This window comes from Amblyomma americanum, chromosome 1, assembly GCF_052857255.1.
Source record: "Amblyomma americanum isolate KBUSLIRL-KWMA chromosome 1, ASM5285725v1, whole genome shotgun sequence".
NCBI lineage: Eukaryota > Metazoa > Arthropoda > Arachnida > Ixodida > Ixodidae > Amblyomma > Amblyomma americanum.
Window position 1 is genome coordinate 97,557,681 of NC_135497.1, and position 70,609 is coordinate 97,628,289.

The window sequence follows — 70,609 nt, forward strand, 5'->3', positions numbered from 1 at the left end:
AGGTGGTCGAAATTATTCCGGATACCTCCACTACGGCACCGCTCTCTTCTTTCACTCCCAACTTTCTCCACCGGGAAGCGAGACAGTTACTTCGCCTTTCATTTCCTCTAAACCAATTTGTTTCCACCCGAGAGCGGCACCCGCGCAGGGTGTGACGCGCGCTCGTACAGGTCGCAAGTTTTGTGGAAACCAACATATACTATATGTCACACCATGTCGTTTGCGATGTTGCTTAGACTAAGCTGCACTGCGTAACAACCTGATGACGATGGTGCAAATTAAGTTTCAGGCCTCTTCTGACAGCAAAAAGAGATTTAAATAAAGGCATGTGCCAAGACTACGCACGCACATTTTAGGATTCTGACTGCGCGATCGAATTTATGTCTGCAGTTTCTCATCCAACAAGTTCGCCAAGCGGCCAAGGCCAGTCGAATCCTGAAATGAGCAAACTACCCACCGAGCTTAAGGGAAGTCCCGCCATACGATCCTAATAAAGTTTCTTCTCTCCCTTGTATTTTTCCATCTGCCTCCTCCCATCATCATCATGTCCCGTCATGACCCTCTTTTTTCTCCTCTTCCCGTTCCCCAGTGCAGAGTAGCAGGCCAGATATTTATTTTTCAGGCCAGCCTCTTTCTCTTCTTTTCTACCTCTCGAGCACTGAGAAAAGAAAGTAAAAGCTGGACATGACGCGTGCCAGCGCGTTCGCCCCTGCAGCCAGGTGTGAGCACCCCGTCTGATATCCGCAACGAGAAAAAGTTCGTATTGTACTGCGCATATGCTCTACACGGCATCTATTACGTGAACTGAAAGTCTTACATACGGGCTCAAATGCACATTTACCTTGGGAGAAACAGCCTGTAGCGCTTTCTTAGGTGCTATCAAGTTGCCACGTGTAAACATAGGAAAACAGTTGAAGAAGAAGTTAGCGACGTTGCGGCGCAAGGCTACAGATACGTGGACCCCTGACCCAGGCTGGCAGTCGGCACCTTGGCAACTGAGTCGCGGAGTGGCATCCATCATGCGCGAGATTGTCCACATCCAGACAGGCCAATGCGGAAACCAGATTGGAGCGAAGGTAAGCCGCCTCTTTCGCCTCGGGATATTTCGTGGCCGGAGCTGTCGCGACTTTCTTACGACCTCAGTGCCTGTTCCGAAGCGTTTTACGCTAGCGATTGCGTTGCGGCCTTAACACCGTGCTCTAGGATGTAGTTTCAGGCTACGGGTTTAAGTACTTAACTTGTAAAAAAGTCATGGCTGGTAGTAGCCGCACTGCTTTTGTACTTAGTCGTGCCTTCTGTGCGTAGCACTTTGCGCCCCGGCGCAAGTGTAATCTCTGGATCTTGACCTTTGTTTTCGAGTTGACATTTTACTTGCCGCTCGCTATTTGAGTGTCTTGTTGGTTTATGTCACCTACCTGAGCCTTTACCGTCGTTCTTGGCGGAGAGGAGACATGTAGCAGTCTTAGGCCCACTGACTGCCTCAAAAGGGACCACGCGGAGGCCGGGGATACTTTAATGGGATTTTTTCCCGTATCGTCTAGGTTTTGCGCCTGACGCTATTCAATGGACTGAAGTGCTTTAGGCTCTGCCAGTTTTTCGTCATCAGGAACGCTGATGATTATGAGCCCCAGAATGCCACCTGAACCGGTTTCAGCTATGATGTTTAAGGTCTTTGGAGTTATTTCGTGTTAGAAGCGAATTCATGTCTCTAAATGTGCTTTGATAGTGGTCGCTGCTCACTGTGACACCATGATGAGTACCGATGTCTTTACACGTTTGCAGTTTTGGGAGGTCATTTCCGATGAGCACGGCATCGATCCAAGCGGAGCCTACTATGGTGATTCCGACCTCCAGTTGGAGCGCATCAATGTCTACTACAACGAGGCCCCCGGTACACGCCTTCCTGTATTTCGGTTGATAATTTCACTTTGGAACTTTCTCGTACCGTAGAGCGCGCTTTGCTCTTTAACGCTGTTAAACTGACCCCTGGCCTCTCAGCGGAGCATCTTGAGCGGCACGCCCTGGCGAGTTTTACACCGTAAAACCGATCGCGGATGATTTTGATTAGTCGCACTGAACGCGTCATGGCCTCTTCTGCTTGCGGCATGTTATGCCAGTGCAGTTGTTCAGGCCACATTGTTTTCAGCACACCTAGGTTCACTTCGAACGTTCTTCATCAAAAACGATTTTTTTTTCTCACAAATCAGGATTGTTCACAATTCCGCTTACGGAGTCATGAATCATAACCTGGTCAGGTTTGACGATGACATACCGTTAGTCTCACCTCGACAAAGTTTCCCCGTGTTGTCGTGGGTGGGATAAAAGTTTTTATGCCATGTTTGCCAACAGTAACGTTGTTGTGCTTCAGTGGCTATGGCGTTCGGCTTTAGCGTCATCGTGGGATCGGATCTTGAGGCAGCGGCCGCATTTCGATGTAGGCTAAATGTTAAGACATGTGCTCGGTGATGTTATTGCACGTGAAACAGCCCCAAGTGGACCAAAGTAGTCCGTACGCCTGCATTACTGCCCCTCTGATAACCCAGTAGCGCCTTACCAATTATAATACTATGTACCGCATTAAACGTTTAGTAATAGAGAACAGAATGGCTTAAAACAACGTTAATTGCAGTAACTATATTTTAATGCATTTAAATTATCCTAATCACATTGTAAGTGGTTTTGCTACTCCAACCAAATTTAATAAATATTGTTGAAGCTGCTGTTTAAGGATTGGACGACGGGGGGGGGGGGAGGGGGTCTAGGGCTATTATTGTGCTGCTTTTATCAGCTGTCACATCTTTATTGTTAGCAGGATCTCTTTTCTTTGCTTCTTTTGCTTATTTCTTTGTGATGCACGCATGGCTTGTAACCACACAAACGTACTTTTGTTGCACCTAAGTGACATTTATTTTTTGTTTGAGGAGATAAATACGTGCCTCGGGCCATCCTGGTTGACCTGGAGCCGGGAACCATGGAGGCCGTCCGCTCGGGACGCTTCGGACAACTATTCCGGCCGGACAACTTCGTGTTCGGTAAGAAGTTGCTCGTCATTTCCTGAGCAACATATTTAATTTTGCACCATTCCATCTTAAAGCACACTAAATCAGCACACTCACAAGAGCGCACGATATAGACTAAACTTTAATGCGCAGAACTGGCTAAAATTTGTGCCCATATCTCTGTACGCACTGCGTACCCTTGTTGAGTTCAATCCAGTCCACGTGCCAGTCAGTTTCATGCAGCCACGAAATCAAGTGCCTTTGAGTTGAATATGAAGTCATTTTTATAAGTTCCGTTAGAAGGGTCCCCAAGACTCACGCGTAAGCTTGAAGGTTCAACACGACTTTAATGTGCAGCGAAACGGGCGTAAGTACGAGAGTGGCAATATATGTGCTATTTCCAAATTAAGATTCTATCCGCAGTTGGTACACCGCAGAACACAACGCCCCACATCACTCCAGCAAAACGGGTATGTGACATATTAATTAATGACTGGATGTAGTCCTCAGCGGGAGAAATCTGGCAGAGTGCAAAAAAAATTAGGACAGCGATAAAAGATGGGTCCTGCAGAGAGCCTCCTTCTGTCCTCGTCTTGTCTGCCACATAGCTCTTTAACCAGAGTGACTTAGTGCCGAGATTGAGTTCTGAAGGCCGAGTAAAACATAGCCATCACTTGTTATAGTCTTTACATGCCTGAAAACTAATTAAATTATTTCACACGTAACAGCATCCTAATATTATCCAAACTTAACTTTACCTATGAAATGCGGTGTTAATCCCCCTATTGGCTACGGCCATCAGGCCACTTAAGTCAATTTTTGTTGCCTTTCTGGCTGCTGTGTGAAGTGTGTTTGGATAGTGGCTTTCCTTTATTGCATATTCCAGTACTGATTTTCTTCAGGATACAGTTTGTGCAAGTATACGCCTTTCACAACCTGCCCCTTCAGGTCAGGGTGGTGCTGGCAACAACTGGGCCAAGGGCCACTACACCGAGGGTGCTGAACTGGTGGACTCTGTGCTCGACGTTGTGCGCAAGGAGGCGGAATCCTGCGACTGCATGCAGGGATTCCAGCTGACCCACTCCCTGGGCGGTGGTACTGGATCTGGCATGGGCACACTGCTCATCTCGAAGATCCGTGAAGAGTACCCCGATCGCATCATGAACACCTACAGTGTAGTGCCCTCTCCAAAGGTGTGTGACATTATCTGCAGGACCCAATTTCAGCATCTTTGAAACAAATCAAACATGACATTTCGGCCTTGCTTTATAAGGCGTCTTCCTTGAATTTTGATTAGTCGTTAAGCACAAAGTTCTCATTCTCTTCCTACGGCTACCTCTAGGTTTCGGACACTGTCGTCGAGCCCTACAATGCTACTTTGTCAGTGCATCAGCTTGTGGAGAACACCGACGAGACCTTTTGCATCGACAACGAAGCACTCTACGACATCTGCTTCCGGACGCTGAAGCTCACGACTCCCACCTACGGAGACCTTAACCACTTGGTTTCTGCAACGATGTCGGGTGTGACCACATGCCTGAGGTAAGTATTTCGCAGCTTCGTTCAAGGGGCCACTTAAGCGCCTCATGCATGATCATAAAGAGCCCAAAGAGGTCGACACCATCCGCCGAATTGCTAGTTCCGACGGCAGTGATCGGTTCATTATGGAACAAGCACTGCAAAGACTTTGGTCGCCAAGGTCTTTTACAAAATATTTAGAGTAATACACTACAGCTAATCTCCATGTATAAAGTGCATGTGGTGGCAATATTCTCAGAAAATACAATGACGAGCAAGAAAGCAAATAAAAGCACCCTCACCGTCCGCAAAAAACCTAACAAACACCGCACCTGCTATAGCCAGCAAAGCAGCTGCTCAAGGAAGCTTTGAAAATCACTTCAAGGAAAGTGAATTCGGCAGCGGCAGCAATAACGAGAAGGCGGCTGTCGTCGGGAATAATGGAGCGGCGCCTAATCTACGGCATGCGATTGCACACATTGGGAATAAAATGGCCGTGTTTAACCACTGTACCTCAGAAAACTCATGAGGCGAAAAGGTAAATTAAGGCCTCGCGCTGTAAATGATGAAAAACTACTCTGTTCAAAAAGCAAACATCTCAAATCTCTTCAAAATAATTTAGCTGTGTGTCACTGGAGAATGCTTTTTGAACTGTTTCTCCTTTACAAAGTGCACATTTATCTCGTTCAGCTCCTTAATCCTAGCGTACAGGACCTCCATATAAAGCCCCACGTACAGTGAAATCAGTTATCCCCGTTTTCTCTTCGGGAAAAGGGAATACAAATTCCCACGTTTTGGTATGAAAGTTTTTCTTCGATAAATAGTGGCACTTCCTGAGGAAGTTGGGAGCAGAGTACCACATTAGCCTGCTGAGCAGTCAGTATGGAATGAATACTGGTTGCCATTGTTGGGGGATGGTGTTTTAGGGCCTGGAGAACGATCACAATTTTAAAGTGCCACGACAACCGGCAGACCGGTGAAGTTAATACCCATCGATGTTCTCCTAATGTAGTAATTTGTATAACCTTTGAAGCTGGATACGAAGCAGTGACCACGTGAAGAATCCATTTTTATTTTTTGTGATTTTGCCAATGAATCGAAACCAGCAACAGAAGAAATCATGTTATCTTACTGGAGCTGCTTTGTTTCTCCGCAGTTGTTATTTGAGGCAAATAACAGGCATGCAGTTTTAATGTTCTCTAGAACAGACTGGCAAAGTGTAAACTATGTAACGTCTGAAATTTCCATGAGTTCGTTCTTTCATTGGGCTTCGTTGTCTGCACTGGCGTGAAGAGAACTGAATTTCAAATTTGATGACCCGATATTCAAAAGCTTTGAATGAACAGCGGCAACAATCGCGACATTCTACAAGATGCCTCCACTTACCGTTGTAGCTGCTCCATAATCTTACCACAATATTGTTCTGACTGCTCCCAAACAAGAGCGCCCAACATACCTCTGTAAATTCTCTCTCCCCTTGTGAATTAAGCGGGCTTCTAATCAAGCACCGTCCCATTCCTCACAGATTTCCTGGGCAGCTGAATGCTGATCTTCGCAAGCTGGCCGTTAACATGGTGCCCTTCCCTCGCCTCCACTTCTTCTTGACTGGCTTTGCTCCACTCACGTCCCGCGGCTGCCAGGAGTACCGGGCTCTGACTGTGCCGGAGCTGACGCAACAGATGTTCGATGCCAAAAACATGATGGCTGCTTGCGACCCCCGCCACGGTCGTTACCTGACAGTTGCTGCAGTCTTCAGAGGCCGAATGAGCATGCGGGAAGTTGATGACCAGATGCTCAACATCCAGAACAAGGAATCGAGTTACTTCGTTGAATGGATCCCGAACAATGTAAAGACAGCTGTCTGTGACATACCGCCTCGAGGTCTGAAGATGTCTGCTACTTTCATTGCGAACAGCACAGCCATTCAAGAGCTTTTCAAGCGGATCTCCGAGCAGTTTACAGGTGACCATCGTGTTGAAAGTGCTTCTTAAAAGCACATGCTTTCATTGTAGCTACCCATTGCTGTCGATTTTCTGGAACAGCGCATTTTCGGGGACAGTTCTAGGAGTGTGACCCCGCCTGCTTGATATATTATTTTTTTTTTGCAGCTATGTTCCGCCGCAAGGCGTTTCTGCACTGGTACACCGGAGAGGGCATGGACGAGTTGGAGTTCACCGAGGCAGAGTCCAACTTGAACGAACTGGTGTCAGAATACCAACAGTACCAGGAGGCGACTGCTGAGGACGAGGGGGAATTCGAGTAGACCCAGGCAGAGGCCTAGTTTTTGTGTGCAGTGCTTTTTTTCTTTCGCTTTACAATAAAGTGTTTGTTTGTCATGGATCCTTCTTTTTGAGCCAGGTGCTTGCGCACTTCAGTATGTCTTAGGCCCGGACTGCGTCACAAGGATGGTCACGCAAAGCAGCTAAACCTTACTGTATTGCAATGTGCGCACATCTGTAAATACCCGTGGGACCGGCGTTTTCGGCATTTTGACGAAACTCTAAAATCTGTTAAAATCTTCTCATCGAACCACTTTTAGAGAGAACGCAAGGTGATCTTAAGGAAAACAAGTTTTGATGAGCTATTATTGGTCTCGGATACTTCCTGTCTGATGATGTGGAAAATTCTCTGTGCTGTCGAAACTGATATGAGACGAGCCGCTTTTTAGAACATCGCTACAGAGAATACATTTTGCTTATTATTCTCAGTGTTATTTGAGTTTTTTTGGCTTATTATCTAGCCATCATCTTTTGTCTCATATTTTTACGATTTTTAACAAAAATTTCAGTGACGGGATCTTGGTCAATACTAGGACGATCGAATCACTTTCATTGAGAGGCTCTTCTACTTGAGGGAAGGAAAACACGTTGAGAAGACGTCGACAGGACATCAAGTAGCATTTGAGGCGGCTGCTTCACCAATTCATTGTTCAGCGATAGTCGAGCTCCTCGGGGCTGCTTAACCTGTAGTGATCGAACTACCTCGTCCTGTGAGCGGCATAGCCCTAACCCGGGACGCAGCGCAGAAAGGTTCGTCGCCAAAGGCTTTGGCGATTCGCCACTGTGAGGAGCCCTCAACCCTTAATACTCAACGAACATTGCCCGTGTTGAATTCTGCGCTATTGATTCAGAATCCCTTAGCGTGGTGTCCACGGAAACGGAGGGTAGGTGCTTTGGAAGCCACGCGAGCTTTCGTGATCTGAAAGCCCTATGGTTGGAGGCGGGAGCGATATTTCCGGCGAGGGCCTGGGGTAAACAGCTCTTTGTCTCTATAGCAGTTTAGCGTCAGCATCACCAGCTCTTAACGCGATAGCGGTAAAGGCCCCGTTCACCCGAAAATCCAGTGCCGATGTTCGTGTTTTCGGTGTTGTGAGTGAAAAATCGCAAGCTCTTGATTGCCCAGGTATTGAATGCCCAGGTATTTTTGGATGCAAAGTAGAGAACGACCGTTTGCATATATGGTAACCGATTACGCTACCGCGTTATACCCTTAGGGCGGAGCTTAAGTGATCCTTCTAAGTTTTGCATGGCAGGTAGGAAAGCGCTTCCTGATGTCCCTGAGGGGCTCAAGTATGTCTCCGTAGTACGTTTGCATTAGAGGATAGGTTCCCACTTCGTCGACTACCGCTTGATTTTATGACCGCGAGCTGTGGCGTTCGTGAATTGATTCCCGGTGTGTAGAGCCCATGTCATGGTAAGTGGTTCTCAGCTGGTACCCCCATGGCGGAATATTTGGGAAGCCTTCTCGATGGGGCTTCCGCTGGTGTAGTTACGACTGATTGTCTGCGAGTCGAGGTTACTGTCAAGGATCTGTGCCATTTGTTGCCGTCGGCGACTGCGAGGATTTTCGTGCTCAAATAGCATCCAGGTCGCGGCAGTGTAACGCGAATTTCGACGTCAACTCGTGCACTACTGGATTGAAACTCGTTGCATTTTTATCGCCTTACCGTAATATCCGGTATACAGTCCGCACGCAGTGTATAGTCCGCAACGCACAATTTTGGCTGCATATGGATTGTAAAACTTTTATTTCCAACAGTTTGAGAGGCTTTAGGCCCCTCGCCTAAACGACAGTCAGAATGTCCTGGCTTGTGGGGGCGTCTTCGGCCAGTTGTACGACCTTTGTCTGAATCATCAGATCGGTGCTGAATAGGAGAGCCTCCCATTGGTCAAGCGACAGAATTTTTTTCCCTCCAGGGGGGCAAAAGGGCATTTCCAATATATATGGTTGAGATCCGCGTTGTGGTGACATAGCTTGCACACATTTGAATATTGTGACGGATAATCAAGACTACACATAACTGGGTTCTGGAATGTATGAGTCTGGAGACGGCTGCCAAGAAAAAAAAATTCTAGACTTTTTGCACTCGTTACATACACTATCAGCATCACGCGTGCGAACAGCACATAAAATTATATTTGGCGCAGTTCAAGTATCACAAAACGTGGCGATAGAGTAAGCTTTGCGAACTTTGTGCCACATTCAGCGATGCTGAAAAAGAAAAAATGCTGTGCAGTGCATATATACAGATGGACCGCAAAGCGCAAAATATAAATTTTTTAGCATGTATAACTCGCAGACTGTATACCAGAAACAATAGTATATGTTACAGAATTTCTGCCCTCCCCTAAAAGAGCCGCTTGATATATATATATATATATATATATATATATATATATATATATATATATATAAATCAAATTCTTTCTCAGTATACAGGAAATGCTAGGCATCTCATGGCAAGGAAATATGCTTCAGGTTAGAAATTACGACCTACACTGCGCTCATCATCCTCGTCCGTAGCGTTTTCCTCGTTCCATTCACTGACAAGCACCAGGCACTCCGAGCGTATGCAAATTCTAAAGCTTCATTTGGGTAAGCACAACGAATGAATGAGTCAAATAACATTTATTTACTTACATTCAACCGCATAAACGAACAGTTCGATCAGTGTTTATATTTTTTAACGGCAAGCTCATGATTCACCCAAAGATGAGGAAGACGAGGTTTGCGACGTTCCGCGATGTGTTCATCTCTAAAAACTCAAATTTCCTTTAAATAATATAAGGTACACTTTTTACACACTTCTTGACCTTCGCCGGATTCTGAGCTGATCCCTCTTTATGGGAGTGAGTCATTAACCTTGCGAGACCAACGACAACCAAAGACGGTTGACCACAAATCACCTACTCCTCCAGTGCAGATGCCCGCCGCGGTGGCTCAGTGGTTAGGGCGCTCGACTACTGATCCGGAGTTCCCGGGTTCGAACCCGACCGCGGCGGCTGTGTTTTTATGGAGGAAAAACGCTAAGGCGCCGTGTGCTGTGCGATGTCAGTGCACGTTAAAGATCCCCAGGTGGTCGAAATTATTCCGCAGCCCTCCACTGCGGCACCTATTCATTTCTTCTTTCACACCCTCCTTTATTCCTTCCCTTACGGCGCAGTTCAGGTGTCCAACGATATATGAGACAGATACTGCGCCATTTCCTTTCCCCCAAAAAACCAATTATTATTATTATTCAGCGCAGATCGGGTTTGGGGTAGGTGTCGCATTTGTATATATACCAGCGCAAAACGTAAGCCCATGTTACGGCAGAAGGGAAGACATTACGACAAATCCGTTGCTCTCCTCACTGTAGTCGCGTCTCTTTTTGTGTACTCACTTCGTTTTTACAATGCGTGAGTATCGTTACAACTGATCCTGGTTGGACGAGCGTAATGGAAACGCCTGCTCGATGCTGCGGGCATCTTGGAAGCCTTAACGCGGGATGCAATGCGCAAGCTGTGCAACATACTCTGAACGAACAGCTGTTAAAATTGTATGTACTGAATTTCGCGAGATAGGGGTCAGAGTCATGTTCTCACAAAAAAAACATCCTCAGCATATTTAATCCAGATAATGAACAATTACGAGCGTAAGGAGGCGCGTACCAAATCGCACTCAGCTTGCCACCGTTACAAATGCTGGTAAGGAATTGTCTGTTTTGCTGCTGGGGCCTGATGTTTAATTCACAGGAAGGTATTTTAAACACCTGTTTTGATGCACAGCACGGAGAAGGCGCAAATGCAACCATTTTTCTCTTAATTTTGTACACTAGGTATGCGGATATCCATGGCTATTGAGGAAGGCTCCAATTTTGTTCCTCTTACGTTATGTTAAGGTCTGTTTACACGATGAACCCCATATCGGAGACGCCGCAGTGCCTTTGGCGGTCGTCTGCTGATACCAAGGTCGCCAGTTCGATTCCTGCCGCGGCGGCCATATTTCGATGGAGGCGTAATACAAAAATACCCGTGTGCTGCAGCGACAAGTGGCGCATGTTAAAGATCCCCATTTGGGCTAAATTATTCTGCAGCCCTCCACTACGGTGTTCCTCATACCCCATGTGTCGGTTCGAGACGTTAAACTCGACAATTACAAAAAGAAAACCTGGCGGTTCCCAGTGTTAGTGCAATTATCGATTTCACCCGGGCCGCCACCACCGCGGGTAACAAACTACTCGTCTTCGCGACGACTGGTAACAGACGTCCCCCAAAATCTGGAAAGTCGCGCCAAAATGTCGTTGCTGCCATTCAACGTGCTGCAGCACCCCTTTTGTTCGGCTACGTTTCGTTAAGCCGGACCGTTCCCCCAAAGCTGTTGGTATACAGCGTCCTTGCGCGTCGGAGTCACCGCGGGTCCTGCTAGCCGCACCCGCACCTGACCGTACGCCACGCTTACTTGCTCGCGGTCAAGCGCGAGCGTCCGGACCCGTCTCGCAAGGCGGTTTTAGCCCTTCAAAAAAAAAATGCCTCTGCCGACCTTCCAATCTGGGCGGTTTGCCCGCTTCTTGCCGACGCACCGAAGGGGATTAGCGAGGAGAAACCGCGGCTTCGCGGCGCCGAGCTATTAGCGAAAGGACGAATGGTTCCCACAAAGCCGCGGGCATCCACAGATCCCTTACACGAACTAACTCGCCCAACTCTTTGTCGTTCAGGCATCACCTTCATTGGAATGCGGCTGCCGCGATCGGAAGCCGAACGCGCGACCTCGGCTGCTGGACATCTTGATGCCATAACCACCAATTAAGCCTCCGGGACGGTGAAGACTCTCTACTTGTGAACGCTCGCCGATCATGGACCCGAAGACGTTCAAAAGAAACTAACGGCGCAGTATGTAGGCGCGTCTTCTTCGTTGCATTTAAATAACAGTGACATGTCTTCCACACTGTTCTTTCAGCTGGAATTTCTGACTGCGTAGGAGAATGGCAATAAGGAATACGACTTGCAAATGAGGTGTAGGAGGCCCACTTGCTACAGATATCTACACTGGCAAAGAATGCGCAGATGATTGAAGGGAAGCAGAAACGGAGATAGATTGGATAAAGAAGGAACAGAAGGTCAGCGCGTGAGAGATGAACTCAATTAAAATTCTTGACATTGCTGTTGCCGTGGGAAAACAATTCCGTTGCGGCTTTAGGCTGGCGTGCAGCGAATGCCTAAAAAGTCCTGGATTTCTGGCTTACGTGCGGTGCTGCTTTATGTTCTCGACCCTTGCTTCGTCCAATTCCCTTCACGCCGCCCCCCCCCCCCCGACTTGTTACAATAAAATTCTTTAAACTGAGAGAACTTAGACCACTGTTTATTTGCAACGCCTGGAAAGCTCTCGTTGGTTCTATCCAGGGGAGTCGAAAGACGGCACGTTAATGCAGGTTGGCTTGCGGTGAAGCACGCTGCAGTTTTCTTTCAGTTGCAGTGTCAATTTGTCGCTGAACCGTAAGACTCGCTTAGTATGAAACAATGCAGATGCCTTAACGGCCCAAGTTTTGCGAGAAGTAACTATCGTATATACATTGCGCATGGATAAAGAAGCATGTGCTGATGTATTGTCCACACCTGTTGCACATATGCGAGGACGAAACACCGTTAGGGACGGGTATAGTGGCGTCCAGAACGGGGGAAGCCACGATAATGACGAGGGAGTAAAAACGCGAGGGCGTAGCTATATGTGCTAACACAACAAATGAAAGAAACGAAGTAGCAAAAAAAAGGCAAGGCTCATAATTCTGAAAACCTGGGGGTAGCGGGTAGAGGAAAAATTAACAAGCTTCAAGGAATTTTCAAAGGTAAGCAGAACGCATGAAACAAACTGGGGAAACGTTCAAGAAACTGATAGAAACTTTTCTATCCGGTGTCACTCTACCCTTCATCCCGTTTTTACAGTGTTTTTCTTTACAATTATTATTCACGCTTCACCAGTGTCACAGCATTAAAACAACGTGCCGATTTGGAACCAGTATCATGTCGACGCCATTCCGCTCGTCTAACCTTACTTCACAAATTGTGCCACCATCCCACCCTCCACGATGAGTTTTTTTTTGCCACCCTCTACAGTCCTTCCTCGCCGTGACCACGATAACAAAATAAAACGCATAACGTCCCGTTCATCGCTCTACGCGAAATCATTCATTCCTCGCACCATAATAGACTGGAACAAACTGCCATCACACATAGCTACTGATGTTAACTTTCAATCCTTTCAGCATTCGTTAAAGCAAACCATGGGCTAACAGATTTTGTATTTTTGTTGGATTATGTGCATTGTAGTATTACTGAGTGTTTTATTTTGCGTTGCTTGTTGTTTTATTTGTGTACTTTACTAGCTTTATTTCATACTTTGTTATTACATGCATTATTTGTTTATTTCAAGTGCCTGTGCCGAACTTTTATGCTTGTATGCCCCCCCCCCCTATGTAATACCACCGCACGAGGGCCCTTAGGGGTATTGTAAATAAATAAATAAATTGGTGGCACATCCGGAGTAGGCGTCGTCATCGGTATTGTTGAGGCCTATCATGAAGCCTATCAAGTTACCAGCGCATTTGTCATCATTCGCCACAAGATATGCCTTTTCTATGCTGACAGAGCTCAGATCCAGGCCCTGACCCTTGAACTGGGCCAACCTGGGCTTCACAGCCTCCCCGATACCACGGAGTCTCAGCGTCGTCTCCGTTTTATCTCCCATCACATCGCGACCCACGTGACCAGCCCTAGTCACGTGACCCTGCGCCGTGACGCACCGTCCCTCACTACTCGCTCACAGGTCATGTGACTACTCGACGCTTCTGACTGGTTGGAAGATAGAATGTTGACCAGAGGAATGCAGACGCCCTTATACACCAATACCCAATTACGAAAGCCTCCCCCACTAGCCTCCTTTTGTAGCGATAGCTACATTACGGTAGCATTTCGAGCCTTCAGCGTGGCGGCGCCCGCCACCCTGTGGCTGCGCCGCCACGCTGTCATGTGGTTGGTCACGTGGTGCGGAGCAGCTGCCGCCGGCGCGGCGCCGTGGCTGATCACGTGGTTGGTCGCGTGACAAAGTTCCACTCAACCAGCCGTAGCTATCGCGTCACTCCAGGTTTAACCAGAGCTAAACCACCGCCAATTTTTTTTATCTCCGTTCCACTCTGCCCATCTTGTCCTGTATAAAGAGAAGTGCACGTGCCCTGATTCCACCGTGCGCTTACCCCCTCCCTCATAACTTAATGAGATTGGAGGAGCTATCCCATAGAAGGATAAGGGCTGGGGCGGCCCTTACTCCGTTGGTGACGTCATCGATGGGCCTCTCAGGAAGATACAGTGCCCAGCACATGTCCCAATTGTTCCACGCCGGCCACTGAGGTGTACCTTCGTCACTTTTTGTGGGCGTGCCCAGGAACGCAGGACTCAAGAAGAAGACTATCACTTAAAGTTAGACTTATGGCTACAAGCGAGGAACACCTTTCTTTGTGGCTAACGGACAACGCTAAGAGCAGGAACCTGTTCAGGTTTCTGGAAGAGAACAGCTTCCACGACCTAATTTAGCTTATCGACAGCCACTTTTTTTATGCCACAAGTCTTCGATTAATAAAAAAAAATACTACTCCATCCCTTTTTTCAGTGTGCTACCGCCTGAGCGTTCACCGCCGTATCACTCACAGCAGACTCAAAATCTGCTGCAGATTTTTTTTAATACGCGATACACTAAAAACGCATTTTTGATACCGATCCTTTCCATTTTGGCAAGCGGTACCTAATACTGATTCTCGAAATGTATCGAAAAAATGCCTCCACCGTCTGGAGGACGTTGAAGTAACGAGCGTTAGCTGTTTGGCAGCGCAATTTGTCGTCCATGCGATTTATTACCACCTTTCACCAATTTGAAAATGAAAATTGGTTTTGGGGGAAATGATATGGCGCAGTATCTGTCTCACATATCGGCGGGCACCTGAACCGGGCTGTAAGGGAAGGGATAAAGGAGGGAGTGAAAGAAAGAAGAAGGAGATGCCGTAGTGGAGGGCTCCGGAATAATTTCGATCACTTGGGGATCTTTAACCCGCCGCGGTGGCTCATTGGTTAGGCGCTCGGCTACTGATCCGGAGTTCCCGGGTTCGAACCCGACCGCGGCGGCCGCGTTTCGATGGAGGCAAAACGCTAAGGCGCCCGTGTGCTGTGCGATGTCAGTGCACGTTAAAGATCCCCAGGTGGTCGAAATTATTCCGGAGCCCTCCACTACGCACCTCTTTCTTCCTTTCTTTTTTCACTCCCTCCTTGATCCCTTGCGGCGCGGTTCAGGTGTCCAACGATATATGAGACAGATACTGCGTCATTTCCTTTTCCCCCCAACCAATTATTATTATTAATATTATTATGATTATTATTATTTTTGGGGACCTTTAACGTGCACTGACATGCACCGTGCACCCGGGAACTCTGGATCAGTAGCCGAGCACCATAACCACTGAGCCACCGCGGCGGGTGATCAATTTGGGCCGAAAAAGTTTTTCGACTCTTTGGAGTGCCATTTTTCCTTACCTCAAGGCGGTAGGTGCCCGGTCGCCATGGTATGAAATTGTCAGCTGCCGAGTGCTGACGTCGCGGCCGCCATGTTAAGCCTAACTATAACTAAATATTAACCTAATTAGGCGATATTGGTGTCTAACATAGAAGGGTCAGGGTTCGGGCTAGTGGGTAGTCAACATGAGGATCCACACCAGGATGGGAAGGCCTGCTCTGTACGGCATCAGAACCCCTTTGTAACTTGCACCAATAACGTTATATACAGGTTGCCGCTTTCACGTGGCAAGTTGTAAATCCGGCAGACAGGCCGGTGCCTGAATAAGCGACTCATCGAGCACCACAAAAATGTTAGAGACGAGGGGCCAGGTAATTTGGCTCGTCACTGCCGTGGGCACAAGTGCACGCCTAAGTTCGATGAGTGTTCAGTGTTAGGAAAAAATAGCGATAAAAAGGGAAATAATTGAAGCTGCGGCAATCGAAAAAGAGGGATTGGTTAATTGTGTCAGTGATCCTTCGGTGTCATTATGAAGAATATACTTAGCTTTCTTAGATTCAATTAAGGCAGCGGGCGATAGTGTGAACCTTGGTCACTGATTGGTGATTTTTATTGTGCTTTTTGATCTCATTCCTTGAAACATCATGACCTTGACAAGATAATCGTTGTTAGTAGTCTATACCTACACCATATGTGAACTTTAAAAGGCTGTCAGCGCCAAATAAAGATAGTTTAGTCGAAGTTTAGCGCTCGTGTTGTGTCCTTTGATTTTTGTGCGCTATGGATCCTCGTGTCTAACATGTTCTACCCATCGAGCCTGTTACGAATATGCCATTAGTTAGATCATGACTTCATCGGTAATTAATTATAAGCAATTAAATTAAAGCTTAACCATAACTAAATATTAACTTCGTTAGCTAATGTTGAAGTCTAACATGTTCCACTCATCTAGAGGATTCCAAATATCTAATTCGTTTTATGATGATCTCCTTAATTACTGAGTTATAAGCGATAAAACATAATCACGTGACTGGTTAATTACGACGTCACAAAATCAGTGACCTCACTAGTCAATCACAAATCGGGTTGCTATATCGATTTACTATGAGGACCACCATCTTGAATTATTCGGACTTAGAAAATTTCACGCCGAAGGGAGGTGGTAGCAGACCCCAATAAATCGAGAAACGTGATGAATAAGAGCTCACGCTCTTAAAATAGTATCGAAGATACAAGCATCTTCGATACTGACTATTCCTGCACCATGCCCATTAGGGTGTGTCGGGCCCACTACAGGCGCGTATCCAAGGGGGGGGGGGGCAGTTCTTTTGTAGCGAGAGCTACACTACGCTACCCAGTCGAGCATTTCGCCGTGAGCCTGGGAGGCCGATAGTGCGCGTGCGCGAAACCAGAGAGGAGCAGCGGGTGCGCGGCGCATGACGTCAGAGTTTGCCGGCGCCGTCGCGCCGGCCCGACTACGCCCGCCGGCGCCACGCGTGAATGCGCATGCGCGGCAACCGGAGAAGGGCAGCAGGTGCGCGGCCCATGACGTCAGAGCTCGGCCTCCGCCACCGCGGCCGCGTGTGGGGTCGTGTGGATAAACTGCGTACGTGCGGCTGTGTGTATAAAAGCTGAGGCGATACGACTCGGTGTAACACAATCGCTTCGTATGGGTGACGAAAAGCAGACTCCAGCCGCTTCGTCAGGAGAAGATCAATTCTTCGGACCCAGAAGTCGTCGCCTGGCACTCGGCTGCTCTGCAGAGAAAGAATGAACATCAGAAGGCTAAAAGAGCGGAGGAGACGCCTGAGCAAAGAGAAGAACGTCTTGCCAAGCGGAGACGCCAAGAGGCGGAGTGTAACAAGCGGCGCATAGCAGCTCGCATGGCTCCTTCGCAAGAAAATCAAGATGAAGCGATGGCAACAACATCATCATCAGCAATAACTGAAGAGGAGGGTGCAAAGGCTCGTCGTATAACTGACCGCGCGATTAGACCAGGGGGAACTGCAGATCTCGCTACGTATATCCTAGCATAGCTGAGCCAAGCCACTGCCATTTTCTTTAAGTCTCTCTTTAAGCATGCCCCCCCCCCCTCCCCCCGCTTTTTGGGCGAGTTGGTTACCTACATTCATTATTACAGCGCAAAGACGGCACAGAACAAGAAGGGGACAGAACAGCGCTGTCCCCTTCTTGTTCTGTGCCGTCTTTGCGCTGTAATAATGAAAGTCGTCTTAAGCCCCTCCCGAAAAAAATTTCTGGCTACGTGCCTGGTCCACTACAAGAGACACCGAGGCATCTCAGCACTGCGCAAGGGCACAGGAAACAAGCGATCTATTTTAGTGAACTTCCACTCCAACCTGACCCCGTTGGAACAAAAAGTATCTACTATTCACAGTTGCTTGCCATATCAGCATTCTGACAATAGCTATGATTCTGCTACGAATTGATCTTCAGTCACTACCTAGGTGGGTTGTGAAGGAGCCCAACGTTGATGGTCGACCCTAGAAAATTAGCTGCCTCAGTCTACCCTTAAAGAATTTCGAAAATAAAGGGCTATACGCTTATCCTGTTCTGTTCTTACTGGCCAATTCTGCGTTAATCTTAACTGGGCTGAAAGCAATACCGGCAGTACAGAAATGCATAGAATAAATATTTTCTCGACACTACGAGTACAGCTGTCACGAGCTGCGACATACACAGGGTGAGCGTGATTCACGAAAAACCTTACAGCGGACTACAAAAAAATGGCGGTGGTTTAGCTCTGGTTAAACGTGGAGTGACGCGATAGCTACAGCTGGCTGAGTGGAACTTGGTCACGTGACCAACCACGTGATCAGCCACGGCGCCACGCCGCCGGCAGCTGCTCCGCACCACGTGACCAACCGCGTGACAGCGTGGCGGCGCCGCCACGCTGAAGGGTCGAAATGCTATCGTAATGTAGCTATCGCTACAAAAAAAAACGCAGTGCTGGGAGAATCAAATGGTACAGTTGGGAGTAAAAGAAGGTAAGGTAAATGACGTCACCGGAGCGGCGAAAATCGCACTGCGCGGCTGGCGCGGCCCTGTCCTTTGCGAACACTCCTGGCACATTTCTTACCGGCGTGTTCGTAACCGCAGCGCCGAGCGTTGCTATCTGCCGCTCCGGTGGCACGTCACTGGTGCTAATCTTTTTTGCTCGCGTCTATACAATGTCCTTGAAGGTTTTCCTCCGAAGCCTTCTAGAACACGGTAACAGGGGTGAAATTATCCCGAAAATCACCTCGGAATGGCTTAATTTGCCATTTTCTTTCTTCCATGGTTCTTGATTTCCCCGACACTGTTTAGTAGCAATAACAATCTGTCATATTAAAGTGATGAGTAGCTCAGCCCGCCCACTGAGCCCCTAGTTTTTGCCACGCTGACTCGTCACATGCAAATAATGAGCTGCAGATGAGAATAACTCCTCTGCCATTTTCGTCACTTTTCTCTGCTACGAAGAACCTCGGAATTCACTCAATACGCGCAGCTCGAGGCTCGGCACAGGCGAAAGCGGAACGACAGTTCAGTTCAGAAGCTGCGAAATCGTCCGCAAAACTAGAGACTCCAACCGGGAGGCCCAGCTTCTGATCACTTTCACATGTCCGAAGCTCCGAAGTGGTTCCCAGCCCAGGCGTGGGTCGAGGGCTGTGACCGGGAAGACTAACTACATGACACTCTAAAATAAAGTTAATTACTACTAGTGAACAGTGCCCGGAGAAGCAGGACCATGACAAAAAACTACTCTCACGTAGCCCGAAGCAGCCAATCGGAGGCGACTCAGGCGAGTTCCGAGAGAATTTCAGCCGGACGTTCTCACGGCTGCCGGCAAAATAGAAATCAAAGGCCCCGCGCCGGCTGTCATGTGCGTTCAGGTGGTGTTGGTAACAATTTTATTTTGAAGCAAAAAAAAAGAAGGACCTCAGGGGAGGGCTCCCTACTTGTCCAAGAATTCACGGACGTGTGCTTCACGGAGAGCTCTGTCTACCAGGTTTGGCCAGCTGGCTGAGCGAGTCGCAGAGCGGCCTCCCATGAGGAGGGGATGAGTTTGGGCATGGGGGTACTACCATGGGTTGGGGCATTCCCACAGGTAGTGCATAAGAGTGGCCTTGGCCGCCCCACATGTTGAGCTGAGTGGGAGAGTCCAGGTAGGGTAATAGCGATAAAGGATGTAGGGTCAGATGCAGCAATTTGTCTGCAGTTGCCGCCAGACCATACTCTATTTTGAATCTAGTGCACAGTAAGGTAATGGGAGGGTGAAGCGGGTGCTTTTGTAATGAGTGGTGATTTGGTGGTACGTGATTAGCGCGCGCGTGGTTTCCTGCGTGGGTTTGGGTGGCTGATCTTCCGGAGCACGGAGAGATATAGTTCTCGGGCCAGCGCACGAATGCGCCGATTACCGGGGATCGAGGTATACCCAGAAACCCAAGTGAGGGTTATCTCTTCGGTAAGCGCATCTCCTAATGAGAGAATGCGTCCGGCGGTGGTGTGATAATGCTTTGCTGATAGTGACGGTACGCAGCTTGGGAGTCGGTGCAGATTTCCGTGATGTTGGATCTTGTGTAGCGTGTATGAGCGCCAAGGCGATGGCCGCGCACTAAGCCTCCGTAGGGTTGCTGGCGTGGAGGGTGGCTGCTGTCCCGATGGTGCCATCCTCGTAGGCGGCGACATCGGTGCGACTGGTAGCCAGGTTGTGTTAAGCCGCGTCCACGTAGAGGATATGTCGGATCTGCCTCTGTTTTGTTTGATGCAATATTCAGCCCGGGACTGCGCGTCTGCCCTGTGCAGCTCGAGGTTCATGTTTCTGGGTAGAGGTCTGATGCGCAGTTGGCCCTGGATGTCAGGTGCATAGGAGAATTTGGTAGTTGGTGGCAGGTGAGCAGATGGTGGGAGGGCAGATGGAGATGCTGCAGAAGGTGTGGCCGGTTTCTGTGCGGGTTAGTCGACGTATATGGTCGCTTCGTTGGACTTCGAGTACCGAGATAGCATTGCAGGTACCTGTGGCGAGTAAGCGATTTGTACAACCCGATTGTGGTTAGCGGAGTGCTGAGGTGGTCGCCTTTCAAATAAAAACATCAGCTTTGTCTTGTTGCATTTTGGTGAGCAAGTGATAGGGAAGGTGATAAGTCAAGCCGCTGGTGATGAGGGCGTCTGTCGTCTTAACGGTTTTCCTCTTCGACAGGCTGTATTTGCGGGTGGCCACTCTGCGGATAAAGTCCGCGATTTGTTTGGGTTGCTTGTCTAGTCGTGTAGAGTGAAGCTTGCGTCCAAAATGTCATGTGTATAGAGACCAAGGGCCCAGGGACCCCGGAACAGGGGGGCAAGGAGGGCGGTCGCCCCCCCCCCCCAACATTTTTCCAGAGGTAGCAGCGCTCCCCCCCCCCCCCAGTCTCCAATTGCCTGCACTTGGGTCAGATTTCTGACAATCGAAACACTTCAGTTGTAGGACTCTTTTAATGCAAACCACAGTGAGGCTGAGCTACTTGGCTTTGTAGCCAGTTGTAAAGCATTTCGTATATGAGTAACCTAAACCAGTCATGTCCCAACAGAAGCAGACTGTCTGACCCGTGTACATGATCATGATTACCAGAATTTAAACAAACTATGCACAAACTTTTGAACCAACTGATCACTCCTCGTGCACACATCTATAAAGCTGCCCATTTCAGTTCGTTTTATATTGCCGTGAATCTTTGCGCCGTTTGTTCATTTGCAGTCAAAACCTCCGGCAGGCGAATTTATTATTATTTTTTTTGTAATGCTAGATGCGACCAGACTTATCTCCATCGATCGTGGCCTCGTGTAAATGCTTCCACATTTTTCCAGATTGTTGTATTTGCTTTTGGCTCGTTATCTCGAAGGTTCGTTGCCAGCTTTAAATTGAGCGCGGCCAAGAACTGCAGGCATTCACTTCGATGACTGCTGAACACACTTGTGGCTAACGCCGCCACAGTGCCATTCAGATCTTAGTGGGCGCGAGTCAGCCCCTTAAACAGTTTCTTTTGGAAGCCTTTTCGTTCTCTTCCTGACTCTTAGTGTGTCCCCACCCCAACCTGACAGTTCAGATCAACCTTCGAACATTGAAAAATAAAAAAAGATAATAATAAGTGAAATTTATTATGTAAATTAGCATTAAATAAATAAATAACAAAATAAGCTCGAAATCTTGCCCCCCCCCCCCCCCTTCTTCTCAAAAGAAAGGTCCGGAGTCCCTGCAAGGGCCATGAGTCTATTGACCAAGGGTATGTGGTCGTCGTACATTCGGAGGACATTCGGAGGTGTGTGCATGGGTCCCAAGAAAGTGGTCTGATCATGAGCAGTTCTGATGTGAGTGCGGAGAGGGTTCATGTTGGTCACGTTCGAGGTGATAATATCAATTGCTAACTGAAGTACCTTGCGCCTCGGTCGTCCATAAGGTGATGTCGTCGGCGCGTAGTGCCGCGTGGAGGTCGGGCATGTTGGTGAGGTGTTTGGCCACTGAGGCTATAGGGCTACATAAGGAGGGGGGATAGAATGGCGCCTTGTGGAGTGCCCCAGTTGGCGACGGATAATGGAAACAATGACAGTGCCGAGTTGGATCTGGGCCATTCGTTGTGCGTCCAGGACGCGTATACCTCGAATTCAAAGTGGGACTCTTGCGCCCGCTTTTAACGCGACAGCGCTAAGGGTCCCGTGTCGCAGAAAAGCCGGTGGACTAGGTAAATGCGTTGTTGTCTTTGGCTTAGTGAAGTGTCTTAGAGACATGCACTGATTCGTACATGAGTAGCTATGAGTACGCTAATCAGGAATTAGGTCATTGTGTGAGTGCTGAGTAGGCGATGCAAACGGGACCTGACAACGCTATCGCGCTCTGCTCTTTAAAGCGAATTAAGCCTAAGCGTCCCCCAAATTTTCAAAGTAGTTAGAGGGTCTTGCACCTGATTCCACTTTATTCGACTGGCTTCGCGCTGAAGAGGAAGAACAGCATCTACTGGTCGCCCAAGCGGTCGATAATGCCCGGCCTGTAAATTTTCGCTGAATAAATGTCTTACTACTACCAGAAGGTTGGTTGACTAATATGAAATAGTTATCTTCTAAACTATTGCAGTTAGACTCCTTTTTTATTGACAGCTTTGTAGCCCACCGTAAGCAATGCCCATATCAATTTTTAGGTTTTCGAAAACGACATTCTCGTCGCCGCTGCAGCGCAAGAATTTTAAGGCCACGCAAAGGTGAAACGAAAGAGCGCGGTGCTATGCCCGGCATGCCTTCCAGCCCAAATGTATATGACGCGAACTCTCTCGACCAGAATTTATAGAAAACCAATATGAAGGCGAATGAGTCTTCTGAAGAAACGCTGTTGCCTGGACTGGCGTTCGCGGAAGCAGCGTCGACACTGGCGGCGCCACGTGGCCGAGTATGCCATCGGGTCGCCGGACGGAGCGTTGCTTTCACAGCCACGCTGGGGATGATAATTGACGGACGGCTGCGACTTCTACCTTCGACATGGTTCCCGCGTTTCGGACAACAGGGGAGGGGGGGGGGGGGAGTAGTGCAATGCCATTCATCCCGCTGCCTGAGAACGGCTTGGCGTTCCGACGTGACCGTGTTCGGGGAATGTCTTTTCCCCTTTATTCTTCGACGAACTGCGAGAGCATCAGCAGCGCCCTCTGCCGTGGGCGGTACCACCAGTGTCTACGTCAGCTCGTTTGCTTGGACATCCGTCTCCGAAATGTATTCCCCAGTCAGGGATCTGGGGAATACGGAGGGTACGGCCTACTGGTTTGATACCGAGACTCTCGCTTCCTAGGAGACTCCGGTCTGCTAAGAAGCTCCCTCTAACTGAGAGGCGTTATCAGTTGCTCTTACCTGTACATTATGTGAATAGTCTGTAAAGAGTTTTCCTTGCCTTCCCCTTCTTAACCACGTCTCCGATCTTACTCGTCCCTTCTCCGGCCCGACCACGCTACCTGAGCTCCAGCAGCGGCCAGGGAGAGCGCTAGCCACCTCGGAAAGCGCCCACCAGGTGCTATCTCCCCGATCCCCATGCCGCTCTCACTCGGTACGAACCCGGCCGCGTTTCGATGGAGGCGAAACGCAAAAGGCGCCCGTGGGCTGCGCGATGTTAGTGCACGTTAAATAGAGCCTGAAATGATTTCGATGGCCATATTCAACAAATGTGTACGGGTGGTGTTTGTGAGTATCCGAGCCAAATTTAAAATCTTTGCGTTATAGACCATTTCATGACCTTCGGGAACACCGATTTGAATCCTCAACCCTCCTTTATCTCTTCCCTTACGGCGCGGTTCAGGAGTCCAACGATATATGAGACAGATGCTGCGCCATTTCCTTTCTCCCCAAAATAACAATTATATTATAATCCTCCACCCTTTCCTGTACTACGAGCACAGACCAGTGCCAAGTATGGCGGCGCCCGGCGAGCTCTTCCTGAAAAGGTCTATAACAAATAATTTCTAAAAATCGCTGCTCTCGACCGATTGTGGCGACACTTCACTGCGCGTTCTTAAGGCGCCCCTGCCTCGCTGACGTCAAGTGGGCAATCTTAGCGAGCATTCTCATTGGGCGAGCCGAAGTGACGGGATGGGTGCTGTCCCGATGCCTTTTTTTTTATTTCTGGCACGTCGTCGTGTATGAGTTGGGAAGCAGCATTTTTAATCGTTGATATATATATCCTCGGTGTTTCTTCAGCTATAGCTTAAATTTTTTGCGGTGCGGTGACGAAATACCGATAACTCGTGCGCTTTTCCGAACCTCAGTATATATCACTTTATGGTCCCTTTAAAGATCCCCAGGTGGTCGAAATTATTCCGGATACCTCCACTACGGCACCGCTCTCTTCTTTCACTCCCACTTTTCTCCACCGGGAAGCGAGACAGTTACTTCGCCTTTCATTTCCTCTAAACCAATTTGTTTCCACCCGAGAGCGGCACCCGCGCAGGGTGTGACGCGCGCTCGTACAGGTCGCAAGCTTTGTGGAAACCAACATATACTATATGTCACACCATGTCGTTTGCGATGTTGCTTAGACTAAGCTGCACTGCGTAACAACCTGATGACGATGGGGCAAATTAAGTTTCAGGCCTCTTCTGACAGCAAAAAGAGATTTAAATAAAGGCATGTGCCAAGACTACGCATGCACATTTTAGGATTCTGACTGCGCGATCGAATTTATGTCTGCAGTTTCTCATCCAACAAGTTCGCCAAGCGGCCAAGGCCAGTCGAATCCTGAAATGAGCAAACTACCCACCGAGCTTAAGGGAAGTCCCGCCATACGATCCTAATAAAGTTTCTTCTCTCCCTTGTATTTTTCCATCTGCCTCCTCCCATCATCATCATGTCCCGTCGTGACCCTCTTTTTTCTCCTCTTCCCGTTCCCCAGTGCAGAGTAGCAGGCCAGATATTTATTTTTCAGGCCAGCCTCTTTCTCTTCTTTTCTACCTCTCGAGCACTGAGAAAAGAAAGTAAAAGCTGGCCATGACGCGTGCCAGCGCGTTCGCCCCTGCAGCCAGGTGTGAGCACCCCGTCTGGTCGGATGATATCCGCAACGAGAAAAAGTTCGTATTGTACTGCGCATATGCTCTACACGGCATCTATTACGTGAACTGAAAGTCTTACATACGGACTCAAAGGCACATTTACCTTGGGAGAAACAGCCTGTAGCGCTTTCTTAGGTGCTATCAAGTTGCCACGTGTAAACATAGGAAAACAGTTGAAGAAGAAGTTAGCGACGTTGCGGCGCAAGGCTACAGATACGTGGACCCCTGACCCAGGCTGGCAGTCGGCACCTTGGCAACTGAGTCGCGGAGTGGCATCCATCATGCGCGAGATTGTCCACATCCAGACAGGCCAATGCGGAAACCAGATTGGAGCGAAGGTAAGCCGCCTCTTTCGCCTCGGGATATTTCGTGGCCGGAGCTGTCGCGACTTTCTTACGACCTCAGTGCCTGTTCCGAAGCGTTTTACGCTAGCGATTGCGTTGCGGCCTTAACACCGTGCTCTAGGATGTAGTTTCAGGCTACGGGTTTAAGTACTTAACTTGTAAAAAAGTCATGGCTGATAGTAGCCGCACTGCTTTTGTACTTACTCGTGCCTTTTGTGCGTAGCACGTTGCGCCCCGGCGCAAGTGGAATCTCTGGTTCTTGACCTTTGTTTTCGAGTTGACATTTTACTTGCCGCTCGCTATTTGAGTTTCTTGTTGGTTTATGTCACCTACCTGAGCCTTTACCGTCGTTCTTGGCGGAGAGGAGACATGTAGCAGTCTTAGGCCCACTGACTGCCTCAAAAGGGATCACGCGGAGGCCGGGGATACTTTAATGGGATTTTTTCCCGTATCGTCTAGGTTTTGCGCCTGACGCTATTCAATGGACTGAAGTGCTTTAGGCTCTGCCAGTTTTTCGCCATCAGGAACGCTGATGATTATGAGCCCCAGAATGCCACCTGAACCGGTTTCAGCTATGATGTTTAAGGTCTTTGGAGTTATTTCGTGTTAGAAGCGAATTCATGTCTCTAAATGTGCTTTTATAGTGGTCGCTGCTCACTGTGACACCATGATGAGTACCGATGTCTTTACACGTTTGCAGTTTTGGGAGGTCATTTCCGATGAGCACGGCATCGATCCGAGCGGAGCCTACTATGGTGATTCCGACCTCCAGTTGGAGCGCATCAATGTCTACTACAACGAGGCCCCCGGTACACGCCTTCCTGTATTTCGGTTGATAATTTCACTTTGGAACTTTCTCGTACCGTAGAGCGCGCTTTGCTCTTTAACGCTGTTAAACTGACCCCTGGCCTCTCAGCGGAGCATCTTGAGCGGCACGCCCTGGCGAGTTTTACACCGTAAAACCGGTCGCGGATGATTTTGATTAGTCGCACTGAACGCGTCATGGCCTCTTCTGCTTGCGGCATGTTATGCCAGTGCAGTTGTTCAGGCCACATTTTTTCAGCACATCTAGGTTCACTTCGAACGTTCTTCATCAAAAACGATTTTTTTTTCTCACAAATCAGGATTGTTCACAATTCCGCTGACGGAGTCATGAATCATAACCTGGTCAGGTTTGACGATGACATACCGTTAGTCTCACCTCGACAAAGTTTCCCCGTGTTGTCGTGGGTGGGATAAAAGTTTTTACGCTATGTTTGCCAACAGTAACGTTGTTGTGCTTCAGTGGCTATGGCGTTCGGCTTTAGCGTCATCGTGGGATCGGATCTTGAGGCAGCGGCCGCATTTCGATATAGGCTAAATGTTAAGACATGTGCTCGGTGATATTATTGCACGTGAAACAGCCCCAAGTGGACCAAAGTAGTCCGTACGCCTGCATTACTGCCCCTCTGATAACCCAGTAGAGCCTTACCAATTATAATACTATGTACCGCATTAAACGTTTAGTAATAGAGAACAGAATGGCTTAAAGCAACGTTAATTGCAGTAACTATATTTTAATGCATTTAAATTATTCTAATCACATTGTAAGTGGTTTTGCTACTCCAACCAAATTTAATAAATATTGTTGAAGCTGCTGTTTAAGGATTGGACGGGGGGGGGGGGAGGGGGTCTAGGGCTATTATTGTGCTGCTTTTATCAGCTGTCACATCTTTATTGTTAGCAGGATCTCTTTTCTTTGCTTCTTTTACTTATTTCTTTGTGATGCACGCATGGCTTGTAACCACACAAACGTACTTTTGTTGCACCTAAGTGATATTTATTTTTTGTTTGAGGAGATAAATACGTGCCTCGGGCCATCCTGGTTGACCTGGAGCCGGGAACCATGGAGGCCGTCCGCTCGGGACCCTTCGGACAACTATTCCGGCCGGACAACTTCGTGTTCGGTAAGAAGTTGCTCGTCATTTCCTGAGCAACTTATTTAATTTTGCACCATTCCATCTTAAAGCACACTAAATCAGCACACTCACAAGAGCGCACGATATAGACTAAACTTTAATGCGCAGAACTGGCAAAATTTTGTGCCCATATCTCTGTACGCACTGCGTACCCTTGTTGAGTTCAATCCAGTCCACGTGCCAGTCAATTTCATGCAGCCACGAAATCAAGTGCCTTTGAGTTGAATATGAAGTCATTTTTATAAGTTCCGTTAGAAGGGTCCCCAAGACTCACGCGTAAGCTTGAAGGTTCAACACGACTTTAATGTGCAGCGAAACGGGCGTAAGTACGAAAGTGGCAATATATGTGCTATTTCCAAATTAAGATTCTATCCGCAGTTGGTACACCGCAGAACACAACGCCCCACATCACTCCAGCAAAACGGGTATGTGACATATTAATTAATGACTGGATGTAGTCCTCAGCGGGAGAAATCTGGCAGAGTGCAAAAAAAATTAGGACAGCGATAAAAGATGGGTCCTGCAGAGAGCCTCCTTCTGTCCTCGTCTTGTCTGCCACATAGCTCTTTTACCAGAGTGACTTAGTGCAGAGATTGAGTTCTCAAGGCCGAGTGAAACATAGCCATCACTTGTTATAGTCTTTACATGCCTGAAAACTAATTAAATTAATTCACACGTAACAGCATCCTAATATTATCCAAACTTAACTTTACCTATGAAATGCGGTGTTAATCCCCCAATTGGCTACGGCCATCAGGCCACTTAAGTCAATTTTTGTTGCCTTTCTGGCTGCTGTGTGAAGTGTGTTTGGATAGTGGCTTTCCTTTATTGCATATTCCAGTACTGATTTTCTTCAGGATACAGTTTGTGCAAGTATACGCCTTTCACAACCTGCCCCTTCAGGTCAGGGTGGTGCTGGCAACAACTGGGCCAAGGGCCACTACACCGAGGGTGCTGAACTGGTGGACTCTGTGCTCGACGTTGTGCGCAAGGAGGCGGAATCCTGCGACTGCATGCAGGGATTCCAGCTGACCCACTCCCTGGGCGGTGGTACTGGATCTGGCATGGGCACACTGCTCATCTCGAAGATCCGTGAAGAGTACCCCGATCGCATCATGAACACCTACAGTGTAGTGCCCTCTCCAAAGGTGTGTGACATTATCTGCAGGACCCAATTTCAGCATCTTTGAAACAAATCAAACATGACATTTCGGCCTTGCTTTATAAGGCGTCTTCCTTGAATTTTGATTAGTCGTTAAGCACAAAGTTCTCATTCTCTTCCTGCGGCTACCTCTAGGTTTCGGACACTGTCGTCGAGCCCTACAATGCTACTTTGTCAGTGCATCAGCTTGTGGAGAACACCGACGAGACCTTTTGCATCGACAACGAAGCACTCTACGACATCTGCTTCCGGACGCTGAAGCTCACGACTCCCACCTACGGAGACCTTAACCACTTGGTTTCTGCAACGATGTCGGGTGTGACCACATGCCTGAGGTAAGTATTTCGCAGCTTCGTTCAAGGGGCCACTTAAGCGCCTCATGCATGATCATAAAGAGCCCAAAGAGGTCGACACCATCCGCCGAATTGCTAGTTCCGACGGCAGTGATCGGTTCATTATGGAACAAGCACTGCAAAGACTGCGGTCGCCAAGGTCTTTTACAAAATATTTAGAGTAATACACTACAGCTAACCTCCATGTATAAAGTGCATGTGGTGGCAATATTTTCAGAAAATACAATGACGAGCAAGAAAGCAAATAAAAGCACCCTCACCGTCCGCATAAAAACTAACAAACACCGCACCTGCTATAGCCAGCAAAGCAGCTGCTCAAGGAAGCTTTGAAAATCACTTCAAGGAAAGTGAATTCGGCAGCGGCAGCAATAACAAGAAGGCGGCTGTCGTCGGGAATAATGGAGCGGCGCCTAATCTACGGCATGCGATTGCACACATTGGGAATAAAATGGCCTTGTTTAACCACTGTACCTCAGAAAACTCATGAGGCGAAAAGGTAAATTAAGGCCTCGCGCTGTAAATGACGAAAAACTACTCTGTTCAAAAAGCAAACATATCAAATCTCTTCAAAATAATTTAGGTGTGTGTCACTGGAGAATGCTTTTTGAACTGTTTCTTCTTTATAAAGCGCACATTTATCTCGTTCAGCTTCTTAATCCTAGCGCACAGGACCTCCATATAAAGCCTCACGTACAGTGAAATCAGTTATCCCCGTTTTCTCTTCGGGAAAAGGGAATACAAATTCCCACGTTTTGGTATGGAAGTTTTTCTTCGATAAATAGTGGCACTTCCTGAGGAAGTTGGGAGCAGAGTACCACATTAGCCTGCTGAGCAGTCAGTATGGAATAAATACTGGTTGCCATTGTTGGGGGATGGTGTTTTAGGGCCTGGAGAACGATCGCATAATTTTAAAGTGCCACGACAACCGGCAGACCGGTGAAGTTAATAGCCTTCGATGTTCTCCTAATGTAGTAATTTGTATAACCTTTGAAGCTGGATACGAAGCAGTGACGACGTGAAGAATCCATTTTTATTTTTTGTGATTTTGCCAATGAATCTAAACCAGCAACAGAAGAAATCATGTTATCTTACTGGAGCTGCTTTGTTTCTTCGCAGTTGTTATTTGAGGCAAATAACAGGCATGCAGTTTTAATGTTCTCTAGAACAGACTGGCAAAGTGTAAACTATGTAACGTCTGAAATTTCCATGAGTTCGTTCTTTCATTGGGCTTCGTTGTCTGCACTGGCGTGAAGAGAACTGAATTTCAAATTTGATGACCCGATATTCAAAAGCTTTGAATGAACAGCGGCAACAATCGCGACATTCTACAAGATGCCTCCACTGACCGTTGTGCCTGCTCCATAATCTTACCACAATCTTGTTCTGACTGCTCCCAAACAAGAGCGCCCAACATACCTCTGCAAATTCTCTCTCCCCTTGTGAATTAAGCGGGCTTCTAATCAAGCACCGTCCCATTCCTCACAGATTTCCTGGGCAGCTGAATGCTGATCTTCGCAAGCTGGCCGTTAACATGGTGCCCTTCCCTCGCCTCCACTTCTTCCTGACTGGCTTTGCTCCACTCACGTCCCGCGGCTGCCAGGAGTACCGGGCTCTGACTGTGCCAGAGCTGACGCAACAGATGTTCGATGCCAAAAACATGATGGCTGCTTGCGACCCCCGCCACGGTCGTTACCTGACAGTTGCTGCAGTCTTCAGAGGTCGAATGAGCATGCGAGAAGTCGATGACCAGATGCTCAACATCCAGAACAAAGACTCGAGTTACTTCGTTGAATGGATCCCGAACAACGTAAAGACAGCTGTCTGTGACATACCGCCTCGAGGTCTGAAGATGTCTGCTACTTTCATTGCGAACAGCACAGCCATTCAAGAGCTTTTCAAACGGATCTCCGAGCAGTTTACAGGTGACCATCGTGTTTGATTTCAAAGTGCTTCTTAAAAGCACATGCTTTCATTGTAGCTACCCATTGCTGTCGATTGTCTGGAACAGCGCATTTTCGGGGACAGTTCTAGGAGTGTGACCCCGCCTGCTTGATATATTATTTTTTTTTTGCAGCTATGTTCCGCCGCAAGGCCTTTCTGCACTGGTACACCGGAGAGGGCATGGACGAGTTGGAGTTCATCGAGGCAGAGTCCGACTTGAACGAACTGGTGTCAGAATACCAACAGTACCAGGAGGCGACAGCTGATGACGAGGGGGAATTCGAGTAGACCCAGGCAGAGGCCTAGTTTTTTGTGTGCACTGCTTTTTTCTTTCGCTTTACAATAAAGTGTTTGTTTGTCATGGATCCTTCTTTTTGAGCCAGGTGCTTGTGCACTTCAGTATGTCGTAGGCCCGGACTGCGTCACAAGGATGGTCACGCAAAGCAGCTAAACCTTACTGTATTGCAATGTGCGCACATCTGTAAATAGCCGTGTGACCGGCGTTTTCGGCATTTTGACGAAACTCTAAAATCTGTTAAAATCTTCTCATCGAACCACTTTTAGAGCGAACGCAAGGTGATCTTAAGGAAAACAAGTTTTGATGAGCTATTATTGGTCTCGGATACTTCCTGTCTGATGATGTGGAAAATTCTCTGTGCTGTCGAAACTGATGTGAGACGAGCCGGTTTTTAGAACATCGCTACGGAGAATACATTTTGCTTATTATTCTCAGTGTTATTTGACTGAGTTTTTTTTGGCGTATTATCTAGCCATCATCTTATGTCTCATTTTTACGATTTTTAACAAAAATTTCAGTGACGGGATCTTGGTCAATACTAGGATGATCGAATCACTTTCTTTGAGAGGCTCTTCTATTTGAGGGAAGGAAAACACGTTGAGAAGACGCCGACAGGACATCAAGTAGCATTTGAGGCGGCTGCTTCACCAATTCATTGTTCAGCGATAGTCGAGCTCCTCGGGGCTACTGAACCTGTAGTGATCGAACTATCTCGTCCTTCTGTGAGCGGCATAGCCCTAACACGGGACGCAGCGCAGAAAGGTTCGTCGCCAAAGGCTTTGGCGATTCGCCACTGTGAGGAACCCTCAACCCTTAATACTCAACGAACATTGCCCGTGTTGAATTCTGCGCTATTGATTCAGAATCCCTTAGCGTGGTGTCCACGGAAACGGAGGGTAGGTGCTTTGGAAGCCACGCGAGCTTTCGTGATCTGAAAGCCCTATGGTTGGAGGCGGGAGCGATATTTCCGGCGAGGGCCTGGGGTAAACAGCTCTTTGTCTCTATAGCAGTTTAGCGTCAGCATCACCAGCTCTTAACGCGATAGCGGTAAAGGCCCCGTTCACCCGAAAATCCAGTGCCGATGTTCGTGTTTTCGGTGTTGTGAGTGAAAAATCGCAAGCTCTTGATTGCCCAGGTATTGAATGCCCAGGTATTTTTGGATGCAAAATAGAGAACGACCGTTTGCATATATGATAATTAACCGATTGCGCTACCGCGTTATACCTTTAGGGCGGAGCTTAAGTGATCCTTCCAAGTTTTGCATGGCAGGTAGGAAAGCGCTTCCTGATGTCCCTGAGGGGCCCACGTATGTCTCCGTAGTACGTTTGCATTACAGGATAGGTTCCCACTTCGTCGACTACCGCTTGGTTTTATGACCGCGAGCTGTGGCATTCGTGAATTGATTCCCGGTGTGTAGAGCCCATGTCATGGTAAGTGGTTCTCAGCTGGTACCCCCCATGGCGGAATATTTGGGAAGCCTTCTCGATGGGGCTTCCGCTGGTGTAATTACGACTGATTGTCTGCGAGTCGAGGTTACTGTCAAGGATCTGTGCCATCTGTTGCCGTCGGCGACTGCGAGGATTTTCGTGCTCAAATAGCATCCAAGTCGCGGCAGTGTAACGCGAAATTCGGCGTCAACTCGTGCACTACTGGATTGGAACTCGTTGCATTTTTATCGCCTTACCGTAATATCCTGTATACAGTCCGCACGCAGTGTATAGTCCGCAACGCACAATTTTGGCTGCATATGGATTGTAAAACTTTTATTTCCAACATTTTGAGAGGCTTTAGGCCCCTCGCCTAAACGACAGCCAGAATGTCCTGGCTTGTGGCGGCGTCTTCGGCCAGTTGTACGACCTTTGTCTGAATCATCACATCGGTGCTGAATAGGAGAGCCTCCCATTGGTCAAGCGACAGAATTTTTTTTCCATCCAGGGGGGCAAAAGGGCATTTCCAATATATATGGTTGAGATCCGCGTTGTGGTGACATAGCTTGCACACATTTGAATATTGTGACGGATAATCAAGACTACACATAACTGGGTTCTGGAATGTATGAGTCTGGAGACGGCTGCCAAGAAAAAAAAATCTAGACTTTTTGCACTCGTTACATACACTATCAGCATCAGGCATGCGAACAGCACATAAAATTATTTTTGGCGCAGTTCAAGTATCACAAAACGTGGCAAAAGAGTAAGCTTCGCGAACTTTGTGCCACATTCAGCGATGCTGAAAAATAAAAAATGCTGTGCAGTGCATATATACAGATGGACCGCAAAGCGCAAAATATAAATCTTTTAGCATGTATAACTCGCAGACTGTATACCAGAAACAATAGTATATGTTACAGAATTTTTGCCCTCCCCCTAAAAGACCCGCTTGCTATATATATATATATATATATATATATATATATATATATATATATATATATATATATATATATATATATATATATATATATATATATATATATATATATAATTCTTTCTCAGTATACAGGAAATGCTAGGCATCTCATGGCAAGGAAATATGCTACAGATTAGACATTACGACGTACACTGCGCTCATCATCCTCGTCGGTAGCGTTTTCCTCGTTCCATTCACTGACAAGCACAAGGCACTCCGAGCGTATGCAAATTCTAAAGCTTCATTTGGGTAAGCACAACGAATGAATGAGTCAAATAACATTTATTTACTTACATTCAACCGCATAAACGAACAGTTCGATCAGTGTTTATATTTCTTAACGGCAAGCTCATGATTCACCCAAAGATGAGGAAGACGAGGTTTGCGACGTTACGCGATGTGTTCATCTCTAAAAACTCATATTTCCTTTAAATAATATAAGGTACACTTTTTACGCACTTCTTGGCCTTCGCCGGATTCTGAGCTGATCCCTCTTTATGGGAGTGAGTCATTAACCTTGCGAGACCAACGGCAACCAAAGACGGTTGACCACAAATCACCTACTCCTTCAATGCAGATTCCCGCCGCGGTGCCTCAGTGGTTAGGGCGCTCGACTACTGATCCGGAGTTCCCGGGTTCGAACCCGACCGCGGCGGCTGTGTTTTTATGGAGGAAAAACGCTAAGGCGCCCGTGTGCTGTGCGATGTCAGTGCACGTTAAAGATCCCCAGGTGGTCGAAATTATTCCGCAGCCCTCCACTGCGGCACCTATTCATTTCTTCTTTCACTCCCTCCTTTATTCCTTCCCTTACGGCGCGGTTCAGGTGTCCAGCGATATATGAGGCAGATACTGCGCCATTTCCTTTCCCCCAAAAAACCAATTATTATTATTATTCAGCGCAGATCGGGTTTGTGGTAGGTGTCTCATTTGTAAATATACCAGCGCAAAACGTAAGCCCATGTTACGGCAGAAGGGAAGACATTACGACAAATCCGTTGCTCTCCTCACTGTAGTCGCGTCTCTTTTTGTGTACTCACTTTGTTTTTACAATGCGTGAGTATCGTTACAACTGATCCTGGTTGGACGAGCGTAATGGAAACGCCTGCTCGATGCTGCGGGCATCTTGGAAGCCTTAACGCGGGATGCAATGCACAAGCTGTGCAACATACTCTGAAAAGCTGTTAAAATTGTATGTACTGAATTTCGCGAGATAGGGATCAGAGTCATGTTCTCACAAAAAAATCCTCAGCATATTTAATCCAGTTAATGAACAATTTCGAGCGTAAGGAGGCCCGTACCAAATCGCACTCAGCTTGCCACCGTTACAAATGCCGGTAAGGAATTGTCTGTTTTGCTGCTGGGGCCTGATGTTTAATTCACAGGAAGTTATTTTAAACACCTGTCTTTGATGCACAGCACGGGGAAGGCGCAAATGCAACCATTTTTCGCCTAATTTTGTACACTAGGTATGTGGATATCCATGGCTATTGAGGAAGGCTCCAATTTTGTTCCTCTTACGTTATGTTAAGGTCTGTTTACACGATGAACCCCATATCGGAGACGCCGCAGTGCCTTTGGCGGTCGTCTGCTGATACCAAGGTCGCCAGTTCGATTCCTGCCGCGGCGGCCATATTTCGATGGAGGCGTAATACAAAAATACCCGTGTGCTGCAGCGACAAGTGGCGCATGTTAAAGATCCGCATTTGGGCTAAATTATTCTGCAGCCCTCCACTACGGTGTTCCTCATACCCCATGTGTCGGTTCGAGACGTTAAACTCGACAATTACAAAAAGAAAACCTGGCGGTTCCCAGTGTTAGTGCAATTATCGATTTCACCCGGGCCGCCACCACCGCGGGTAACAAACTACTCGTCTTCGCGACGACTGTTGACAGACGTCCCCCAAAATCTGGAAAGTGGCGCCACAATGTCGTTGCTGCCTTTGAACGTGCGGCAGCACCCCTTTTGTTCGGCCACGTTTCGTTAAGCCGGACCGTTCCCCCAAAGCTGTTGGTATACAGCGTCCTTGCGCGTCGGAGTCACCGCGGGTCCTGCTAGCCGCACCCGCAGCTGACCGTACGCCACGCTTACTTGCTCGCGGTCAAGCGCGAGCGTCCGGACCCGTCTCGCAAGGCGGTTTTTCGCCCTTCAAAAAAAAAATGCCTCTGCCGACCTTCCAATCTGGGCGGTTTGCCCGCTTCTTGCCGACGCACCGAAGGGGATTAGCGAGGAGAAACCGCGGCTTCGCGGCGCCGAGCTATTAGCGAAAGGACGAATGGTTCCCACAAAGCCGCGGGCATCCACAGATCCCTTACACGAACTAACTCGCCCAACTCTTTGTCGTTCAGGCATCACCTTCATTGGAATGCGGCTGCCGCGATCGGAAGCCGAACGCGCGACCTCGGCTGCTGGACATCTTGATGCCGTAACCACCAATTAAGCCTCCGGGACGGTGAAGACTCTCTACTTGTGAACGCTCGCCGATCATGGACCCGAAGACGTTCAAAAGAAACTAACGGCGCAGTATGTAGGCGCGTCTTCTTCGTTGCATTTAAATAACAGTGACATGTCTTCCACACTGTTCTTTCAGCTGGAATTTCTGACTTCGTAGGAGAATGGCAATAAGGAATACGACTTGCAAATGAGGTGTAGGAGGCCCACTTGCTACAGATATCTACACTGGCAAAGAATGCGCAGATGATTGAAGGGAAGCAGAAACGGAGATAGATTGGATAAAGAAGGAACAGAAGGTCAGCGCGTGAGAGATGAACTCAATTAAAATTCTTGACATTGCTGGGGCCGTGGGAAAACAATTCCGTTGCGGCTTTAGGCTGGCGTGCAGCGAATGCCTAAAAAGTCCTGGATTTCTGGCTTACGTGCGGTGCTGCTTTATGTTCTCGACCCTTGCTTCGTCCAATTCCTTTCACGCCCCCCCCCCCCCCCCCCGACTTGTTACAATAAAATTCTTTAAACTGAGAGAACTTAGGCAGCTGTTTATTTGCAACGCCTGTAAAGCTCTCATTGGTTTTATCCAGGAGAGTCGAAAGACGGCACGTTAATGCAAGTTGGCTTGCGGTGAAGCACGCACGCTGCAGTTTTCTTTCAGTCGCAGTGTCAATTTGTCGCTGAACCGTAAGACTCGCTTAGTATGAAACAATGCAGATGCCTTAACGGCCCAAGTTTTGCGAGAAGTAACTATCGTATATACATTGCGCATGGTGAAAGAAGCATGTGCTGATGTATTGTCCACACCTGTTGCACATATGCGAGGACGAAACACCGTTAGGGACGGATATAGTGGCGTCCAGAACGGGGGAAGCCACGATAATGACGAGGGAGTAAAAACACGAGGGCGTAGCTATATGTGCTAACACAACAAATGAAAGAAACGAAGTAGCAAAAAAAAAAGGCAAGGCTCATAATTCTGAAAAACCTGGGGGTAGCGGGTAGAGGAAAAATTAACAAGCTTCAAGGAATTTTCAAAGGTAAGCAGAACGCATGAAACAAACTGGGGAAACGTTCAGGAAACTGATAGAAACTTTTTTATCCGGTGTCACTCTACCCTTCATCCAGTTTTTACAGTGTTTTTCTTTACAATTATTATTCACGCTTCACCAGTGTCACAGCATTAAAACAACGTGCCGATTTGGAACCAGTATTATGTCGACGCCATTCCGCTCGTCTAACCTTACTTCACAAATTGTGCCACTATCCCACCCTCCACGATGAGTTTTTTTTTTTTTGACACCCCCTACAGTTTTCCTCGCCGTGACCACGATAACAAAATAAAACGCATAACGTCCCGTTCATCGCTCTACGCGAAATCATTCATTCCTCGCACCATAATACACTGGAACAAGCTGCCATCACACATAGCTACTGAGGTTAACTTTCAATCCTTTCAGCATTCGTTAAAGTTAACCATGGGCTAACAGATTTTGTATTTTGTTGTATTATGTGCATTGTAGTATTACTGAGAGTTTTATTTTTCGTTGCTTGTTGTTTTATTTGTATACTTTACTAGCTTTATTTCATACTTTGTTATTACATGCATTATTTGTTTATTTCAAGTGCCTGTGCCGAACTTTTATGCTTGTATGCCCCCCTTCCCTATGTAATACCATCGCACGAGGGCCCTTAGGGGTATTGTAAATAAATAAATTCCTGGCACATCCGGAGTAGGCGTCGTCATCGGTATTGTTGAGGCCTATATGAGGCCTATCAAGTTACCAGCGCATTTGTCCTCATTCGCCACAAGATATGCCTTTTCTATGCTGACAGACCTCAGATCCAGGCCCTGACCCTTGAACTGGGCCAACCTGGGCTTCACAGCCTCCCCGATACCGCGGAGACTCAGCGTCGTCTCCGTTTTATCTCCCATCCCATCGCGACCCACGTGACCAGCCCTAGTCACGTGACCCTGCACCGTGACGCACCGTCCCTCACTACTCGCTCACAGGTCATGTGACTACTCGACGCTTCTGACTGGTTGGAAGATAGAATGTTGAGCAGAGGAATGCAGACGCCCTTATACACCAATACCCAATTACGAAAGCCTCCCCCAGTAGCCTCCTTTTGTAGCGATAGCTACATTACGGTAGCATTTCGAGCCTTCAGCGTGGCGGCGCCGCCACCCTGTGGCTGCGCCGCCACGCTGTCACGTGGTTGGTCACGTGGTGCGGAGCAGCTGCCGGCGGCGCGGCGCCGTGGCTGATCACGTGGTTGGTCGCGTGACCAAGTTCCACTCAGCCAGCTTGAAAACTTTGGTTGGAGATGTGCAGTTTATTATAACTCAGCCAGCTGTAGCTATCGCGTCACTCCAGGTTTAACCAGAGCTAAACGACCGCCAATTTTTTTGATCTCCGTTCCGCTCTGCCCATCTTGTCCTCTATAAAGAGAAGTACACGTGCCCTAATTCCACCGTGTGCTTACCCCCTCCCTCATAACTTAACGAGACTGGAGGAGCTATCCCTTAGAAGGATAAGGGCTGGGGCCGCCCTTCTCCGTTGGTGACGTCATCGATGGGCCTCTCAGGAAGATACAGTGCCCAGCACATGTCCCAATTGTTCCACGCCGGCCACTGAGGTGTACCTTCGTCACTTTTTGGGGACGTGCCCAGGAACGCAGGACTCAAGACGACTATCACTGAAAGTTGGACTTATGGCTACAAAGGAGGAACACGTGTCCTTGCGGCTAACGGTCAACGCTAAAAGCAGGAACCTGCTCAGGTTTCTGGAAGAGAACAGCTTCCACGACCTAATTTAGCTTATCGACAGCCTCCTTTTATATGCCACAAGTCTTCGATTAATAAAAAAAATACTACTCCATCCCTTTTTTCAGTGTGCTACCGCCTGAGCGTTCACCGCCGTATCACTCACAGCAGACTCAAAATCTGCTGCAGATTTTTTTTAATACGCGATACACTAAAAACGCATTTTTGATACCTATCCTTTCCATTTTGGCAAGCGGTACCTAATACTGATTCTCGAAATGTATCGAAAAAATGCCTCCACCGTCTGGAAGACGTTGAAGTAACGAGCCTTAGCTGTTTGGCAGCGCAATTTGTCGTCCATGTGATTTATTACCACCTTTCACCAATTTGAAAATGAAAATTGGTTTTGGGGGAAATGATATGGCGCAGTATCTGTCTCACATATCGGCGGGCACCTGAACCGGGCTGTAAGGAAAGGGATAAAGGAGGGAGTGAAAGAAAGGAAGAAGGAGATGCCGTAGTGGAGGGCTCCGGAATAATTTCGATCACTTGGGGATCTTTAACCCGCCGCGGTGGCTCAGTGGTTAGGGCGCTCGGCTACTGATCCGGAGTTCCCGGGTTCGAACCCGACCGCGGCGGCCGCGTTTCGATGGAGGCAAAACGCTAAGGCGCCCGTGTGCTGTGCGATGTCAGTGCACGTTAAAGATCCCCAGGTGGTCGAAATTATTCCGGAGCCCTCCACTACGCACCTCTTTCTTCCTTTCTTTTTTCACTCCCTCCTTTATCCCTTGCGGCGCGGTTCAGGTGTCCAACGATATATAAGACAGATACAACGTCATTTCCTTTTCCCCCAAACCAATTATTATTATTAATATTATTATTATTTTTGGGGACCTTTAACGTGCACTGACATGCACCGTGCACCCGGGAGCTCCGGATCAGTAGCCGAGCACCATAACCACTGAGCCACCGCGGCGGGTGATCTATTTGGGCCGAAAAAGTTTTTCGACTCTTTGGAGTGCCATTTTTCCTTACCTCAAGGCGGTAGGTGCCCGGTCGCCATGGTATGAAATTGTCAGCTGCCGAGTGCTGACGTCGCGGCCGCCATGTTAAGCCTAACTATAACAAAATATTAACCTAATTAGGCGATATTGGTGTCTAACATAGAAGGGTCAGGGTTCGGGCTAGTGGGTAGTCAACATGAGGATCCACAGCAGGATGGGAAGGCCTGCTCTGTACGGCATCAGAACCCCTTTGTAACTTGCACCAATAACGTTATATAGAGGTTGCCGCTTTCACGTGGCAAGTTGTAAATCCGGCAGACAGGCCGGTGCCTGAATAAGCGACTCATCGAGCACCACAGAAATGTTAGAGACGAGGGGCCAGGTAATTTGGCTCGTCACTGCCGTGGTCACAAGTGCACGCCTAAGTTCGATGAGTGTTCAGTGTTAGGAAAAAATAGCGATAAAAAAACGAGGGAAATAATTGAAGCTGCGGCAATCGAAAAACAGGGATTAGATAATTGTGTCAGTGATCCTTCGGTGTCATTATCAAGAATATACTTAGCTTTCTTAGATTCAATTAAGGCAGCGGGCGATAGTGTGAACCTTGGTCACTGATTGGTGATTTTTATTGTGCTTTTTGATCTCATTCCTTGAAACATCATGACCTTGACAAGATAATCGTTGTTAGTAGTCTATACCTACACCATATGTGAACTTTAAAAGGCTGTCAGCGCCAAATAAAGATAGTTTAGTCGAAGTTTAGCGGTCGTGTTGTGTCCTTTGATTTTTGTGCGCTATGGATCCTCGTGTCTAACATGTTCTACCCATCGAGCCTGTTACGAATATGCCATTAGTTAGATCATGACTTCATCGGTAATTAATTATAAGCAATTAAATTAAAGCTTAACCATAACTAAATATTAACTTCGTTAGCTAATGTTGAAGTCTAACATGTCCCACTCATCTAGAGGATTCCAAACATCTAATCCGTTTTATGATGATCTCCTTAATTACTGAGTTATAAGCGATAAAACATAATCACGTGACTGGTTAATTACGACGTCACAAAATCAGTGACCTCACTAGTCAATTACAAATTGGGTTGCTATATCGATTTACTATGAGGACCACCACATTGAATTATTCGGACTTTGAAAATTTCACGCCGAAGGGAGGTGGTAGCAGACCCCAATAAATCGAGAAACGTGATGAATAAGAGCTCAAGCTCTTAAAATAGTATCGAAGATACAAGCATCTTCGATACTGACTATTCCTGCACCATGCCCATTAGGGTGTGTCGGGTCCACTACAGGCGCGTATCCAAGGGGGGCGGGGGCTGTTCTTTAATTTGTAGCCAGAGCTACACTACGCTACCCAGTCGAGCATTTCGCCGTGAGTCTGGGAGGCCGATAGTGCGCGTGCGCGAAACCAGAGAGGAGCAGCGGGTGCGCGGCGCATGACGTCAGAGTTTGCCGGCGCCGTCGCGCCGGCCCGACTACGCCCGCCGGCGCCACGCGTGAATGCGCATGCGCGGCAACCGGAGAAGGGCAGCAGGTGCGCGGCGCATAACGTCAGAGCTCGGCCTCCGCCGCCGCGGCCGCGTGTGGGGTCGTGTGGATAAACTGCGTACGTGCGGCTGTGTGTATAAAAGCTGAGGCGATACGACTCGGTGTAACACAATCGCTTCGTATGGGTGACGAAAAGCAGACTCCAGCCGCTTCGTCAGGAGAAGATCAATTCTTCGGACCCAGAAGTCGTCGCCTGGCACTCGGCTGCTCTGCAGAGAAAGAATGAACATCAGAAGGCTAAAAGAGCGGCGGAGACGCCTGAGCAAAGAGAAGAACGTCTTGCCAAGCGGAGACGCCAAGAGGCGGAGTGTAACAAGCGGCGCATAGCAGCTCGCATGGCTCCTTCGCAAGAAAATCAAGATGAAGCGATGGCAACAACATCATCATCAGCAAAAACTGAAGAGGAGGGTGCAAAGGCTCGTCGTATAACTGACCGCGCGATTAGACCAGGGGGAACTGCAGATCTCGCTACGTATATCCTAGCATAGCTGAGCCAAGCCACTGCCATTTTCTTTAAGTCTCTCTTTAAGCATGCCCCCCCCCCTCCCCCCGCTTCCGGGGCACAATAAGTCGTCTTAAGCCCCTCCCGAAAAAAATTTCTGGCTACGTGCCTGGTCCACTACAAGAGACACCGAGGCATCTCAGCACTACGCAAGGGCACAGGAAACAAGCGATCTATTTTAGTGAACTTCCACTCCAACCTGACCCCGTTGGAACAAAAAGTATCTACTATTCACAGTTGCTTGCCATATCAGCATTATAACAATAGCTATGATTCTGCTGCGAATTGATGTTCAGTCACTACCTAGGTGGGTTGTGAAGGAGCCCAACGTTAATGGTCGACCCTACAAAATCAGCTGCCTCAGTCTACCCTTGAAGAATTTCGAAAAATTAAGGGCTATACGCTTATCCTGTTCTGTTCTTACTGGCCAATTCTGCGTTAATCTTAACTGGGCTGAAAGCAATACCGGCAGTACAGAAATGCATAAAATAAATATTTTCTCGACACTACGAGTACAGCTGTCACGAGCTGCGACATACACAGGGTGAGCGTGATTCACGAAAAACCTTACAGCGGACTACAAAAAAATGGCGGTGGTTTAGCTCTGGTTAAACCTGGAGTGACGCGATAGCTACAGCTGGCTGAGTGGAACTTGGTCACGTGACCAACCACGTGGTCAGCCACGGCGCCGCGCCGCCGGCTGCTGCTCCGCACCACGTGACCAACCGCGTGACAGCGTGGCGGCGCCGCCACGCTGAAGGGTCGAAATGCTATCGTAATGTAGCTATCGCTACAAAATAAAAAACGCAGTGCTGAGAGAATCAAAGGGGTACAGTTGGGAGTAAAAGAAGGTAAGGTGAATGACGTCACCGGAGCGGCGAAAATCGCACTGCGCGGCTAGCGCGGCCCTGTCCTTTGCGAACACTCCTGGCACATTTGTTACCGGCGTGTTCGTAACCGCAGCGCCGAGCGTTGCTATCTGCCGCTCCGGTGGCACGTCACTGGTGCTAATCTTTTTTGCTCGCGTCTATACAATGTCCTTGAAGGTTTTCCTCCGAAGCCTTCTAGAATACGGTAACAGGGGTGAAATTATTCCGAAAATCACCTCGGAATGGCTTAATTTGCCATTTTCTTTCTTCCATGGTTCTTGATTTCCCCGACACTGTTTAGTAGCAATAACAATCTGTCATATTAAAGTGATGAGTAGCTCAGCCCGCCCACTGAGCCCCTAGTTTTTGCCACGCTGACTCGTCACTTGCAAATAATGAGCTGCAGATGAGAATAACTCCTCTACCATTTTCGTCACTTTTCTCTGCTACGAAGAACCTCGGAGTTCACTCAATACGCGCAGCTCGAGGCTCGGCACAGGCGAAAGCGGAACGACAGTTCAGTTCAGAAGCTGCGAAATCGTCCGCAAAACTAGAGACTCCAACCGGGAGGCCCAGCTACTGATCACTTTCACATGTGAAAAGCTCCGAAGTGGTTCCCAGCCCAGGCGTGGGTCGAGGGGCTGTGACCGGGAAGACTAACTACATGACACTCTAAAATAAAGTTAATTACTACTAGTGAACACTGCCCGGAGAAGCAGGACCATGACAAAAAACTACTCTCACGTAGCCCGAAGCAGCCAATCGGAGGCGACTCAGGCGAGTTCCGAGAGAATTTCAGCCGGACGTTCTCACGGCTGCCGGCAAAATAGAAATCAAAGGCCCGCACCGGCTGTCATGTGCGTTCAGGTGGTGTTGGTAACGATTTTATTTGGAAGCAAAAAAAAAGAAGGACCTCAGGGGAAGGCTCCTACTTGTCCAAGAATTCACGGACGTGTGCTTCACGGAGAGCTCTGTCTACCATGTTTGGCCAGCTGGCTGAGCGAGTCGCAGAGCGGCCTCCCATGAGGAGGGGGATGAGTTTGGGCATGGGGGTACTACCATGGGTTGGGGGCATTCCCACAGGTAGTGCATAAGAGTGGCCTTGGCCGCCCCACATGTTGAGCTGAGTGGGAGAGTCCAGGTAGGGTAATAGAGATAAAGGATGTAGGGTCAGATGCAGCAATTTGTCGGCAGTTGCCGCCAGACCATACTCTATTTTGAATCTAGTGCACAGTAAGGTAATGGGAGGGTGAAGCGGGTGCTTTTGTAATGAGTGGTGATTTGGTGGTACGTGATTAGCGCGCGCGTGGTTTCCTGCGTGGGTTTGGGTGGCTGATCTTCCGGAGCACGGAGAGATATAGTTCTCGGGCCAGCGCACGAATGCGCCGATTACCGGGGATCGAGGTATACCCAGAAACCCAAGTGAGGGTTATCTCTTCGGTAAGCGCATCTCCTAATGAGAGAATGCGTCCGGCGGGTGGTGTGATAATGCTTTGCTGATAGTGACGGTACGCAGCTTGGGAGTCGGTGCAGATTTCCGTGATGTTGGGATCTTGTGTAGCGTGTATGAGCGCCAAGGCGATGGCCGCGCACTAAGCCTCCGTAGGGTTGCTGGCGTGGAGGGTGGCTGCTGTCCCGATGGTGCCATCCTCGTAGGCGGCGACATCGGTGCGACTGGTAGCCAGGTTGTGTTAAGCCGCGTCCACGTAGAGGATATGTCGGATCTGCCTCTGTTTTGTTTGATGCAATATTCAGCCCGGGACTGCGCGTCTGCCCTGTGCAGCTCGAGGTTCATGTTTCTGGGTAGAGGTCTGATGCGCAGTTGGCCCTGGATGTCAGGTGCATAGGAGAATTTGGTAGTTGGTGGCAGGTGAGCAGATGGTGGGAGGGCAGATGGAGATGCTGCAGAAGGTGTTGGCCGGTTTCTGTGCGGGTTAGTCGACGTATATGGTCGCTTCGTTGGACTTCGAGTACCGAGATAGCATTGCAGGTACCTGTGGCGAGTAAGCGATTTGTACAACCCGATTGTGGTTAGCGGAGTGCTGAGGTGGTCGCCTTTCAAATAAAAACATCAGCTTTGTCTTGTTGCATTTTGGTGAGCAAGTGATAGGGAAGGTGATAAGTCAAGCCGCTGGTGATGAGGGCGTCTGTCGTCTTAACGGTTTTCCTCTTCGACAGGCTGTATTTGCGGGTGGCCACTCTGCGGATAAAGTCCGCGATTTGTTTGGGTTGCTTGTCTAGTCGTGTAGAGTGAAGCTTGCGTCCAAAATGTCATGTGTATAGAGACCAAGGGCCCAGGGACCCCGGAACAGGGGGGCAAGGGGGGCGGTCGCCCCCCCCCCCCCCCCCCCAACATTTTTCCAGAGGTAGCAGCGCTCCCCCCCGCCCCCCCAGTCTCCAATTGCCTGCACTTGGGTCAGATTTCTGACAATCGAAACACTTCAGTTGTAGGACTCTTTTAATGCAAACCACAGTGAGGCTGAGCTACTTGGCTTTGTAGCCAGTTGTAAAGCATTTCGTATATGAGTAACCTAAACCAGTCATGTCCCAACAGAAGCAGACTGTCTGACCCGTGTACATGATCATGATTACCAGAATTTAAACAAACTATGCACAAACTTTTGAACCAACTGATCACTCCTCGTGCACACATCTATAAAGCTGCCCATTTCAGTTCGTTTTATATTGCCGTGAATCTTTGCGCCGTTTGTTCATTTGCAGTCAAAACCTCCGGCAGGCGAATTTATTATTATTTTTTTGTAATGCTAGATGCGACCAGACTTATCTCCATCGATCGTGGCCTCGTGTAAATGCTTCCACATTTTTCCAGATTGTTGTATTTGCTTTTGGCTCGTTATCTCGAAGGTTCGTTGCCAGCTTTAAATTGAGCGCGGCCAAGAACTGCAGGCATTCACTTCAATGACTGCTGAACACACTTGTGGCTAACGCCGCCACCGTGCCATTCAGATCTTAGTGGGCGCGAGTCAGCCCCTTAAACAGTTTCTTTTGGAAGCCTTTTCGTTCTCTTCCTGACTCTTAGTGTGTCCCCACCCCAACCTGACAGTTCAGATCAACCTTCGAACATTGAAAAATAAAAAAAGATAATAATAAGTGAAATTTATTATGTAAATTAGCATTAAATAAATAAATAACAAAATAAGCTCGAAATCTTGCCCCCCCCCCCCTTCTTCTCAAAAGAAAGGTCCGGAGTCCCTGCAAGGGCCTTGAGTCTATTGACCAAGGGTATGTGGTCGTCGTACATTCGGAGGACATTCGAAGGTGTGTGCATGGGTCCCAAGAAAGTGGTCTGATCATGAGCAGTTCTGATGTGAGTGCGGAGAGGGTTCATGTTGGTCACGTTCGAGGTGATAATATCAATTGCTAACTGAAGTACCTTGCGCCTCGGTCGTCCATAAGGTGATGTCGTCGGCGCGTAGTGCCGCGTGGAGGTCGGGCATGTTGGTGAGGTGTTTGGCCACTGAGGCTAAAGGGCTACATCAGGAGGGGGGATAGAATGGCGCCTTGTGGAGTGCCCCAGTTGTCGACGGATAATGGAAACAATGACAGTGCCGAGTTGGATCTGGGCCATTCGTTGTGCGTCCAGGACGCGTATACCTCGAATTCAAAGTGGGACTCTTGCGCCCGCTTTTAACGCGACAGCGCTAAGGGTCCCGTGTCGCAGAAAAGCCGGTGGACTAGGTGAATGCGTTGTTGTCTTTGGCTTAGTGAAGTGTCTTAGAGACATGCACTGATTCGTACATGAGTAGCTATGAGTACGCTAATCAGGAATTAGGTCATTGTGTGAGTGCTGAGTAGGCGATGCAAACGGGACCTGACAACGCTATCGCGCTCTGCTCTTTAAAGCGAATTAAGCCTAAGCGTCCCCCAAATTTTCAAAGTAGTTCGAGGGTCTTGCACCTGATTCCACGTTATTCGACTGGCTTCGCGCTGAAGAGGAAGAACAGCATCTACTGGTCGCCCAAGCGGTCGATAATGCCCGGCCTGTAAATTTTCGCTGAATAAATGTCTTACTACTACCAGAAGGTTGGTTGACTAATATGAAATAGTTATCTTCTAAACTATTGCAGTTAGACTCCTTTTTTATTGACAGCTTTGTAGCCCACCGTAAGCAATGCCCATATCAATTTTTAGGTTTTCGAAAACGACATTCTCGTCGGCGCTGCAGCGCAAGAATTTTAAGGCCACGCAAAGGTGAAACGAAAGAGCGCGGTGCTATGCCCGGCATGCCTTCCAGCCCAAATGTATATGACGCGAACTCTCTCGACCAGAATTTATAGAAAACCAATATGAAGGCGAATGAGTCTTCTGAAGAAACGCTGTTGCCTGGACTGGCGTTCGCGGAAGCAGCGTCGACACTGGCGGCGCCACGTGGCCGAGTATGCCATCGGGTCGCCGGACGGAGCGTTGCTTTCACCGCCACGCTGGGGATGATAATTGACGGACGGCTGCGACTTCGACCTTCGACATGGTTCCCGCGTTTCGGACAACAGGGGAGGGGGGGGGGGGAGTAGTGCAATGCCATTCATCCCGCTGCCTGGGAACGGCTTGGCGTTCCGACGTGACCGTGTTCGGGGAATGTCTTTTCCCCTTTATTCTTCGACGAACGGCGAGAGCATCAGCAGCGCCCTCTGCCGTGGGCGGTACCACCAGTGTCTACGTCAGCTCGTTTGCTTGGACATCCGTCTCCGAAATGTATTCCCCAGTCAGGGATCTGGGGAATACGGAGGGTACGGCCTACTGGTTTGATACCGAGACTCTCGCTTCCTAGGAGACTCCGGTCTGCTAAGAAGCTCCCTCTAACTGAGAGGCGTTCTCAGTTGCTCTTACCTGTACATTATGTGAATAGTCTGAAAAGAGTTTTCCTTGCTTTCCCCTTCTTAACCACGTCTCCGATCTTACTCGTCCCTTCTCCGGCCCGACCACGCTACCTGAGCTCCAGCAGCGGCCAGGGAGAGCGCTAGCCACCTCCACAAGCGCCCGCCAGGTGCTATCTCCCCGATCCCCATGCCGCTCCCACTCGGTACGAACACGGCCGCGTTTCGATGGAGGCGAAACGCAAAAGGCGCCCGTGTGCTGCGCGATGTTAGTGCACGTTAAATGGAGCCTGAAATGATTTCGATGGCCATATTCAACAAATGTGTACGGGTGGTGTTTGTGAGTATCCGAGCCAAATTTAAAATCTTTGCGTTATAGACCATTTCATGACCTTCGGGAACACCGATTTGAATCCTCAACCCTCCTTTATCTCTTCCCTTACGGCGCGGTTCAGGAGTCCAACGATATATGAGACAGATGCTGCGCCATTTCCTTTCTCCCCAAAATAACAATTATATTATAATCCTCCACCCTTTCCTGTACTACGAGCACAGACCAGTGCCAAGTATGGCGGCGCCCTGCGAGCTCTTCCTGAAAAGGTTTATAACAAATAATTTCTAAAAATCGCTGCTCTCGACCGATTGTGGCGACACTTCAATGCGCGTTCTTAACGCGCCCCTGCCTCGCTGACGTCAAGTGGGCAATCTTAGCGAGCATTCTCATTGGGCGAGCCGAAGTGACGGGATGGGTGCTGTCCCGATGCCTTTTTTTATTTCTAGCACGTCGTCGTGTATGAGTTGGGAAGCAGCATTTTTAATCGTCGATATATATATCCTCGGTGTTTCTTCAGCTATAGCTTAAAATTTTTTGCGGTGCGGTGACGAAATACCGATAACTCGTGCGCTTTTCCGAACCTCAGTATATATCACTTTATGGTCCCTTTAAAGATCCCCAGGTGGTCGAAATTATTCCGGATACCTCCACTACGGCACCGCTCTCTTCTTTCACTCCCAACTTTCTCCACCGGGAAGCGAGACAGTTACTTCGCCTTTCATTTCCTCTAAACCAATTTGTTTCCACCCGAGAGCGGCACCCGCGCAGGGTGTGACGCGCGCTCGTACAGGTCGAAAGTTTTGTGGAAACCAACATATACTATATGTCACACCATGTCGTTTGCGATGTTGCTTAGACTAAGCTGCACTGCGTAACAACCTGATGACGATGGGGCAAATTAAGTTTCAGGCCTCTTCTGACAGCAAAAAGAGATTTAAATAAAGGCATGTGCCAAGACTACGCATGCACATTTTAGGATTCTGACTGCGCGATCGAATTTATGTCTGCAGTTTCTCATCCAACAAGTTCGCCAAGCGGCCAAGGCCAGTCGAATCCTGAAATGAGCAAACTACCCACCGAGCTTAAGGGAAGTCCCGCCATACGATCCTAATAAAGTTTCTTCTCTCCCTTGTATTTTTCCATCTGCCTCCTCCCATCATCATCATGTCCCGTCATGACCCTCTTTTTTCTCCTCTTCCCGTTCCGCAGTGCAGACTAGCAGGCCAGATATTTATTTTTCAGGCCAGCCTCTTTCTCTTCTTTTCTACCTCTCGAGCACTGAGAAAAGAAAGTAAAAGCTGGCCATGACGCGTGCCAGCGCGTTCGCCCCTGCAGCCAGGTGTGAGCACCCCGTCTGGCCGGATGATATCCGCAACGAGAAAAAGTTCGTATTGTACTGCGCATATGCTCTACACGGCATCTATTACGTGAACTGAAAGTGTTACATACGGACTCAAAGGCACATTTACCTTGGGAGAAACAGCCTGTAGCGCTTTCTTAGGTGCTATCAAGTTGCCACGTGTAAGCATAGGAAAACAGTTGAAGAAGAAGTTAGCGACGTTGCGGCGCAAGGCTACAGATACGTGGACCCCTGACCCAGGCTGGCAGTCGGCACCTTGGCAACTGAGTCGCGGAGTGGCATCCATCATGCGCGAGATTGTCCACATCCAGACAGGCCAATGCGGAAACCAGATTGGGGCGAAGGTAAGCCGCCTCTTTCGCCTCGGGATATTTCGTGGCCGGAGCTGTCGCGACTTTCTTACGACCTCAGTGCCTGTTCCGAAGCGTTTTACGCTAGCGATTGCGTTGCGGCCTTAACACCGTGCTCTAGGATGTAGTTTCAGGCTACGGGTTTAAGTACTTAACTTGTAAAAAACTCATGGCTGGTAGTAGCCGCACTGCTTTTGTACTTAGTCGTGCCTTCTGTGCGTAGCACTTTGCGCCCCGGCGCAAGTGTAATCTCTGGATCTTGACCTTTGTTTTCGAGTTGACATTTTACTTGCCGCTCCCTATTTGAGTGTCTTGTTGGTTTATGTCACCTACCTGAGCCTTTACCGTCGTTCTTGGCGGAGAGGAGACATGTAGCAGTCTTAGGCCCACTGACTGCCTCAAAAGGGATCACGCGGAGGCCGGGGATACTTTAATGGGATTTTTTCCCGTATCGTCTAGGTTTTGCGCCTGACGCTATTCAATGGACTGAAGTGCTTTAGGCTCTGCCAGTTTTTCGCCATCAGGAACGCTGATGATTATGAGCCCCAGAATGCCACCTGAACCGGTTTCAGCTATGATGTTTAAGGTCTTTGGAGTTATTTCGTGTTAGAAGCGAATTCATGTCTCTAAATGTGCTTTGATAGTGGTCGCTGCTCACTGTGACACCATGATGAGTACCGATGTCTTTACACGTTTGCAGTTTTGGGAGGTCATTTCCGATGAGCACGGCATCGATCCAAGCGGAGCCTACTATGGTGATTCCGACCTCCAGTTGGAGCGCATCAATGTCTACTACAACGAGGCCCCCGGTACACGCCTTCCTGTATTTCGGTTGATAATTTCACTTTGGAACTTTCTCGTACCGTAGAGCGCGCTTTGCTCTTTAACGCTGTTAAACTGACCCCTGGCCTCTCAGCGGAGCATCTTGAGCGGCACGCCCTGGCGAGTTTTACACCGTAAAACCGATCGCGGATGATTTTGATTAGTCGCACTGAACGCGTCATGGCCTCTTCTGCTTGCGGCATGTTATGCCAGTGCAGTTGTTCAGGCCACATTTTTTCAGCACATCTAGGTTCACTTCGAACGTTCTTCATCAAAAACGATTTTTTCTCACAAATCAGGATTGTTCACAATTCCGCTGACGGAGTCATGAATCATAACCTGGTCAGGTTTGACGATGACATACCGTTAGTCTCACCTCGACAAAGTTTCCCCGTGTTGTCGTGGGTGGGATAAAAGTTTTAATGCCATGTTTGCCAACAGTAACGTTGTTGTGCTTCAGTGGCTATGGCGTTCGGCTTTAGCGTCATCGTGGGATCGCATCTTGAGGCAGCGGCCGCATTTCGATGTAGGCTAAATGTTAAGACATGTGCTCGGTGATGTTATTGCACGTGAAACAGCCCCAAGTGGACCAAAGTAGTACGTACGCCTGCATTACTGCCCCTCTGATAACCCAGTAGCGCCTTACCAATTATAATACTATGTACCGCATTAAACGTTTAGTAATAGAGAACAGAATGGCTTAAAGCAACGTTAATTGCAGTAACTATATTTTAATGCATTTAAATTATCCTAATCACATTGTAAGTGGTTTTGCTACTCCAACCAAATTTAATAAATATTGTTGAAGCTGCTGTTTAAGGATTGGACGGGGGGGGGGGAGGGGAGGGGGTCTAGGGCTATTATTGTGCTGCTTTTATCAGCTGTCACATCTTTATTGTTAGCAGGATCTCTTTTCTTTGCTTCTTTTGCTTATTTCTTTGTGATGCACGCATGGCTTGTAACCACAGAAACGTACTTTTGTTGCACCTAAGTGACATTTATTTTTTGTTTGAGGAGATAAATACGTGCCTCGGGCCATCCTGGTTGACCTGGAGCCGGGAACCATGGAGGCCGTCCGCTCGGGACCCTTCGGACAACTATTCCGGCCGGACAACTTCGTGTTCGGTAAGAAGTTGCTCGTCATTTCCTGAGCAACATATTTAATTTTGCACCATTTCATCTTAAAGCACACTAAATCAGCACACTCACAAGAGCGCACGATATAGACTAAACCTTAATGCGCAGAACTGGCTAAAATTTGTGCCCATATCTCTGTACGCACTGCGTACCCTTGTTGAGTTCAATCCAGTCCACGTGCCAGTCAATTTCATGCAGCCACGAAATCAAGTGCCTTTGAGTTGAATATGAAGTCATTTTTATAAGTTCCGTTAGAAGGGTCCCCAAGACTCACGCGTAAGCTTGAAGGTTCAACACGACTTTAATGTGCAGCGAAACGGGCGTAAGTACGAGAGTGGCAATATATGTGCTTTTTCCAAATTAAGATTCTATCCGCAGTTGGTACACCGCAGAACACAACGCCCCACATCACTCCAGCAAAACGGGTATGTGACATATTAATTAATGACTGGATGTAGTCCTCAGCGGGAGAAATCTGGCAGAGTGCAAAAAAAAAATTAGGACAGCGATAAAAGATGGGTCCTGCAGAGAGCCTCCTTCTGTCCTCGTCTTGTCTGCCACATAGCTCTTTAACCAGAGTGACTTAGTGCCGAGATTGAGTTCTGAAGGCCGAGTAATACATAGCCATCACTTGTTATAGTCTTTACATGCCTGAAAACTAATTAAATTAATTCACACGTAACAGCATCCTAATATTATCCAAACTTAACTTTACCTATGAAATGCGGTGTTAATCCCCCTATTGGCTAGGGCCATCAGGCCACTTAAGTCAATTTTTGTTGCCTTTCTGGCTGCTGTGTGAAGTGTGTTTGGATAGTGGCTTTCCTTTATTGCATATTCCAGTACTGATTTTCTTCAGGATACAGTTTGTGCAAGTATACGCCTTTCACAACCTGCCCCTTCAGGTCAGGGTGGTGCTGGCAACAACTGGGCCAAGGGCCACTACACCGAGGGTGCTGAACTGGTGGACTCTGTGCTCGACGTTGTGCGCAAGGAGGCGGAATCCTGCGACTGCATGCAGGGATTCCAGCTGACCCACTCCCTGGGCGGTGGTACTGGATCTGGCATGGGCACACTGCTCATCTCGAAGATCCGTGAAGAGTACCCCGATCGCATCATGAACACCTACAGTGTAGTGCCCTCTCCAAAGGTGTGTGACATTATCTGCAGGACCCAATTTCAGCATCTTTGAAACGAATCAAACATGACATTTCGGCCTTGCTTTATAAGGCGTCTTCCTTGAATTTTGATTAGTCGTTAAGCACAAAGTTCTCATTCTCTTCCTGCGGCTACCTCTAGGTTTCGGACACTGTCGTCGAGCCCTACAATGCTACTTTGTCAGTGCATCAGCTTGTGGAGAACACCGACGAGACCTTTTGCATCGACAACGAAGCACTCTACGACATCTGCTTCCGGACGCTGAAGCTCACGACTCCCACCTACGGAGACCTTAACCACTTGGTTTCTGCAACTATGTCGGGTGTGACCACATGCCTGAGGTAAGTATTTCGCAGCTTCGTTCAAGGGGCCACTTAAGCGCCTCATGCATGATCATAAAGAGCCCAAAGAGGTCGACACCATCCGCCGAATTGCTAGTTCCGACGGCAGTGATCGGTTCATTATGGAACAAGCACTGCAAAGACTGCGGTCGCCAAGGTCTTTTACAAAATATTTAGAGTAATACACTACAGCTAACCTCCATGTATAAAGTGCATGTGGTGGCAATATTTTCAGAAAATACAATGACGAGCAAGAAAGCAAATAAAAGCACCCTCACCGTCCGCAAAAAACCTAACAAACACCGCACCTGCTATAGCCAGCAAAGCAGCTGCTCAAGGAAGCTTTGAAAATCACTTCAAGGAAAGTGAATTCGGCAGCGGCAGCAATAACGAGAAGGCGGCTGTCGTCGGAAATAATGGAGCGGCGCCTAATCTACGGCATGCGATTGTACACATTGAAAATAATATGGCCTTGTTTAACCACTGTACCTCAGAAAACTGATGAGGCGAAAAGGTAAATTAAGGCCTCGCGCTGTAAATGATGAAAAACTACTCTGTTCAAAAAGCAAACATCTCAAATCTCTTCAAAATAATTTAGCTGTGTGTCACTGGAGAATGCTTTTTGAACTGTTTCTCCTTTACAAAGTGCACATTTATCTCGTTCAGCTCCTTAATCCTAGCGTACAGGACCTCCATATAAAGCCTCACGCACAGTGAAATCAGTTATCCCCGTTTTATCTTCGGGAAAAGGGAATACAAATTCCGACGTTTTGGTATGGAAGTTTTTCTTCGATAAATAATGGCACTTCCTGAGGAAGTTGGGAGCAGAGTACCAGATTAGCCTGCTGAGTAGTCAGTATGGAATGAATACTGGTTGTCATTGTTGCGGGATGGTGTTTTAGGGCCTGGAGAACGATCACAATTTTAAAGTGCCACGACAACCGGCAGACCGGTGAAGTTAATGGCCATCGATGTTTTCCTAATGTAGTAATTTGTATAACCTTTGAAGCTGGATACGAAGCAGTGACCACGTGAAGAATCCATTTTTATTTTTTGTGATTTTGCCAATGAATCGAAACCAGCAACAGAAGAAATCATGTTATCTTACTGGAGCTGCTTTGTTTCTCCGCCGTTGTAATTTGAGGCAAATAACAGGCATGCAGTTTTAATGTTCTCTAGAACAGACTGGCAAAGTGTAAACTATGTAACGTCTGAAATTTCCATGAGTTCGTTCTTTCATTGGGCTTCGTTGTCTGCACTGGCGTGAAGAGAACTGAATTTCAAATTTGATGACCCGATATTCAAAAGCTTTGAATGAACAGCGGCAACAATCGCGACATTCTACAAGATGCCTCCACTGACCATTGCAGCTGCTCCATAATCTTACCACAATCTTGTTCTGACTGCTCCAAAACAAGAGCGCCCAACATACCTCTGTAAATTCTCTCTCCCCTTGTGAATTAAGCTGGCTTCTAATCAAGCACCGTCCCATTCCTCACAGATTTCCTGGGCAGCTGAATGCTGATCTTCGCAAGCTGGCCGTTAACATGGTGCCCTTCCCTCGCCTCCACTTCTTCTTGACTGGCTTTGCTCCACTCACGTCCCGCGGCTGCCAGGAGTACCGGGCTCTGACTGTGCCGGAGCTGACGCAACAGATGTTCGATGCCAAAAACATGATGGCTGCTTGCGACCCCCGCCACGGTCGTTACCTGACAGTTGCTGCAGTCTTCAGAGGCCGAATGAGCATGCGGGAAGTTGATGACCAGATGCTCAACATCCAGAACAAGGAATCGAGTTACTTCGTTGAATGGATCCCGAACAACGTAAAGACAGCTGTCTGTGACATACCGCCTCGAGGTCTGAAGATGTCTGCTACTTTCATTGCGAACAGCACAGCCATTCAAGAGCTTTTCAAGCGGATCTCCGAGCAGTTTACAGGTGACCATCGTGTTTGATTTGAAAGTGCTTCTTAAAAGCACATGCTTTCATTGTAGCTACCCATTGCTGTCGATTTTCTGGAACAGCGCATTTTCGGGGACAGTTCTAGGAGTGTGACCCCGCCTGCTTGATATATTATTTTTTTTGCAGCTATGTTCCGCCGCAAGGCCTTTCTGCACTGGTACACCGGAGAGGGCATGGACGAGTTGGAGTTCACCGAGGCAGAGTCCGACTTGAACGAACTGGTGTCAGAATACCAACAGTACCAGGAGGCGACTGCTGAGGACGAGGGGGAATTCGAGTAGACCCAGGCAGAGGCCTAGTTTTTGTGTGCAGTGCTTTTTTTCTTTCGCTTTACAATAAAGTGTTTGTTTGTCATGGATCCTTCTTTTTGAGCCAGGTGCTTGCGCACTTCAGTATGCCGTAGGCCCGGACTGCGTCAAAAAATGGTCACGCAAAGCAGCTAAACCTTACTGTATTGCAATGTGCGCACATCTGTAAATAGCCGTGTGACCGGCGTTTTCGGCATTTTGACGAAACTCTAAAATCTGTTAAAATCTTCTCATCGAACCACTTTTAGAGCGAACGCAAGGTGATCTTAAGGAAAACAAGTTTTGATGAGCTATTATTGGTCTCTGATACTTCCTGTCTGATGTGGAAAATTCTCTGTGCTGTCGAAACGGATATGAGACGAGCCGGTTTTTAGAACATCGCTACGGAGAATACATTTTGCTTATTATTCTCAGTGTTATTTGACTGAGTTTTTTTGGCTTATTATCTAGCCATCATCTTTTGTCTCATATTTTTACGATTTTTAACAAAAATTTCAGTGACGGGATCTTGGTCAATACTAGGACGATCGAATCACTTTCCTTGAGAGGCTCTTCTACTTGAGGGAAGGACGTTGAGAAGACGTCGACAGGACATCAAGTAGCATTTGAGGCGGCTGCTTCACCAATTCATTGTTCAGCGATAGTCGAGCTCCTCGGGGCTGCTGAACCTGTAGTGATCGAACTATCTCGTCCTTCTTTGAGCGGCATAGCCCTAACACGGGACGCAGCGCAGAAAGGTTCGTCGCCAAAGGCTTTGGCGATTCGCCACTGTGAGGAGCCCTCAACCCTTAATACTCAACGAACATTGCCCGTGTTGAATTCTGCGCTATTGATTCAGAATCCCTTAGCGTGGTGTCCACGGAAACGGAGGGTAGGTGCTTTGGAAGCCACGCGAGCTTTCGTGATCTGAAAGCCCTATGGTTGGAGGCGGGAGCGATATTTCCGGCGAGGGCCTGGGGTAAACAGCTCTTTGTCTCTATAGCAGTTTAGCGTCAGCATCACCAGCTCTTAACGCGATAGCGGTAAAGGCCCCGTTCACCCGAAAATCCAGTGCCGATGTTCGTGTTTTCGGTGTTGTGAGTGAAAAATCGCAAGCTCTTGATTGCCCAGGTATTGAATGCCCAGGTATTTTTGGATGCAAAGTAGAGAACAACCGTTTGCATATATGGTAATTAACCGATTGCGCTACCGCGTTATACCCTTAGGGCGGAGCTTAAGTGATCCTTCTAAGTTTTGCATGGCAGGTAGGAAAGCGCTTCCTGATGTCCCTGAGGGGCTCAAGTATGTCTCCGTAGTACGTTTGCATTAGAGGATAGGTTCCCACTTCGTCGACTACCGCTTGGTTTTATGACCGCGAGCTGTGGCGTTCGTGAATTGATTCCCGGTGTGTAGAGCCCATGTCATGGTAAGTGGTTCTCAGCTGGTACCCCCATGGCGGAATATTTGGGAAGCCTTCTCGATGAGGCTTCCGCTGGTGTAATTACGACTGATTGTCTGCGAGTCGAGGTTACTGTCAAGGATCTGTGCCATCTGTTGCCGTCGGCGACTGCGAGGATTTTCGTGGTCAAATAGCATCCAGGTCGCGGCAGTGTAACGCGAAATTCGACGTCAACTCGTGCACTACTGGATTGGAACTCGTTGCATTTTTATCGCCTTACCGTAGTATCCGGTATACAGTCCGCACGCAGTGTATAGTCCGCAACGCACAATTTTGGCTGCATATGGATTGTAAAACATTTATTTCCAACAGTTTGAGAGGCTTTAGGCCCCTCGCCTAAACGACAGCCAGAATGTCCTGGCTTGTGGCGGCGTCTTCGGCCAGTTGTACGACCTTTGTCTGAATCATCAGATCGGTGCTGAATAGGAGAGCCCCCCATTGGTCAAGCGACAGAATTTTTTTTCCCTCCAGGGGGGCAAAAGGGCATTTCCAATATATATGGTTGAGATTCGCGTTGTGGTGACATAGCTTGCACACATTTGAATATTGTGACGGATAATCAAGACTACACATAACTGGGTTCTGGAATGTATGAGTCTGGAGACGGCTGCCAAGAAAAAAAAATACTAGACTTTTTGCACTCGTTACATACACTATCAGCATCAGGCGTGCGAACAGCACATAAAATTATATTTGGCGCAGTTCAAGTATCACATAACGTGGCAATAGAGTAAGCTTTGCGAACTTTGTGCCACATTCAGCGATGCTGAAAAAGAAAAAATGCTGTGCAGTGCATGTATACAGATGGACCGCAAAGCGCAAAATATAATTTTTTTAGCATGTATAACTCGCAGACTGTATACCAGAAACAATAGTATATGTTACAGAATTTCTTCCCCTCCCCCTAAAAGAGCCGCTTGCTATATATATATATATATATATATATATATATATCAAATTCTTTCTCAGTATACAGGAAATGCTAGGCATCTCATGGCAAGGAAACATGCTACAGATTAGAAATTACGACCTACACTGCGCTCATCATCCTCGTCCGTAGCGTTTTCCTCGTTCCATTCACTGACAAGCACAAAGCACTCCGAGCGTATGCAAATTCTAAAGCTTTATTTGGGTAAGCACAACGAATGAATGAGTCAAATAACATTTATTTACTTACATTCAACCGCATAAACGAACAGTTCGATCAGTGTTTATATTTTTTAACGGCAAGCTCATGATTCACCCAAAGATGAGGAAGACGAGGTTTGCGACGTTCCGCGATGTGTTCATCTCTAAAAACTCAAATTTCCTTTAAATAATATAAGGTGCCCTTTTTACGCACTTCTTGGCTTTCGCCGGATTCTGAGCTGATCCTTCTTTATGGGAGTGAGTCATTAACCTTGCGAGACCAACGACAACCAAAGACGGTTGACCACAAATCACCTACTCCTTCAGTGCAGATGCCCGCCGCGGTGGCTCAGTGGTTAGGGCGCTCGACTACTGATCCGGAGTTCCCGGGTTCGAACCCGACCGCGGCGGCTGTGTTTTTATGGAGGAAAAACGCTAAGGCGCCCGTGTGCTGTGCGATGTCAGTGCACGTTAAAGATCCCCAGGTGGTCGAAATTATTCCGCAGCCCTCCACTGCGGCACCTATTCATTTCTTCTTTCACTCCCTCCTTTATTCCTTCCCTTACGGCGCAGTTCAGGTGTCCAACGATATATGAGACAGATACTGCGCCATTTCCTTTCCCCCCAAAAACCAATTATTATTATTATTCAGCGCAGATCGGGTTTGGGGTAGGTGTCGCATTTGTAAATATACCAGCGCAAAACGTAAGCCCATGTTACGGCAGAAGGGAAGACATTACGACAAATCCGTTGCTCTCCTCACTGTAGTCGCGTCTCTTTTTGTGTACTCACTTCGTTTTTACAATGCGTGAGTATACAACTGATCCTGGTTGGACGAGCGTAATGGAAACGCCTGCTCGATGCTGCGGGCATCTTGGAAGCCTTAACGCGGGATGCAATGCGCAAGCTGTGCAACATACTCTGAACAGCTGTTAAAATTGTATGTACTGAATTTCGCGAGATAGGGGTCAGAGTCATGTTCTCACAAAAAAAATCCTCAGCATATTTAATCCAGATAATGAACAATTACGAGCGTAAGGAGGCCCGTACCAAATCGCACTCAGCTTGCCACCGTTACAAATGCTGGTAAGGAATTGTCTGTTTTGCTGCTGGGGCCTGATGTTTAATTCACAGGAAGTTATTTTAAACACCTGTTTTGATGCACAGCACGGGGAAGGCGCAAATGCAACCATTTTTCGCCTAATTTTGTACACTAGGTATGCGGAAATCCATGGCTATTGAGGAAGGCTCCAATTTTGTTCCTCTTACGTTATGTTAAGGTCTGTTTACACGATGAACCCCATATCGGAGACGCCGCAGTGCCTTTGGCGGTCGTCTGCTGATACCAAGGTCGCCAGTTCGATTCCGGCCGCGGCGGCCATATTTCGATGGAGGCGTAATACAAAAATACCCGTGTGCTGCAGCGACAAGTGGCGCATGTTAAAGATCCCCATTTGGTCTAAATTATTCTGCAGCCCTCCACTACGGTGTTCCTCATACCCCATGTGTCGGTTCGAGACGTTAAACTCGACAATTACAAAAAGAAAACCTGGCGGTTCCCAGTGTTAGTGCAATTATCGATTTCACCCGGGCCGCCACCACCGCGGGTAACAAACTACTCGTCTTCGCGACGACTGTTAACAGACGTCCCCCCAAATCTGGAAAGTCGCGCCAAAATGTCGTTGCTGCCTTTGAACGTGCTGCAGCACCCCTTTTGTTCGGCTACGTTTCGTTAAGCCGGACCGTTCCCCCAAAGCTGTTGGTATACAGCGTCCTTGCGCGTCGGAGTCACCGCGGGTCCTGCTAGCCGCACCCGCACCTGACCGTACGCCACGCTTACTTGCTCGCGGTCAAGCGCGAGCGTCCGGACCCGTCTCGCAAGGCGGTTTTAGCCCTTCAAAAAAAAAAAATGCCTCTGCCGACCTTCCAATCTGGGCGGTTTGCCCGCTTCTTGCCGACGCACCGAAGGGGATTAGCGAGGAGAAACTGCGGCTTCGCGGCGCCGAGCTATTAGCGAAAGGACGAATGGTTCCCACAAAGCCGCGGGCATCCACAGATCCCTTACACGAACTAACTCGCCCAACTCTTTGTCGTTCAGGCATAACCTTCATTGGAATGCGGCTGCCGCGATCGGAAGCCGAACGCGCGACCTCGGCTGCTGGACATCTTGATGCCGTAACCACCAATTAAGCCTCCGGGACGGTGAAGACTCTCTTCTTGTGAACGCTCGCCGATCATGGACCCGAAGACGTTCAAAAGAAACTAACGGCGCAGTATGTAGGCGCGTCTTCTTCGTTGCATTTAAATAACAGTGACATGTCTTCCACACTGTTCTTTCAGCTGGAATTTCTGACTTCGTAGGAGAATGGCAATAAGGAATACGACTTGCAAATGAGGTGTAGGAGGCCCACTTGCTACAGATATCTACACTGGCAAAGAATGCGCAGATGATTGAAGGGAAGCAGAAACGGAGATAGATTGGATAAAGAAGGAACAGAAGGTCAGCGCGTGAGAGATGAACTCAATTAAAATTCTTGACATTGCTGGGGCCGTGGGAAAACAATTCCGTTGCGGCTTTAGGCTGGCGTGCAGCGAATGCCTAAAAAGTCCTGGATTTCCGGCTTACGTGCGGTGCTGCTTTATGTTCTCGACCCTTGCTTCGTCCAATTCCCTTCACGCCCCCCCCCCCCCCCCCCCCCGACTTGTTACAATAAAATTCTTTAAACTGAGAGAACTTAGACCACTGTTTATTTGCAACGCCTGGAAAGCTCTCGTTGGTTCTATCCAGGGGAGTCGAAAGACGGCACGTTAATGCAGGTTGGCTTGCGGTGAAGCACGCTGCAGTTTTCTTTCAGTTGCAGTGTCAATCTGTCGCTGAACCGTAAGACTCGCTTAGTATGAAACAATGCAGATGCCTTAACGGCCCAAGTTTTGCGAGAAGTAACTATCGTATATACATTGCGCATGGTGAAAGAAGCATGTGCTGATGTATTGTCCACACCTGTTGCACATATGCGAGGACGAAACACCGTTAGGGACGGATATAGTGGCGTCCAGAACGGGGGAAGCCACGATAATGACGAGGGAGTAAAAACACGAGGGCGTATAGCTATATGTGCTAACACAACAAATGAAAGAAACGAAGTAGCAAAAAAAAAGGCAAGGCTAATAATTCTGAAAACCTGGGGGTAGCGGCTAGAGGAAAAATTAACAAGCTTCAAGGAATTTTCAAAGGTAAGCAAAACGCATGAAACAAACTGGAGAAACGTTCAAGAAACTGATATAAACTTTTCTATCCGGTGTCACTCTACCCTTCATCCCGTTTTTACGGTGTTTTTCTTTACAATTATTATTCACGCTTCACCAGTGTCACAGCATTAAAACAACGTGCCGATTTGGAACCACTATCATGTCGACGCCATTCCGCTCGTCTAACCTTACTTCACAAATTGTGCCACCATCCCACCCTCCACGATGAGTTTTTTTTTGCCACCCTCTACAGTCCTTCCTCGCCGTGACCACGATAACAAAATAAAACGCATAACGTCCCGTTCATCGCTCTACGCGAAATCATTCATTCCTCGCACCATAATAGACTGGAACAAACTGCCATCACACATAGCTACTGAGGTTAACTTTCAATCCTTTCAGCATTCGTTAAAGCAAACCATGGGCTAACAGATTTTGTATTTTTGTTGGATTATGTGCATTGTAGTATTACTGAGTGTTTTATTTTGCGTTGCTTGTTGTTTTATTTGTGTACTTTACTAGCTTTATTTCATACTTTGTTATTACATGCATTATTTGTTTATTTCAAGTGCCTGTGCCGAACTTTTATGCTTGTATGCCCCCCCCCCCCCCCCTATGTAATACCACCGCACGAGGGCCCTTAGGGGTATTGTAAATAAATAAATAAATTGGTGGCACATCCGGAGTAGGCGTCGTCATCGGTATTGTTGAGGCCTATCATGAAGCCTATCAAGTTACCAGCGCATTTGTCATCATTCGCCACAAGATATGCCTTTTCTATGCTGACAGAGCTCAGATCCAGGCCCTGACCCTTGAACTGGGCCAACCTGGGCTTCACAGCCTCCCCGATACCACGGAGTCTCAGCGTCGTCTCCGTTTTATCTCCCATCACATCGCGACCCACGTGACCAGCCCTAGTCACGTGACCCTGCGCCGTGACGCACCGTCCCTCACTACTCGCTCACAGGTCATGTGACTACTCGACGCTTCTGACTGGTTGGAAGATAGAATGTTGACCAGAGGAATGCAGACGCCCTTATACACCAATACCCAATTACGAAAGCCTCCCCCACTAGCCTCCTTTTGTAGCGATAGCTACATTACGGTAGCATTTCGAGCCTTCAGCGTGGCGGCGCCGCCACCCTGTGGCTGCGCCGCCACGCTGTCATGTGGTTGGTCACGTGGTGCGGAGCAGCTGCCGCCGGCGCGGCGCCGTGGCTGATCACGTGGTTGGTCGCGTGACCAAGTTCCACTCAACCAGCTGTAGCTATCGCGTCACTCCAGGTTTAACCAGAGCTAAACCACCGCCAATTTTTTTTATCTCCGTTCCACTCTGCCCATCTTGTCCTGTATAAAGAGAAGTGCACGTGCCCTGATTCCACCGTGCGCTTACCCCCTCCCTCATAACTTAATGAGATTGGAGGAGCTATCCCATAGAAGGATAAGGGCTGGGGCGGCCCTTACTCCGTTGGTGACGTCATCGATGGGCCTCTCAGGAAGATACAGTGCCCAGCACATGTCCCAATTGTTCCACGCCGGCCACTGAGGTGTACCTTCGTCACTTTTTGTGGGCGTGCCCAGGAACGCAGGACTCAAGAAGAAGACTATCACTTAAAGTTAGACTTATGGCTACAAGCGAGGAACACCTTTCTTTATGGCTAACGGACAACGCTAAGAGCAGGAACCTGTTCAGGTTTCTGGAAGAGAACAGCTTCCACGACCTAATTTAGCTTATCGACAGCCACTTTTTTTATGCCACAAGTCTTCGATTAATAAAAAAAAATACTACTCCATCCCTTTTTTCAGTGTGCTACCACCTGAGCGTTCACCGCCGTATCACTCACAGCAGACTCAAAATCTGCTGCAGATTTTTTTTTATTACGCGATACACTAAAAACGCATTTTTGATACCGATCCTTTCCATTTTGGCAAGCGGTACCTAATACTGATTCTCGAAATGTATCGAAAAAATGCCTCCACCGTCTGGAAGACGTTGAAGTAACGAGCGTTAGCTGTTTGGCAGCGCAATTTGTCGTCCATGCGATTTATTACCACCTTTCACCAATTTGAAAATGAAAATTGGTTTTGGGGGAAATGATATGGCGCAGTATCTGTCTCACATATCGGCGGGCACCTGAACCGGGCTGTAAGGGAAGGGATAAAGGAGGGAGTGAAAGAAAGGAAGAAGGAGATGCCGTAGTGGAGGGCTCCGGAATAATTTCGATCACTTGGGGATCTTTAACCCGCCGCGGTGGCTCAGTGGTTAGGCGCTCGGCTACTGATCCGGAGTTCCCGAGTTCGAACCCGACCGCGGCGGCCGCGTTTCGATGGAGGCAAAACGCTAAGGCGCCCGTGTGCTGTGCGATGTCAGTGCACGTTAAAGATCCCCAGGTGGTCGAAATTATTCCGGAGCCCTCCACTACGCACCTCTTTCTTCCTTTCTTTTTCACTCCCTCCTTGATCCCTTGCGGCGCGGTTCAGGTGTCCAACGATATATGAGACAGATACTGCGTCATTTCCTTTTCCCCCAACCAATTATTATTATTAATATTATTATGATTATTATTATTTTTGGGGACCTTTAACGTGCACTGACATGCACCGTGCACCCGGGAACTCTGGATCAGTAGCCGAGCACCATAACCACTGAGCCACCGCGGCGGGTGATCAATTTGGGCCGAAAAAGTTTTTCGACTCTTTGGAGTGCCATTTTTCCTTACCTCAAGGCGGTAGGTGCCCGGTCGCCATGGTATGAAATTGTCAGCTGCCGAGTGCTGACGTCGCGGCCGCCATGTTAAGCCTAACTATAACTAAATATTAACCTAATTAGGCGATATTGGTGTCTAACATAGAAGGGTCAGGGTTCGGGCTAGTGGGTAGTCAACATGAGGATCCACACCAGGATGGGAAGGCCTGTTCTGTACGGCATCAGAACCCCTTTGTAACTTGCACCAATAACGTTATATACAGGTTGCCGCTTTCACGTGGCAAGTTGTAAATCCGGCAGACAGGCCGGTGCCTGAATAAGCGACTCATCGAGCACCACAAAAATGTTAGAGACGAGGGGCCAGGTAATTTGGCTCGTCACTGCCGTGGGCACAAGTGCACGCCTAAGTTCGATGAGTGTTCAGTGTTAGGAAAAAATAGCGATAAAAAGGGAAATAATTGAAGCTGCGGCAATCGAAAAAGAGGGAATGGGTAATTGTGTCAGTGATCCTTCGGTGTCATTATGAAGAATATACTTAGCTTTCTTAGATTCAATTAAGGCAGCGGGCGATAGTGTGAACCTTGGTCACTGATTGGTGATTTTTATTGTGCTTTTTGATCTCATTCCTTGAAACATCATGACCTTGACAAGATAATCGTTGTTAGTAGTCTATACCTACACCATATGTGAACTTTAAAAGGCTGTCAGCGCCAAATAAAGATAGTTTAGTCGAAGTTTAGCGCTCGTGTTGTGTCCTTTGATTTTTGTGCGCTATGGATCCTCGTGTCTAACATGTTCTACCCATCGAGCCTGTTACGAATATGCCATTAGTTAGATCATGACTTCATCGGTAATTAATTATAAGCAATTAAATTAAAGCTTAACCATAACTAAATATTAACTTCGTTAGCTAATGTTGAAGTCTAACATGTTCCACTCATCTAGAGGATTCCAAATATCTAATTCGTTTTATGATGATCTCCTTAATTACTGAGTTATAAGCGATAAAACATAATCACGTGACTGGTTAATTACGACGTCACAAAATCAGTGACCTCACTAGTCAATCACAAATCGGGTTGCTATATCGATTTACTATGAGGACCACCATCTTGAATTATTCGGACTTAGAAAATTTCACGCCGAAGGGAGGTGGTAGCAGACCCCAATAAATCGAGAAACGTGATGAATAAGAGCTCACGCTCTTAAAATAGTATCGAAGATACAAGCATCTTCGATACAGACTATTCCTGCACCATGCCCATTAGGGTGTGTCGGGCCCACTACAGGCGCGTATCCAAGGGGGGGGGGGGCAGTTCTTTTGTAGCGAGAGCTACACTACGCTACCCAGTCGAGCATTTCGCCGTGAGCCTGGGAGGCCGATAGTGCGCGTGCGCGAAACCAGAGAGGAGCAGCGGGTGCGCGGCGCATGACGTCAGAGCTCGGCCTCCGCCACCGCGGCCGCGTGTGGGGTCGTGTGGATAAACTGCGTACGTGCGGCTGTGTGTATAAAAGCTGAGGCGATACGACTCGGTGTAACACAATCGCTTCGTATGGGTGACGAAAAGCAGACTCCAGCCGCTTCGTCAGGAGAAGATCAATTCTTCGGACCCAGAAGTCGTCGCCTGGCACTCGGCTGCTCTGCAGAGAAAGAATGAACATCAGAAGGCTAAAAGAGCGGCGGAGACGCCTGAGCAAAGAGAAGAACGTCTTGCCAAGCGGAGACGCCAAGAGGCGGAGTGTAACAAGCGGCGCATAGCAGCTCGCATGGCTCCTTCGCAAGAAAATCAAGATGAAGCGATGGCAACAACATCATCATCAGCAATAACTGAAGAGGAGGGTGCAAAGGCTCGTCGTATAACTGACCGCGCGATTAGACCAGGGGGAACTGCAGATCTCGCTACGTATATCCTAGCATAGCTGAGCCAAGCCACTGCCATTTTCTTTAAGTCTCTCTTTAAGCATGCCCCCCCCCCTCCCCCCGCTTCCGGGGCACAATAAGTCGTCTTAAGCCCCTCCCGAAAAAAATTTCTGGCTACGTGCCTGGTCCACTACAAGAGACACCGAGGCATCTCAGCACTACGCAAGGGCACAGGAAACAAGCGATCTATTTTAGTGAACTTCCACTCCAACCTGACCCCGTTGGAACAAAAAGTATCTACTATTCACAGTTGCTTGCCATATCAGCATTCTGACAATAGCTATGATTCTGCTACGAATTGATGTTCAGTCACTACCTAGGTGGGTTGTGAAGGAGCCCAACGTTGATGGTCGACCCTAGAAAATTAGCTGCCTCAGTCTACCCTTAAAGAATTTCGAAAATAAAGGGCTATACGCTTATCCTGTTCTGTTCTTACTGGCCAATTCTGCGTTAATCTTAACTGGGCTGAAAGCAATACCGGCAGTACAGAAATGCATAGAATAAATATTTTCTCGACACTACGAGTACAGCTGTCACGAGCTGCGACATACACAGGGTGAGCGTGATTCACGAAAAACCTTACAGCGGACTACAAAAAAATGGCGGTGGTTTAGCTCTGGTTAAACATGGAGTGACGCGATAGCTACAGCTGGCTGAGTGGAACTTGGTCACGTGACCAACCACGTGATCAGCCACGGCGCCACGCCGCCGGCTGCTGCTCCGCACCACGTGACCAACCGCGTGACAGCGTGGCGGCGCCGCCACGCTGAAGGGTCGAAATGCTATCGTAATGTAGCTATCGCTACAAAAAAAAAAACGCAGTGCTGGGAGAATCAAATGGTACAGTTGGGAGTAAAAGAAGGTAAGGTAAATGACGTCACCGGAGCGGCGAAAATCGCACTGCGCGGCTGGCGCGGCCCTGTCCTTTGCGAACACTCCTGGCACATTTGTTACCGGCGTGTTCGTAACCGCAGCGCCGAGCGTTGCTATCTGTTGCTCCGGTGGCACGTCACTGGTGCTAATCTTTTTTGCTCGCGTCTATACAATGTCCTTGAAGGTTTTCCTCCGAAGCCTTCTAGAACACTGTAACAGGGGTGAAATTATCCCGAAAATCACCTCGGAAGGGCTTAATTTGCCATTTTTTCTTCCATGGTTCTTGATTTCCCCGACACTGTTTAGTAGCAATAACAATCTGTCATAATAAAGTGATGAGTAGCTCAGCCCGCCCACTGAGCCCCTAGTTTTTGCCACGCTGACTCGTCACTTGCAAATAATGAGCTGCAGATGAGAATAACTCCTCTGCCATTTTCGTCACTTTTCTCTGCTACGAAGAACCTCGGAATTCACTCAATACGCGCAGCTCGAGGCTCGGCACAGGCGAAAGCGGAACGACAGTTAAGTGCAAAACTAGACTCCAACCGGGAGGCCCAGCTACTGATCACTTTCACATGTGAAAAGCTCCGAAGTGGTTCCCAGCCCAGGCGTGGGTCGAGGGGCTGTGACCGGGAAGACTAACTACATGAAACTCTAAAATAAAGTTAATTACTACTAGTGAACAGTGCCCGGAGAAGCAGGACCATGACAAAAAACTACTCTCACGTAGCCCGAAGCAGCCAATCGGAGGCGACTCAGGCGAGTTCCGAGAGAATTTCAGCCGGACGTTCTCACGGCTGCCGGCAAAATAGAAATCAAAGGCCCGCGCCGGCTGTCATGTGCGTTCAGGTGGTGTTGGTAACAATTTTATTTTGAAGCAAAAAAAAAGAAGGACCTCAGGGGAGGGCTCCTACTTGTCCAAGAATTCACGGACGTGTGCTTCACGGAGAGCTCTGTCTACCATGTTTGGCCAGCTGGCTGAGCGAGTCGCAGAGCGGCCTCCCATGAGGAGGGGGATGAGTTTGGGCATGGGGGTACTACCATGGTTTGGGGGCATTCCCACAGGTAGTGCATAAGAGTGGCCTTGGCCGCCCCACATGTTGAGCTGAGTGGGAGAGTCCAGGTAGGGTAATAGCGATAAAGGATGTAGGGTCAGATGCAGCAATTTGTCTGCAGTTGCCGCCAGACCATACTCTATTTTGAATCTAGTGCACAGTAAGGTAATGGGAGGGTGAAGCGGGTGCTTTTGTAATGAGTGGTGATTTGGTGGTACGTGATTAGCGCGCGCGTGGTTTCCTGCGTGGGTTTGGGTGGCTGATCTTCCGGAGCACGGAGAGATATAGTTCTCGGGCCAGCGCACGAATGCGCCGATTACCGGGGATCGAGGTATACCCAGAAACCCAAGTGAGGGTTATCTCTTCGGTAAGCGCATCTCCTAATGAGAGAATGCGTCCGGCGGGTGGTGTGATAATGCTTTGCTGATAGTGACGGTACGCAGCTTGGGAGTCGGTGCAGATTTCCGTGATGTTGGGATCTTGTGTAGCGTGTATGAGCGCCAAGGCGATGGCCGCGCACTAAGCCTCCGTAGGGTTGCTGGCGTGGAGGGTGGCTGCTGTCCCGATGGTGCCATCCTCGTAGGCGGCGACATCGGTGCGACTGGTAGCCAGGTTGTGTTAAGCCGCGTCCACGTAGAGGATATGTCGGATCTGCCTCTGTTTTGTTTGATGCAATATTCAGCCCGGGACTGCGCGTCTGCCCTGTGCAGCTCGAGGTTCATATTTCTGGGTAGAGGTCTGATGCGCAGTTGGCCCTGGATGTCAGGTGCATAGGAGAATTTGGTAGTTGGTGGCAGGTGAGCAGATGGTGGGAGGGCAGATGGAGATGCTGCAGAAGGTGTTGGCCGGTTTCTGTGCGGGTTAGTCGACGTATATGGTCGCTTCGTTGGACTTCGAGTACCGAGATAGCATTGCAGGTACCTGTAGCGAGTAAGCGATTTGTACAAACCGATTGTGGTTAGCGGAGTGCTGAGGTGGTCGCCTTTCAAATAAAAACATCAGCTTTGTCTTGTTGCATTTTGGTGGGCAAGTGATAGGGAAGGTGATAAGTCAAGCCGCTGGTGATGAGGGCGTCTGTCATCTTAACGGTTTTCCTCTTCGACAGGCTGTATTTGCGGGTGGCCACTCTGCGGATAAAGTCCGCGATTTGTTTGGGTTGCTTGTCTAGTCGTGTAGAGTGAAGCTTGCGTCCAAAATGTCATGTGTATAGAGACCAAAGGCCCAGGGACCCCGGAACAGGGGGGCAAGGGGGGCGGTCGCCCCCCCCCCCCCAACATTTTTCCAGAGGTGGCAGCGCTCCCCCCCCCCCGGACTCCAATTGCCTGCACTTGGGTCAGATTTCTGACAATCGAAACACTTCAGTTGTAGGACTCTTTTAATGCAAACCACAGTGAGGCTGAGCTACTTGGCTTTGTGGCCAGTTGTAAAGCATTTCGTATATGAGTAACCTAAACCAGTCATGTCCCAACAGAAGCAGACTGTCTGACCCGTGTACATGATCATGATTACCAGAATTTAAACAAACTATGCACAAACTTTTTAACCAACTGATCACTCCTCGTGCGCACATCTATAAAGCTGCCCATTTCAGTTCGTTTTATATTGCCGTGAATCTTTGCGCCGTTTGTTCGTTTGCAGTCAAAACCTCCTGCAGGCGGATTTATTATTATTTTTTTTTTTGTAATGCTAGATGCGACCAGACTTATCTCCATCGATCGTGGCCTCGTTTAAATGCTTCCACATTTTTCCAGTTTGTTGTATTTGCTTTTGACTCGTTATCTCGAAGGTTCGTTGCCAGCTTTAAATTGAGCGCGGCCAAGAACTGCAGGCATTCACTTCGATGACTGCTGAACACACTTGTGGCTAACGCCGCCACCGTGCCATTCAGATCTTAGTGGGCGCGAGTCAGCCCCTTAAACAGTTTCTTTTGGAAGCCTTTTCGTTCTCTTCCTGACTGTTAGTGTGTCCCCACCCCAACCTGACAGTTCAGATCAACCTTCGAACATTGAAAAATAAAAAAAGATAATAATAAGTGAAATTTATTATGTAAATTAGCATTAAATAAATAAATAACAAAATAAGCTCGAAATCATGCCCCCCCCCCCTTCTTCTCAAAAGAAAGGTCCGGAGTCCCTGCAAGGGCCTTGAGTCTATTGACCAAGGGTATGTGGTCGTCGTACATTCGGAGGACATTCGGAGGTGTGTGCGTGGGTCCCAAGAAAGTGGTCTGATCATGAGCAGTTCCGATATGAGTTCGGAGCACTTAGGGCCCATGCTGGTCAGGTTCGAGGTGATAATATCAATTGCTAACTGAAGTACCTTGCGCCTCGGTCGTCCATAAGGTGATGTCGGCGCATAGTGGCGCGTGGAGGTCGGGCATGTTGGTGAGGTGTTTGGCCACCGAGGCTAGGGCTACATTATTCAGGAGGGGGGAGAGAACGGCGCCTTGTGGAGTGCCCCAGTTGGGGACGGATAATAAAAACGATGACACAGTGCCGAGTTAGATCTGGGCCGTTCGTTGTGCGTCCAGAACGCGTATACTTCGAATTCAAAGTGGGGCTCTTGCGCCCGCTTTTAACGCGACAGCGCTAAGGGTCCCGTGTCGCAGAAAAGCCGGTGGACTAGGTGAATGCGTTGTTGTCTTTGGCTTAGTGAAGTGTCTTAGAGACATGTACTGATTCGTACATGAGTAGCTATGAGTACGCTAATCAGGAATTAGGTCATTGTGTGAGTGCTGAGTAGGCGATGCAAACGGGACCTGACAACGCTATCGCGCTCTGCTCTTTAAAGCGAATTAAGCTTAAGCGTCCCCCATATTTTCAAAGTAGTTCGAGGGTCTTGCACCTGATTCCACCTTATTCGACTGGCTTCGCGCTGAAGAGGAAGAACAGCATCTACTGGTCGCCCAAGCGGTCGATAATGCCCGGCCTGTAAATTTTCGCTGAATAAATGTCTTACTACTACCAGAAGGTTGGTTGACTAATATGAAATAGTTATCTTCTAAACTATTGCAGTTAGACTCCTTTTTTATTGACAGCTTTGTAGCCCACCGTAAGCAATGCCCATATCAATTTTTAGATTTTCGAAGACGACATTCTCGTCGCCGCTGCAGCGCAAGAATTTTAAGGCC

At 48.3% G+C, this 70,609-nt stretch overlaps 3 protein-coding genes across 7 annotated transcripts; all 3 read left to right on the plus strand.

Annotated features, from left to right (window-relative positions):
- The first annotated feature begins 858 nt into the window (after window positions 1-858).
- Window positions 859-6,803, plus strand: LOC144134181 (tubulin beta-4 chain-like). 2 transcript variants are annotated; one of them, XM_077667142.1, is made up of 7 exons: window positions 859-1,076; window positions 1,783-1,891; window positions 2,922-3,032; window positions 3,948-4,192; window positions 4,342-4,541; window positions 6,043-6,479; window positions 6,626-6,803. In XM_077667142.1, the coding sequence occupies exons 1-7, from the start codon at window positions 1,020-1,022 to the stop codon at window positions 6,778-6,780; spliced, it is 1,314 nt and encodes a 437-aa protein (XP_077523268.1). In that variant the 5' UTR covers window positions 859-1,019; the 3' UTR covers window positions 6,781-6,803. The 2 variants fall into 2 exon arrangements, with proteins under 2 accessions (XP_077523268.1, XP_077523275.1); XM_077667149.1 differs by lacking the exon at window positions 1,783-1,891 and having other exon boundaries at window positions 2,925-3,032.
- Window positions 6,804-24,977: 18,174 nt separating this feature from the next.
- On the plus strand, window positions 24,978-31,014 carry LOC144134198 (tubulin beta chain-like). 4 transcript variants are annotated; one of them, XM_077667159.1, is made up of 7 exons: window positions 24,978-25,221; window positions 25,928-26,036; window positions 27,063-27,173; window positions 28,089-28,333; window positions 28,483-28,682; window positions 30,186-30,622; window positions 30,775-31,014. In XM_077667159.1, exons 1-7 carry the CDS (start codon window positions 25,165-25,167, stop codon window positions 30,927-30,929), a joined length of 1,314 nt encoding a protein of 437 aa, XP_077523285.1. In that variant the 5' UTR covers window positions 24,978-25,164; the 3' UTR covers window positions 30,930-31,014. The 4 variants fall into 4 exon arrangements, with proteins under 4 accessions (XP_077523285.1, XP_077523292.1, XP_077523298.1 ...); XM_077667166.1 differs by having other exon boundaries at window positions 27,066-27,173; XM_077667172.1 differs by lacking the exon at window positions 25,928-26,036.
- An 18,234-nt stretch (window positions 31,015-49,248) lies between these two features.
- Window positions 49,249-55,106, plus strand: LOC144134224 (tubulin beta-4 chain-like). Its single transcript, XM_077667184.1, has 7 exons — window positions 49,249-49,374; window positions 50,081-50,189; window positions 51,217-51,327; window positions 52,245-52,489; window positions 52,639-52,838; window positions 54,340-54,776; window positions 54,927-55,106. Exons 1-7 carry the CDS (start codon window positions 49,318-49,320, stop codon window positions 55,079-55,081), a joined length of 1,314 nt encoding a protein of 437 aa, XP_077523310.1. The 5' UTR covers window positions 49,249-49,317; the 3' UTR covers window positions 55,082-55,106.
- Window positions 55,107-70,609: the final 15,503 nt, after the last annotated feature.

What these genes read in the sequence shown, in the direction of transcription:
- LOC144134181 (XM_077667142.1), top strand. Translation starts at nt 1,020, where the DNA reads ATGCGCGAGATTGTCCACATCCAGACAGGCCAATGCGGAAACCAGATT. An exon ending in CTACTACAACGAGGCCCCCG is followed by an intron (nt 1,892 to 2,921) that starts GTACACGCCTTC and finishes TTTTTGTTTGAG; the next exon opens with GAGATAAATACGTGCCTCGG. An exon ending in GATCTCCGAGCAGTTTACAG is followed by an intron (nt 6,480 to 6,625) that starts GTGACCATCGTG and finishes TTTTTTTTGCAG; the next exon opens with CTATGTTCCGCCGCAAGGCG.
- LOC144134198 (XM_077667159.1), top strand. Translation starts at nt 25,165, where the DNA reads ATGCGCGAGATTGTCCACATCCAGACAGGCCAATGCGGAAACCAGATT. An exon ending in GAAACCAGATTGGAGCGAAG is followed by an intron (nt 25,222 to 25,927) that starts GTAAGCCGCCTC and finishes ACACGTTTGCAG; the next exon opens with TTTTGGGAGGTCATTTCCGA. An exon ending in GCCGGACAACTTCGTGTTCG is followed by an intron (nt 27,174 to 28,088) that starts GTAAGAAGTTGC and finishes CTGCCCCTTCAG; the next exon opens with GTCAGGGTGGTGCTGGCAAC.
- LOC144134224 (XM_077667184.1), top strand. Translation starts at nt 49,318, where the DNA reads ATGCGCGAGATTGTCCACATCCAGACAGGCCAATGCGGAAACCAGATT. An exon ending in CTACTACAACGAGGCCCCCG is followed by an intron (nt 50,190 to 51,216) that starts GTACACGCCTTC and finishes TTTTTGTTTGAG; the next exon opens with GAGATAAATACGTGCCTCGG. An exon ending in GTGTAGTGCCCTCTCCAAAG is followed by an intron (nt 52,490 to 52,638) that starts GTGTGTGACATT and finishes GGCTACCTCTAG; the next exon opens with GTTTCGGACACTGTCGTCGA.